The 72,089-nt window shown below is 42.6% G+C and overlaps 1 protein-coding gene and 1 long non-coding RNA gene across 3 annotated transcripts; both read right to left on the bottom strand.

Moving 5' to 3' along the window:
- Positions 1–36,233: 36,233 nt before the first annotated feature.
- Positions 36,234–39,978, bottom strand: LOC147985212 (uncharacterized). The gene is made up of 2 exons (XR_015616508.1): positions 39,286–39,978; positions 36,234–38,885 (listed from the first exon to the last, which is right to left on the bottom strand). It is a non-coding gene; the product is annotated as an uncharacterized LOC147985212 (long non-coding RNA).
- A 17,055-nt stretch (positions 39,979–57,033) lies between these two features.
- LOC125537395 (uncharacterized) lies at positions 57,034–63,070 on the bottom strand. Of its 2 annotated transcripts, XM_087543963.1 has the most exons (9): positions 62,277–63,070; positions 62,025–62,177; positions 61,233–61,383; positions 60,973–61,035; positions 60,549–60,641; positions 59,825–59,941; positions 59,352–59,444; positions 57,827–57,907; positions 57,034–57,396 (listed from the first exon to the last, which is right to left on the bottom strand). In XM_087543963.1, the coding sequence occupies exons 2-5, from the start codon at positions 62,102–62,104 to the stop codon at positions 60,600–60,602; spliced, it is 336 nt and encodes a 111-aa protein (XP_087400089.1). In that variant the 5' UTR covers positions 62,105–62,177; positions 62,277–63,070; the 3' UTR covers positions 57,034–57,396; positions 57,827–57,907; positions 59,352–59,444; positions 59,825–59,941; positions 60,549–60,599. The 2 variants fall into 2 exon arrangements, with proteins under 2 accessions (XP_087400089.1, XP_087400090.1); XM_087543964.1 differs by lacking the exon at positions 59,825–59,941.
- Between the last annotated feature and the right edge of the window lie 9,019 nt (positions 63,071–72,089).

Below are 72,089 nucleotides of genomic sequence, written 5' to 3'. Positions count from 1 at the left end.
TCTACCAACTCCTCGTAGTTGTTGAATGTTTCCATCATCAACTGCATGCTCATCTCATCATTCAGCCCTTCCATAAACTTCTCCTGCTTTGCGGCATCTGTGGCCACATCGTCAGGGGCATAGCGAGATAACTTGCTAAACTCATCCGTGTACTGAGCCACAGTACGGTTCCCCTGGCGTAAGTTGCAAAACTCACGCTTCTTCATACTCATAGCTCCAGTTGAGACATGGGTTGTACGGAAAGCTTGCTGAAACTGGTCCCATGTAACATTGGCTATAGGGTAGGTGACAGTGTAATTCTCCCACCATGAGGCTGCTGGTCCATCCAACTAATGTGCGGCAAAATGCACCTTCTCAGCATCTCTACATCTTGCAGTGGTTAACTCCCTTCCAATCCTGCAGAGCCAATCATCTGCCACTATCAGCTTGGTGCTACTGGAAAACACCGGCGGCTGCAACCTCAGCAAGCGGGCTAACTTGTCAACTGGTGGTGGTGGCGGTGGGTTGTTGTTGTTGTTGCCTTGGTTCTAAACTAACAACTGCATCAGGGTATTCTGCTATTGGATCAACTGAGTGAGCTCCGGTGGGAAAGCAAATCCGGGGTCACATCTCAGAGGCATCTGATGGGTTTAGAGGGGAGAGATTAGAATAGAATGAGGTCTAACGAGAAAAACACTACCCATATGCACATGAGAGAAACACAATCATTTCACTCAATCAATCAAGCAAGGGCATACAATCGATCTAACTATCGTTACAAAAGTGATCGGACTATACTATATACATGGTGGAATACTACTACTGATGTGGTGGTCTACTAAAATATTGATCGGTCGAAGACTCCATGATATCTGCTCCAGCTTCATCTTCATAGTCATCATCGCTATCGTCGGGGTCCGAGTCGGTGTCGTCGATGATGATGTAGTCCTCCGGACGAATCTCCTTGGGTTCTTCGTCTTCTCCTCCTGGTGCGGGGTCTCCCATGAATACTCCTAGCTTCCTTTCCAGATCGTCATTCTTCTCAACTAGTACGACGATTTCCTCCTTGTAATCTTCACGTGTAGCCTTAAGTTCTTCCTCCAGTTCCATGATCCTAGTCATCGGCTTCTTCAGATCTATCATTCCTGCGCACATCTGGTTCTCCTGGCGACGAATGTGCTGGTTTAACTCCTGGATGAAAGCTGCAATTGATCTATCCTTCCTGGTACTGATCATCTCCCATTGCTCGTCTCGGCACCCAAAAATATGATAGATATTATCCTTAAGCTCCTTATGATAAACTTCTCCAATGCGTCCCATGGTGATGTGAGCTGCCATACTCTTTCCTAGACTCCAGGATGGTGCATCGAAGGAAAACTCTATGGGCTTAGTGACTGGCGTGAATGTCCTTCCTGGAACTTGAACTTGAATCATCCATCGCTCCTCTTCTGGTAAAGTGGCATTGTAAGTCCCGGTGAAGCTTGGTATTCCAATGTTCAGGTACCTAGTGACTTCCTTCAAGTGTCGTCCAAAAGGTGCTTCTTCATCCGGTTGTGCAAACTTGTTCCTTGTGTCCGCCATCCTAAAGAATAGAAAATGGAGAGGAGTCAGAAATTGGAAGAGAACAGTGATCTAGGGTTTTAGCTTAGTGGTCGTGTCCTACACTCGGCGTGTGCTCTAATACCATCTTGTAGCGACCCGACCTCAAACGGTCAAGTCTCTGTGCTTCAGTGTACTCCCTGGATCGGTAATGCTGACACACACAGTACTTGAAGGAATTATAATAGAGTAGCAATCACACACTTATTACATCGAATGTCTCAAAAGAGAACTTATTACAATAAATATGGCTTAAGGCCATCTAACACGATAACAGCGGAAGGCTTGGAAGATAAAGTGAGTCCATCAACTCCAACGGCATAGCTGAGCTGCACGGCAACGACCTAACGAACCTTACTCCTCGTCTGAAAAGCCTGCAACATAATACGTTGCAACCCGAAAACGGGCCAGCACATGGAATATGCTGGCAAGATAACACAGTAGAGCAAGAACATAATAATGCTATCACTACATGCATATTTGGCTGGTGGAAAGCTCTATGGTTATGGTTTTTGCGGAAAGCCAATTTTTTCCTACAACAAAGGAATAGGTTTTATTTAACTAGCATGGTAGTTGAAACATCATTGAGAAGGTTCCTCCAACTCAATCCCTATTAAAGTAGTTAACAACCCAACAATATTATTTAATAGTGATGAGATACTTAGGATACTCCAAATACTAGATACTCAAGATGTCCATAACCGGGGACACAGCTAACCATGATTAGCTTATACACTCTGTAGAGGTTTACGCACTTTTCCCCACAAGACTCGATCTCCTCCGTTGGATTTCTCGCACTACATGGTGTTTGAGAAACGGATGACCGAGACACAGTCCTTCGGAAGCATTAACTCCTTACTCCGGGTAGACCATACCAACCTACATCCCTCTACCTGCTAATCCACCTCTTCAGGAGCTTCACGCAACTTACTCAACTATGCTAGAGCCCATAATAGCTTGTGGCTCCACACAGAAGTTTCTAGCATGAAAATATCTCAGTTCCCTTTGAGCCTGGGTGGCGGACCTTAGGATGATCACACGGGTACTCCGGGATATCCTAGGACAACACTGGGTTCTCCAGGTGTCCGACAAGCAATCCACCCAGATGTGTATTCAAGTTGCCACCTTAAGATGAACCATTAATTAACAATCTCACATCTGTCATGGATTTCACTCACCCAAACCACGTCTACGAGCATAGCATAGCAATATAAGCAATACGTAGAAGTAACTCCCAAGGGTTTGATAATAACAGGGCAATAGGTTCTACCTCATCAACTACTTCCCAAACCACATGTTAATCACATCCTAATCATGCAATGTTTGAGGATTGGAGCTAATGCATAAAAAATGGGTATGAAAGGAGTATGATCAAAGTGTTACTTGCCTTGCTGATGATCCGCAAAACCTAGAGACTCGTAGTAGCACGCTTCGCACTCCGGGTGATCTATCGCAATCAAACAATAGCATACATAAGCAATCAAGCGACGAAACATGGGTAAACCTCAAATAAGAATATCTAACCATAAAGTTCAACTTAAGAACTCCGGTTTGCAAAAAGAATCAAATCAAACGGAGCAACGAAACTCAAACTACGAAAGAAACAAGATCCGATTACTAATCTGGACTAAGGTCAAATTTTACAGTACCAAAATCTTGTTCAAGTTGATTAAACAGAAACAGGGTTTCGAGATGAAGATCTAGGCGCTTGAATCGCCTGATTCCGATAAACGAGCGAAAAGATAAACTGAAACGAAAATCGGATCAGAAATCGCGATTGAAAATAATCGCAGAAAATCCGAGAAAAAGAAAACTGATGAACAGGCTCACGAACGAATGTTTGTTGTCTGTAACTAATGAGCGAAAACCGTTCGTTAAAACGAACGTACGGATAATCATCCGCTAAATAATTAAATCGAGCAAACCGGCGAACCGATCTAAAAAACAAACTAGGGTTTTCTAAAAAAACGGATCGGTTTTCTACAGAAAACCGGCGGCGGCGGCTACCTCGACGAATCCGGCGGGGCGCGAGGCTCCGGTGGGGCTGGGTGGCGTCGGCGGCGACGGCGGAGGGCTACGGCGCTGGGCGGCTACGCGGCAAGCGGCGGCGGCGACTACAGGCGGCGGGCGGCGGTGCGGCAAGCGGCGGTGGCGGCGGTTGCTGCTGCTGCGGCTGCGGGCGGCGGCGGAACGGGATGGTGGCGGCGGGGCGGGGCGGGGTGGCATATAAAGGGGGGCGGGGTCGGCTTGGGGAAGGGGAAACCGGGGCGGCAACGGACTCCCGGACTCCGGCGGAGTTCGGTGCGGGCACGGGCGCGTGGGGGAAGGCGGTGGCGGCGCGGCGGGCCGGCCTGGCTCGGCTGGGCTTCGGCCCAGTCGGGGGTTGGAGTTTTTTTCCTTTTAAATAATTTCACCGAAACTTAAATAAATCCTAGAAAATAAAATAAAAATCTAAATATGCCAAAACAAATTTTCACCATCTAAATAAAATATTTAGAACAAGATGAACATTTTCTTGGCCCTAAAATGCAATTTTGAAAACATGCAATTTTCTAATGCAAATAAAATAGCAATAAAATCTGAATAAAATCAAATGTCTGATTTTAATATTTTTCCTCCAATATTTCAATTATTTTGGAGAAGTCATATTATCTCCTCTCATATATTTTAATATGAAATATTTTCGGAGAGAAAATAATTAAAACCAAAATCCTCGTTTCAATATTTGATAAAGTTCAAATATGAAAACAAAGAAATCCCCAACTCTCTCCAAGGGTCCTTGAGTTGCTTAGGATTTCGAGGATAGAGAAACGAAATGCAATAAAATATGATATGCATGAATGATCTGTGTATAACATTCTGAATTGAAAATTTGGGATGTTACAATTTAAAATTTTAGCACAAACATCTAGCCTTTCTTGCAACCATTTAGTTTCTAAATACTTATGCCTCTTACAAAATCTATCTTCCCTATTTGGTGTGTACTTGCAAACTCTATGCACTCCAAAAAAATTGACATTCTTATAAGAGACATTTTCATCATGACTAGTGCAATCATCATTAGTACTATGGATTTTCGAAGAGTTCGTACTAACAACATTGCAATCATGTTCATCATTCAAAGATTTAGTGCCAAACATTTTAATGAATTCTTCTTATAGCATTTTGGCACAATTATTGGAATCCTTATTTTCATGAAAGATATTAAAAAGATGAAGCATATGAGGCACCCTCAATTCCATTTTTTTGTAGTTTTGTTTTATAGACTAAACTAGTGATAAAACAAGAAACTTAAAGATTCGATTGAAAGATCTAAAGATATACCTTCAAGCACTCACCTCCCCGGCAACAGCGCCAGAAAAGAGCTTGATGTCTACTACACAACCTTCTTCTTGTAGACGTTGTTGGGCCTCCAAGTGCGGAGGTTTGTAGGACGGTAGCAAATTTCCCTCAAGTGGATGACCTAAGGTTTATCAACCGTGGGAGGCGTAGGATGAAGATGGTCTCTCTCAAACAACCCTGCAACCAAATAGAAAAGAGTATCTTGTGTCCCCAACACACCCAATACAATGGTAAATTGTATAGGTGCACTGGTTCGGCGAAGAGATGGTGATACAAGTGCAATATGGATGGTAGATATAGGTTTTTGTAATCTGAAAATATAAAACAGCAAGGTAGCAAGTGGTAAAAGTGAGCACAAATAGTATTGCAATGCTAGTAAACAAGGCCTAGGGTTCATACTTTCACTAGTGCAAGTTCTCTCAACAATAATAACATAATTGGATCATATAACTATCCCTCAACATGCAACAAAGAGTCACTCCAAAGTCACTAATAGCGGAGAACAAACGAAGAGATTATTGTAGGGTACGAAACCACCTCAAAGTTATTCTTTCTAATCGATCTATTCAAGAGTCCGTAGTAAAATAACACGAAGCTATTCTTTCCGTTCGATCTATCCTAGAGTTCGTACTAGAATAACACCTTAAGACACAAATCAACCGAAACCCTAATGTCACCTAGATACTCCAATGTCACCTCAAGTATCCGTGGGTACGATTATACGATATGCATCACACAATCTCAAATTCATCTATTCAACCAACTCAAAGAACTTAAAGAGTGCCCCAAAGTTTGAACCAGAGAGTCAAGACAAAAACGTGTGCCAACCCCTATGCATAAGTTCACGAGGTCACAGAACTCGCAAGTTGATCACCAAAACATACATCAAGTGGATCACGTGAATATCCCATTGTCACCACAGATAAGCACATGCAATATATACATCAAGTGTTCTCAAATCCTTAAAGACTCAATCCGATAAGATAACTTCAAAGGGAAAACTCAGTCCATTACAAGAGAGTAGAGAGGGAGAAACATCATAAGATCCAACTATAATAGCAAAGCTCGCGATACATCAAGATCATGTCGAATCAAGAACATGAGAGAGAGAGAGAGATAACACATAGCTACTGGTACATACCCTCAGCCCCGAGGGTGAACTAATCCCTCCTCGTCATGGAGAGCGCCGGGATGATGAAGATGGCCACCGGTGATGGATTCCCTGCCCCCTCCGGCAGGGTGCCGGAATGGGTCTAAATTGGTTTTCGGTGGCTACAGAGGCTTGTGGCAGCGGAACTCACGATATAGGTTTCTTTCTGGAAGTTTGGGGATATATAAGAGGCATTGGCGTCGGGAACAAGTCAGGGGGGTCCACGAGGTGACCACGAGGCAAGGGCGCGCCCATGGGGGTAGGGCGCGCCCCCACCCTTGTGGTGGCCTCGGGACTCTTCTAGTCCATCTCAGATGCTCCGTGGGCTTCTTCTGGTCCAAAAATGTTCTCCGTAAATTTTCATGTCAATTGGAATCCGTTTGATATTCCTTTTCTGCGATAGTCAAAAATAAGGAAAAAACAGAAACTGGCACTGGGCTCTAGGTTAATAGGTTAGTCCCAAAAATCATGTAAAATAGCATATAAATCCATATAAAACATCCTAGATGGACAATATAATAGCATGAAACAATAAAAAATTATAGATACATTGGAGACGTATAAGGGGGGGTTTGGTTTCTTTTTGGGTAGTTTTGTTTTTATTTATTTATTTCTTTTCAGTTTTCTTTTTGTTCCTATTTATTCCAGTCTTAATAAAATACCAAAGTGGCACTTAAATTGATGTTACATATTATGCCACTGCCACAATAATTTATTAATCAAAATAAATATTTTTCGAAATATTTATTATTTTAAAAAGCATTATAATTAATTGTTAAGCCCCTGTTTTGTTTGTTACTGTGCATTTAAATACTATATAAATGTGTGGCCTCTCCACCATAATTACCTATGCATAATTTGAAGGAAATATGCCCTAGAGGCAATAATAAAGTTACAGGATGATGCATTATGAAATGAGTAAAGAGACTTGCCGGTAACAAGATTCAACTAGGTATGATGATACCGATGATCGAATCCCAGGCAAGTAACATACCGATGACAAAGGGAACAACGTATGTTGTTATGCAGTTTGACCGATAAAGATCTTCATAGAATATGTAGGAGCCAATATGAGCATCCAGGTTCCGCTATTGGTTATTGGCCAGAGATGTGTCTTGGTCATGTCTACATAGTTCTCGAACCCGTAGGGTCCGCATGCTTAACGTTCGATGATGATTTGTATTATGAGTTATGTGATTTGATGACCGAAGTTTGTTCGAAGTCCCGGATGAGATCACGGACATGACGAGGTGTCTCGAAATGGTGGAGACATAAAGATTGATATATTGGGTGATGTTGTTCGGACACCGGATGAGTTCCGAGAGGTACCCGATAACTATCGGAGTGCCGGAGGTTTATCGGAACCCCCCGGGGGACTAATGGGTATTCATGGGCCTTAGTGGGGAGAGAGAAGATCCACAAGGGGCTGGCCGCCCCCCCCCCCTCCTTGGGTCCAAATTGGACTAGGGGAAGGGGGCGGCACCCCCCTTTCCTTCCCTTCCCCCTCTCCCTTCCTTCTTCCCCCTTCCTCCAGGTGGAATCCTACTAGGACTTGAAGTCCTAGTAGGACTCCTCTCTCCTGGTGCGCCCTACAGGGGCCGGCCGGCCTCCCCCTCTCCTCTTTTATATACGGGGGCAAGGGAGCACCCTAGAATACACAAGTTTCTCTTAACCATGTGTGGTGCCCCCTCCATAGTTACACACCTCGGTCATATCGTCATAGTGCTTAGGCGAAGCCCTGCGCCGGTAACTTCATCATCACCGTCACCACGCCGTCGTGCTGATGGAAATCTCCCTCGTCCTCAACTGGATCAAGAGCTCGAGCGACATCATCGAGCTAAACGTGTGTTGAACTTAGAGGTGCCGTACATTCGGTGCTTGGTTCGGTTGGATCGCGAAGACGTTCGACTACATCAACAGTGTTACTAAACGCTTTCGCTTTCGGTCTACGAGGGTACCTGGACACAATCTCCCCGCTCATTTATATGCTTCTCCTAGATAGATCTTGCGTGATCGTAGGATTTTTTTGGAAATACTACGTTCCCTAACAGTGGCATCCGAGCCAGGTCTATGTGTAGATGTTATATGCACGAGTAGAACACAATGAGTTGTGGGCGATAATAATCATACTACTTACCAGCAACGCCTTACTTTGATTCGGCGGTATTGTTGGATGAAGCGGCCCGGGCCGACATTGAAATGACCATGTTCATGAGACTGGTTCTACCGACGTGCTTCGCACACAGGTGGCTAGCAGGTGTCTGTTTCTCCAACTTTAGTTGAATCGAGTTTGACTACGCCCGATCCTTGTTGAAGGTTAAAACAACACACTTGATGAAAAATCGTTGTGGTTTTGATGCGTAGGTAAGAACGGTTCTTGCTAGAAGCCCATAGCAGCCACGTAAAACTTGCAACAACAAAGTAGATGACGTCTAACTTGTTTTTGCAGGGCTTGTTGTGATGTGATATGGTCAAGACGTGATGATATATAAATTTTTGTATGAGATGATCATGTTTTGTAGAAGTTATTGGCAACTGGCAGGAGCCTTATGGTTGTCGCTTTATTGTATGAAATGCAATCACCATGTAATTGCTTTACTTTATCACTAAGCGGTAGCGATAGTTGTAGAAGCAATAGTTGGCGAGACGACAATGATGCTACGATGGAGATCAAGGTGTCAAGCCGGTGACGATGGTGATCATGACGGTGCTTTGGAGATGGAGATCAAAGGCACAAGATGATGATGGCCATATCAGATCACTTATTTTGATTGCATGTGACGTTTATCTTTTATGCATCTTATTTTGCTTAGTACGGCGGTAGCATTATAAGATGATCTCTCACTAAATTTCAAGGTATAAGTGTTCTCCCTGAGTATCCACCATTTCTACGGTTCGTCGTGCCGAGACACCACGTTATGATCGGGTGTGATAAGCTCTACATTCACATACAACGGGTGCAAGCCAGTTTTGCACACGCAGAATACTCGAGTTAAACTTGACGAGCCTAGCATATGCAGATATGGCCTCGGAACACTGAGACCGAAAGGTCGAACATGTATCATATAGTAGATATGATCAACATAGTGATGTTCACCATTGAAAACTACTTCATCTCACGTGATGATCGGACATGGTTTAGTTGATATGGATCATGTGATCATTTAGATGACTAGAGAGATGTCTATCTAAGTGGTAGTTCTTAAGTAATATGATTAAATTGAACTTTAATTTATCATGAACTTAGTACCTGATAGTATTTTGCATGTCTATGTTGTTGTAGATCAATGGCTCGTGCTATCTCCCTTGAATTCTAATGTGTTCCTAGAGAAAGCTAAGTTCAAAGATGATGGTAGCAACTACACAGACTGGGTCCATAACTAGAGGATTATCCTCATTGCTGCACAGAAGAATTACGTCGTGGAAGCACCGCTAGGTGCAAGACCCCCTGCAGGAGCAACTCCGGACGTTATGAACGTCTGGCAAAGCAAAGCTGATGACTACTCGTTAGTTCAGTGTGCCATGCTTTACGGCTTAGAACTGGGACTTCAACGACGTTTTGAACGTCATGTAGCATATGAGATGTTCCAAGAGTTGAAGTTAATATTTGATACGTCTCCAACGTATCTATAATTTTTGATTGCTCCATGCTATATTATCTACTGTTTTGGACTATATTGGGCTTTATTTTCCACTTTTATATTATTTTTGGGACTAACCTATTAACCGGAGGCCCAGCCCAGAATTGCTGTTTTTGCCTATTTCAGTGTTTCAGATAAACGGAATATCAAACGGAGTCCAAACGGAATAAAATCTTCGGGGACGTGATTTTCTCACCGAACGTGATCTAGGAGACTTGGACCCTGCTCCAAGGAACAAAAGAGGCGGTCACGAGGGTGGGGGCGCCCCCCCCTAGGGCGCGCCCCCTACCTCGTGGGCCCCTCGTTGCTCCTCCGGCGTACTTCTTCCTCCTATATATACCCACGTACCCCCAAACTATCAGAACATGAGCCAAAAACCTAATTCCACCGCCGCAACTTTCTGTATCCACGAGATCCCATCTCGGGGCCTATTCCGGAGCTCCGCCGGAAGAGGGCCATCATCACGGAGGGCTTCTACATCATCATAGCCTCTCCGATGAAGTGTGAGTAGTTTACCTCAGACCTTCGGGTCCATAGTTAGTAGCTAGATGGCTTCTTCTCTCTCTTTGAATCTCAATACAAAGTTCTCCCCCTCTCTTGTGGAGATCTATTCGATGTAATCTTCTTTTTGCAGTGTGTTTGTTGAGACCGATGAATTGTGGGTTTATGATCAAGTCTATCTATGAATAATATTTGAATCTTCTCTGAATTCTTTTATCTATGATTGGTTATATTTGCAAGTCTCTTCGAATTATCCGTTTGGTTTGGCCAACTAGATTGGTAGTTCTTGCCATGGGAGAAGTGCTTAGCTTTGGGTTTGATCTTGCGGTGTCCTTACCCAGTGACAGAAGGGGCAACAAGGCACGTATTGTATCGTTGCCATCGAGGATAACAAGATCGGGTTTATTTCATATTGCATGAATTTATCCCTCTACATCATGTCATCTTGCTTAAGGCGTTACTCTGTTTTTAACTTAATACTCTAGATGCATGTTGGATAGCGGTCCATGAGTGGAGTAATAGTAGTAGATGCAGAATCGTTTCGATCTACTTGTCACGGACGCGATGCCTATATACATGATCATTCCTAGATATTCTCATAACTATGCTCAATTCTGTCAATTGCTCAACAGTAATTTGTTCACCCACCGTAGAATACTTATGCTCTTGAGAGAAGCCACTAGTGAAACCTATGGCCCCGGGTCTATTCTCATCATATCAATCTCCATTACTTTAATCTTGCTTTTCTTTTTTACTTTGCCTTTACTTTTTACTTTGCATCTTTATACCAAAAATACCAAAAATATTATATCTATCAGATCTCACTCTCTTAAGTGACCGTGAAGGGCTTGACAACCCCTAATCGCGTTGGTTGCGAGTAGCTATCGCTTTGTGCAGGTACGAGGGACTTGAGCATGGACTCCTATTGGATTGATACCTTGGTTCTCAAAAACTGAGGGAAATACTTACGCTACTCTGCTGCATCATCCCTTCCTCTTCGGGGAAAACCAATGCAAGCTCAAGACGTAGCAAGAAGGATTTCTGGCGCCGTTGCCGGGGAGTCTACACAAAAAGTCAACATACCAAGTTCCCATCACAATCCCTATCTCTCGCATTACATTATTTTCCATTTGCCTCTCGTTTTCCTCTCCCCCCAATTCACCCTTGCTGTTTTATTTGCCCTCTCTCTCCCTATCCTCCCTCTCTATTTGCCTCTTTTGCCCGTTCGCTCTTGTTTGCTTGTCATCATGACTAGTCTCATATCTTCTCTTTTGTCTCCCGAGAGTGAAGTTCTAAATTTCAAACAAAGGGAGGGAGAAAATCTAAAAGATGCTTGGTATAGAATTTGCAATGCTCAGAATAGATCTACCAGGAAGCAATCTACCTTAGTTCTTCTCCGCAATTTTTATGTAGGTGTTAATCCTTGGTATAGATATATCCTCGATACCATTACCAGAGGGAATTTCTTGGGTAGCCATACTTTTGATTCTTATAATGCTATGCTAAATTTATTTGGCTCACCACCTCTTTTGGTTAATGGAACCACGTTAACTTTGGAGCATGTTATGCAAAGACATGAAATTATCGAAAATAAAATTGCTACTGTTGAATCAATTGAAAATCTAGATAAAAAGATCCACAACCAAATTACTCAATATGGATCTAAGGTAGGAATGACTTTGAAAAATATTAAGGAAAAAGAACCCATAGTTAATGAGAGAATGAACTTAGATTCTACGAGAATTGATAAACTTGAGGGTATCATTACAAATTTAGGAACTGCTTTTTCTTCCGTAAAGAATACTCCAAGTCCTCCTACTAAAATTGCCAAGCTTATGTATGTTCCTAAAAATAAGGGTTAATCATCTAGTAAGGAAACTGCGGATCTTAAATCTATAAGTGTTCATCCCAATCTTTTTGCTATCATTAAGGAACCATTTATTACAAATGAGTTTTTCGATCTTGTGCCTAAAAGTTTGATAATTGATAAAAAGAAATAAATTCCTAAAGATTGTAGATGCCTAATTGAAGAATTGCCTACCAAAGATGGCAATACCTAGATCTATCCTCGCTTTTATGCCTAGCTAGGGGCGTTAAACGATAGCGCTTGTGGGGAGGCAACCCAATTTTATGTTTATTCCTTGCTTTTTTCTCCTGCTGAGTAATAAATAAATTATTTAGCCTCTGTTTTGGTTGTGTTTTTTGTGTTTAATTAGTATTTGTGCCAAGTAGAACCGTTGGGAAGACTTGGGGAAAGTCTTGTTGAACTTGCTGTAAAAAACAGAAACTTTAGCGCTCACGAGAACTGCTGTAATTTTTATTTGAAGAGTGATATTTAGTTAATTATTTTTGCAGATGATTAATAGATAAATTCCTCACGTCCAGCATTTTATTTTAGAATTTTTGGGGTTCCAGATCTTGCGCTAGATACAGATTACTACAGACTGTTCTGTTTTTGACAGATTCTGTTTTTCGTGTGTTGTTTGCTTATTTTGATGAATCTATGGCTAGTAAAATAGTTTATAATCCATATAGAAGTTGGAATACAGTAGGTTTAACACCAATATAAATAAAGAATGAGTTCATTACAGTACCTTGCAGTGGTCTTTTGTTTTCTTTCGCTAACGGAGCTCACCAGTTTTCTATTTTGAGTTTTGTGTTGTGAAGTTTTCAAGTTTTGGGTGAATTCTTTTGATGGATCATGGAACAAGGAGTGGAAATAGCCTAATCTTGGGGATGCCCATGGAACCCCCAAGATAATCCAAGGACACCAAGAAGTCAAAGCTTGGGGATGCCCCGGAAGGCATCCCCTCTTTCGTCCACTTCCATCAGTAATTTACTTGGAGCTATATTTTTATTCACCAACATGATATGTGTTTTGCTTGGAGCTTCTTTTATTATTTGTGTATTTGTGTCTTAGTATGCCACAATCATCCTTGCTGTACACACCTTTTGAGAGAGCCATACATGAATTAAAATTTGATAGAATACTCTATGTGCTTCACTTATATCTTTTGAGCTAAGTAGTTTTGCTCAATGTGCTTCACTTATATCTTTTGAGCTAAGTAATTTTGCTCTATGTGCTTCACTTATATCTTTTGAGCGTTATAATTTTGCTCTATGTGCTTTGCTTAGATCTTTGAGAGCATGGTGGTGGATTTTTTTAAAGAAACTATTGATCTCTCATGCTTCACTTAAATTATTTTGAGAGTCTCTTAATAGCATGGTAATTTGCTTAATAATAATATGCTTGGTATTCAAGATTTGTGAAACTTTCTTTTGAGTGCGTTGAATACTAAGAAAAGATTGAGGCATGATAATTGTTTTGAGATATGGAGGTGATAATATTAAAGTCATGCTAGTTGAGTAGTTGTGAATTTAAAGAATACTTGTGTTAAAGTTTGTGATTCCCGTAGCATGCACGTATGGTGAACCGTTATGTGATGAAGTCGGAGCATGATTTATTTATTGATTGTCTTCCTTATCCCCCTAGGAGCATGCGCGTAATACTTTACTTTGATAACTTCTAGATTTTTGCAATAAGTATATGAGTTCTTTATGACTAATGTTGAGTCCATGGATTATACGCACTCTCACCCTTCCACCTTTGCTAGCCTCTCTAATACCGCGCACCTTTCACCGGTATCATACACCTACCATATACCTTCCTCAAAACAGCCACCATACCTACCTATTATGGCATTTCCATAGCCATTCCGAGATATATTGCCATGCAACTTTCCACCGTTCCGTTCATGACACATTCATCATTGTCATATTGCATATCCCGGTACACCGTTGGATGCATTCACATAGAGTCATATTTTGTTCTAAGTATCGAGTTGTAATTGTTGAGTTATAAGAAAAATAAAAGTGTGATGATCATCATTATTAGAGCATTGTCCCATTGAGGAAAGAATGATGGAGACTATGATTCCCCCATAAGTCGGGATGAGACTCCGGACGAAAAATAAAATAAAATAAAATAAAGAGGCCAAAGAAGTCCAAATAAAAAGAGGCCATAAAAAAGAGAAAAGGCCCAAATAAAAAAATGAGAGAAAAAGAGAGAAGGGACAATGTTACTATCCTTTTACCACACTTTTGCTTCAAAGTAGCACCACGATCTTCATAGTAGAGAGTCTCTCATGTTATCACTTTCATATACTAGTGGGAATTTTACATTATACAACTTGCCTTGTATATTCCAATGATGGGCTTTCTCAAAATTGCCCTAGGTCTTCATGAGCAAGCAAGTTGGATGCACACCCACTTAGTTTCTTTTTGAGCTTTCATATACTTATAGCTCTAGTGCATCTGTTGCATGGCAATCCCTACTCAGTCACATTGATATCTATTGATGGGCATCTCCATAGCCCGTTGATACGCCTAGTTGATGTGAGACCATCTTCTCCTTTTTGTCTTCTCCACAACCACCATTCTATTCCACCTATAGTGCTATATCCATGGCTCACGCTCATGTATTGCGTGAAGATTGAAAAAGTTAGAGTATGAAACAATTGCTTGGCTTGTCATCGGGGTTGTGCATGATTTAAATATTTTGTGTGGTGAAGATGGAGCATAGCCAGACTATATGATTTTGTAGGGATAACTTTCTTTGGCCATGTTATTTTGAGAAGACATAATTGCTTTGTTAGTATGCTTGAAGTATTATTATTTTTTATGTCAATATAAACTTTTGTCTTGAATCTTTCTAATCTGAATATTCATACCACAATTAAGAAGATTTACATTGAAATTATGCCAAGTAGCACTCCGCATCAAAAATTCTCTTTTTATCATTTACCCACTCGAGGACGAGCAAGAATTAAGCTTGGGGATGCCTGATACGTCTCCAACGTATCTATAATTTTTGATTGCTCCATGCTATATTATCTACTGTTTTGGACTATATTGGGCTTTATTTTCCACTTTTATATTATTTTTGGGACTAACCTATTAACCGGAGGCCCAGCCCAGAATTGCTGTTTTTTGCCTATTTCAGTGTTTCAGATAAACGGAATATCAAACGGAGTCCAAACGGAATAAAATCTTCGGGAACGTGATTTTCTCACCGAACGTGATCCAGGAGACTTGGACCATGCTCCAAGGAACAAAAGAGGCAGTCACGAGGGTGGGGGGCGCCCCCCCCCCTAGGGCGCGCCCCCTGCCTCGTGGGCCCCTCGTTGCTCCTCCGGCGTACTTCTTCCTCCTATATATACCCACGTACCTCCAAACTATCAGAACAGGAGCCAAAAGCCTAATTCCACCGCCGCAACTTTCTGTATCCACGAGATCCCATCTCGGGGCCTGTTCCGAAGCTCCGCCGGAAGAGCGCCGTCATCATAGAGGGCTTCTACATCATCATAGCCTCTCCGATGAAGTGTGAGTAGTTTACCTCAGACCTTCGGGTCCATACTTAGTAGCTAGATGACTTCTTCTCTCTCTTTGAATCTCAATACAAAGTTCTCCCCCTCTCTTGTGGAGATCTATTCGATGTAATCTTCTTTTTGCGGTGTGTTTGTTGAGACCGATGAATTGTGGGTTTATGATCAAGTCTATCTATGAATAATATTTGAATCTTCTCTGAATTCTTTTATGTATGATTGGTTATCTTTGCAAGTCTCTTCGAATTATCCGTTTGGTTTGGCCAACTAGATTGGTAGTTCTTGCCATGGGAGAAGTGCTTAGCTTTGGGTTCGATCTTGCGGTGTCCTTACCCAGTGACAGAAGGGGCAGCAAGGCACGTATTGTATCGTTGCCATCGAGGATAACAAGATGGGGTTTATTTCATATTGCATGAATTTATCCCTCTACATCATGTCATCTTGCTTAAGGCGTTACTCTGTTTTTAACTTAATACTCTAGATGCATGCTGGATAGCGGTCGATGAGTGGAGTAATAGTAGTAGATGCATCGTTTCGATCTACTTGTCACGGACGCGATGCCTATATACATGATCATGCCTAGATATTCTCATAACTATGCTCAATCCTGTCAATTGCTCAATAGTAATTTGTTCACCCACCATAGAATACTTATGCTCTTGAGAGAAGCCACTAGTGAAACCTATGGCCCCCGGGTCTATTCTCATCATATCAATCTCCATTACTTTAATCTTGCTTTGCTTTTTTACTTTGCCTTTACTTTTTACTTTGCATCTTTATACCAAAAATACCAAAAATATTATATCTATCAGATCTCACTCTCGTAAGTGACCGTGAAGGGCTTGACAACCCCTAATCGCGTTGGTTGCGAGTAGCTATTGCTTTGTGCAGGTACGAGGGACTTGAGCGTGGGCTCCTACTGGATTGATACCTTGGTTCTCAAAAGCTGAGGGAAATACTTACGCTACTCTGCTGCATCATCCCTTCCTCTTCGGGGAAAACCAACGCAAGCTCAAGACGTAGCAATATTTCAGGCAAATGCCGGAATTGAGAGATATGAAGTCTCCAATAAGTTCTACAGCTGCGAGATGGAGGAGAATAGTTCTGTCAATGAATATATACTGAGAATGTCTGGGTACCACAACCACTTGACTCAACTGGGAGTTAATCTTCCTGATGATAGTGTCATTGATAGAGTTCTTCAATCACTGCCACCAAGCTACAAAAGCTTCCTGATGAACTATAATATGCAAGGGATGGATAAGACAATTCCCGAGCTCTTCACGATGCTAATGGCTACGGAAGTAGAAATCAAGAAGGAGCCTGAAGTGTTGATGGTTAACAAGACCACTAGTTTCAAGAAAAAAGGTAAAGGGAAGAAGGGGAACTTCAAGAAGAACGGCAAGCAAGTTGCTGCTCAAGTGAAGAAGCCCAAGTCTGGACCTAAGCCTGAGACTGAGTGCTTCTACTGCAAAGGGACTGGTCACTAGAAGTGGAACTACCCCAAGTATTTGGCGAATAAGAAGGATGGCAAAGTGAAAGGTATATTTGATATACATGTTATTGATGTGTACCTTACTAATGCTCGTAGTAGCGCCTGGTATTTGATACTGGTTCTTTTGCTCATATTTGCAACTCGAAACAGGGGCTATGGATTAAACGAATATTGGCTAAGGACGAGGTGACGATGCGCGTGGGAAATGGTTCCAAAGTCGATGAGATCGCCGTCGGCACGCTACCTCTACATCTACATTCGGGATTAGTTTTAGACCTGAATAATTGTTATTTGGTGCCAGCGTTAAGCATGAACATTATATCTGGATCTTGTTTGATGTGAGACAGTTATTCATTTAAATCAGAGAATAATGGTTGTTCTATTTATATGAGTAATATCTTTTATGGTCATGCACCCTTGATGAGTGGTCTATTTTTGTTGAATCTCGATAGTACTGATACACATATTCATAGTATTGAAGCCAAAACATACAAGTTTAATAATGACAGTGAAACTTATTTGTGGCACTACCGTTTATGTCATATTGGTGTAAAGTGCATGAAGAAACTCCATGCTGATGAACTTTTGGAATTACTTGATTATGAATCACTTGATGCTTGCGAACCATGCCTCATGGGCAAGATGACTAAGACTTCATTCTCCGAAACAATGGAGCGAGCAACAGACTTGTTGGAAATAATACATACTGATGTATGCGGTCCGATGAGTGTTGAGGCTCGCTGTGGGTATCATTATTTTCTGACCTTCACAGATGATTTGAGCAGATATGGGTATATCTATTTGATGAAACATAAGTCTGAAACATTGGAAAAGTTCAAAGAATTTCAGAGTGAAGTGGAAAATCATCGTAACAAGAAAATAAAGTTTCTACGGTTTGATCGTGGAGGTGAATATTTGAGTTACGAGTTTGGTCTTCATTTGAAACAATGTGGAATAGTTTCGCAACTCACGCCACCTGGAACACCATAGCGTAATGGTGTGTCCGAACGTCGTAATCGTACTTTATTAGATATGGTGCGGTCTATGATGTCTCTTACTGATTAACGCTATCATTTTGGGGTTATGCTTTAGAGATGGTTGCATTCACGTTAAATAGGGCACCATCTAAATCCGTTGAGACGACACCATATGAACTGTGGTTTGGCAAGAAACCCAAGTCGTCATTTCTTAAAGTTTGGGGCTGCGATGCTTATGTGAAAAAGCTTCAACCTGATAAGCTCGAACCCGAATCGAAGAAATGTGTCTTCATAGGATACCCAAAGGAGACTGTTGGGTACACCTTCTATCACATATCCGAAGGCAAGATATTCATTGCTAAGAATGGATCCTTTCTAAAGAAGGAGTTTCTCTCAAAAGAAGTGAGTGGGAGGAAAGTATAACTTGATGAGGTAATTGTAACTTCTCCCGAATTGGAAAGTAGTTCATCACATAAATTAGTTCTAGTGATTCCTACACCAATTAGTGAGGACGCAAATGACGATGATCATGAAACTTCTGAGAAAGTTACAACCAAACCTCGTAGGTCAACCAGAGTAAGATCCGCACCAGAGTGGTAGGGCAATCCTGTTCTGGAGGTCATGTTACTTGACCATGACGAACCTACGAACTATGAGGAAGCGATGATGAGCCCAGATTCCACAAAATGGCTTGAGGCCATGAAATCTGAGATGGGATCCATGTATGAGAACAAAGTGTGGACTTTGGTTAAATGGATCTTCAAGAAGAAGACTAACACTGATGGTAATGTTACTGTCTACAAAGCTCGACTTGTTGCAAAAGGTTTTCGACAAGTTCAAGGAGTTGACTACGGTGCGACCTTCTCACCCGTAGCGATGCTTAAGTCTGTTGGAATCATGTTAGCAATTGCGGCATTTTATGATTATGAAATTTGGCAAATGGATGTCAAAACTGCATTCCTTAATGGATATCTTAAAGAAGAGTTGTGTATGATGCAACCAGAAGGTTGTGTCGATCCAAAAGGTGCTAACAAAGTGTGCAAGCTACATCGATCCATTTATGGACTGGTGCAAGTCTCTCGGAGTTGGAATATACGCTTTGATAGTGTGATCAAAGCATATGGTTTATACAGACTTTTGGAGAAGCCTGTATTTACAAGAAAGTGAGTGGGAGTGCTACCTCTTGAGCATGCGTTGGTTTTCCCTTGAAGAGGAAAGGGTGATGCAACAAAGTAGCGTAAGTATTTCCCTCAGTTTTTGAGAACCAAGGTATTAATCCAGTAGGAGACTACATGCAAGTCCCTCATACCTGCACAAACAATCAAGAACCTTGCAACCAACGCAATAAAGGGGTTGTCAGTCCCTTCATGGCCACTTGCAAAACTGAGATCTGATAAAGATAATAAGATAAATATTTTTGGTATTTTTGTTGTATATATTGAAAAGTAAAGATTGCAAAATAAATGGCGACGGAAATAACTAGTGACGGGAAAATAATATAATGGAGAATAGACCCGGGGCCCATAGGTTTCACTAGTGGCTTCTCTCAAGATAGCATAATATACGGTGGGTGAACAAATTACTGTCGAGCAATTGATAGAAAAGCGCATAGTTATGAGAATATCTAGGCATGATCGTGTATATAGACATCACGTCCGTGACAAGTAGACCGAAACGATTCTGCGTCTACTACTATTACTCCACAGATCGACCGCTATCCAGCATGCATCTAGAGTGTTAAGTACATAAGAACAGAGTAACGCATTAGGCAAGATGACATGATGTAGAGGGATAAACTCAAGGAATATGATATAAACCCCATCCTTTTATCCTCGATGGCAACAATACAATATGTGCCTTGCTGCCCCTGTTGTCACTGGGAAAGGACACCGCAAGATTGAACCCAAAGCTAAGCACTTCTCCCATTGCAAGAAAGATCAATCTAGTAGGCCAAACCAAACTGATAATTCAAAGAGACTTGCAAAGATATTTAAATCATGCATAAAAGAATTCAGAGAAGAACCAAATATTGTTCATAGATAATCCTTATCATAAACACACAATTCATCGGATCTCGACAAGCACACCGCAAAAAGAATTACATCGAATATATCTCTAAGAGAGTCGAGGAGAACTTTTTATTGAGATCCAATGAGAGAGAAGTCGTTTAGCTAATAACTATGGACCCGAAGGTCTGTGGTAAACTACTCACACATCATCGGAGAGGCTATGGTGTTGATGTAGAAGCCCTTCATGATCGATTCCCCCTCCGGCAGAGCTTCGGAAAAGGCCCCAAGATGGGATCTCATGGGTACAGAAGGTTGCGGTGGTGGAAATAGGGTTTCATGGTGCTCCTGGATGTTTTTAGGGTATATGAGTATATATAGGCGAAAGAAGTAGGTCGGTGGAGCTGCGAGGGGCCCACGAGGGTGCGGGCGCGCCTGGCCCCCCTGGGCGCGCCCTCCTACCTCGTGGCCAGCTCGCTGCTTCCTTGATGTCCACTCCAAGTCTCCTGGATCACGTTTGTTCCAAAAAAGATCCTCGCGAAGGTTTCATTCCGTTTGGATTCCATTTGATATTCCTTTTTTGTGAAACACTGAAATAGGCAAAAACAACAATTTGCACTGGGCCTTCGGTAAATAGGTTAGTCCCAAAAATAATATAAAAGTGCATAATAAAGCCCATTAAACATCCAAAACAGATAATATAATAGCATGGAACAATAAAAAATTATAGATAAGTTGGAGACGTATCAAGCATCCACAAGCTTAATTCCTGCTCGTCCTCGAGTAGGTAAATGATAAAAACAAAATTTTTGATGTGGAATGCTTCCGAATATAATTTTCAAAGTAATTCTCTTTATTGTGGCATGAATGTTCAGATCCGAAAGATTCAAGATAAAAGTTTAATATTTACATAAAAAATAATACTTCAAGCATACTAACTAAGCAATTATGTCTTCTCAACATAACATGGCCAAAGAAAGTTATCCCTACAAAATCATATAGTCTGGCTATGCTCTATCTTCACCACAAAAAATATTTAAATCATGCACAACCCCAATGACAAGCCAAGCAATTGTTTCATACTTTTGACGTTCTCAAACTTTTTCAATCTTCACGCAATACATGAGCGTGAGCCATGGATATAGCACTATAGGTGGAATAGAATGGTGGTTGTGGAGAAGACAAAAAGGGAGAAGATAGTCTCACATTAACTAGACGTATCAACGGGCTATGGAGATTCCCATCAATAGATATCAATGTGAGTGAGTAGGGATTGCCATGCAATGGATGCACTAGAGCTATAAGTGTATGAAATCTCAAAAAGAAACTAAGTGGGTGTGCATCCAACTTGCTTGCTCACGAAGACCTAGGGCATTTTGAGGAAGCCCATCATTGGAATATACAAGCCAAGTTCTATAATAAAAAATTCCCACTAGTATATGAAAGTGACAACATAGGAGACTCTCTATCATGAAGATCATGGTGCTACTTTGAAGCACAAGTGTGATAAAAGGATATTAGCATTGCCCCTTCTCTCTTTTTCTCTTTTTTTATTTGGGCATTTTCTCCTCTCTTTTTATGGCCTCTTTCTTTCTTCTGGAGTCTCATCCTGACTTATGGGGGAATCATAGTCTCCATCATCCTTTCCTCACTGGGACAATGCTCTAATAATGATGATCATCACACTTTTATTTACTTAGACCTCAAGAATTGCAACTTGATACTAGAAAAAATATATGACTATGTGAATACCTCCGGCGGTGTACCGGGATATGCGATGAATTAAGAGTGACATGTATGAAAGAATTATGAACGGTGGCTTTGCCACAAATACGATGTCAACTACATGATCATGCAAAGAAATATGACAATGATGAAGCATGTCATAATAAACGGAAGTGTGGAAAGTTGCATGGCAATATATCTCGGAATGGCTATGGAAATGCCATAATAGGTAGGTATGGTGGCTGTTTTGAGGAAGATATATGGTGGGTTTATGGTACCGGCGAAAGTTGTGCGGTACTAGAGAGGCTAGCAATGGTGGAAGGGTGAGAGTGCGTATAATTCATGGACTCAACATTAGTCATAAAGAACTCACATACTTATTGCAAAAATCTATTAGTTATCGAAACAAAGTACTACGAGCATGCTCCTAGGGGGATAGATTGGTAGAAAAAGACCATCGCTCGTCCCCGACCGCCACTCATAAGGAAGACAATCAATAAATAAATCATGCTCCGACTTCACCACATAACGGTTCACCATACGTGCATGCTACGGGAATTACAAACTTTAACACAAGTATCTCTCAAATCCACAACTACTCAAATAGCATGACTCTAATATCACCATCTTCATATCTCAAAACAATCATCAAGTATCAAATTTCTCATAGTATTCAATGCAGTTTATATGAAAGTTTTTATTATACCCATCTTGGATGCCTATCATATTAGGACTAATTTTATAGCCAAAGCAAATTACCATGCTGTTATAAAAGACTCTCAAAATGATATAAGTGAAGCATGAGAGATCAATAATTTCTATAAAATAAAACCACCACCGAGCTCTTAAAAAGATATAAGTGAAACACTAGAGCAAAATTATCTAGCTCAAAAGATATAAGTGAAGCACATAGATTATTCTAATAAATTCTGATTCATGTGTGTCTCTCCAAAAGGTGTGTACAGAAAGGATGATTGTGGTAAACTACAAACCAAAGACTCAAATCATACAGGACGCTCCAAGCAAAACACATATCATGTGGTGAATAAAAATATAGCCTGAAGTTAAGTTACCGATGGATGAAGACGAAAGAGGGGATGCATTCCGGGACATCCCCAAGCTTAGGCATTTGGTTGTCCTTGAATCTTACCTTGGGGTGACATGGTCATCCCCAAGCTTAGGCTCTTGCCACTCCTTATTCCAAAATCCACCAAATCTTTACCCAAAACTTGAAAACTTCACAACACAAAACTCAACAGAAAATCTCATGAGCTCCGTTAGTATAAGAAAACAAACCACCACTTCAAGGTACTGTAATGAACTTATTCTTTATTTATATTGGTGTTAAACCTACTGTATTCCAACTTCTCTATGGTTCAAACCCCCCGATACTAGCCATAGATTCATTAAAATAAGCAAACAACACACGAAAAACAGAATCTGTCAAAAACAGAACAGTCTGTAGTAATCTGTAGGTCTCGAATAATTCTGTAAATCCAAAAATTCTACCAAATTAGGAAGACCTAAATAATTTTTATTTTGACCTACTGCAATTGGAATCAGTATTTTATCTCTCTTTGGTTAAAAACGAAAATTATTCTCGTGAGCGCATACTTTCTGGTTTTTCCAGCAAGATCAAACAACAATCATCCAAGAAGATCCTAAAGGATTTACTTGGCACAAACACTAATTAAAACATAAAAAAACACAATCATAACATAGGATAGATGATTTATTTATTACTAAAAAGGAAATAAAAACAAAAATAAAATTGGGTTGCCTCCCAAAAAGCGCTATCGTTTAAAGCCCCTAGTTAGGCATAAAAGCAAGAATAGATCTAGATATTGCCGTGATAATGATAAGGTAAATCGCGAAACCTCATCTCATAGTCCCTACGTTCAACAGGAAGTTTCCTTTGTGGCAAGCAAAAGTAATCAAAAGGGCTAAATTTAAGTCCCCAAGATCAAGCTCGGGAGGTATTGGTTCCTCCTTTGGCCCCTCATATTGCACAACGAATTCATCATTATAAGCATTCTTTTGGCAAAAAGTTATGAGTTTTTGTTCAAGGGAAAAACCTAACTCATTGTTGTGGATAGCAAAATTATTGTTAAGTTCAAAAATCCTGTCAACTAGAACATCGGCAGGAACCTTTTTTCTAAGGTTTTCATTAAAAGCAACATGATCTAAAGATCATAAGAGCATTATGTCTTCTTGATAAAAAAAGGATTGCTTCTATGGGAGGACGGCCGACATCCACCCTATAATGCGCAAAATTTTCATTGGCTTCTTTTATTATAAATCTGAACTCATGAGCTAAAAAGATGGTAGCTGCTCGCTTAACAGAAGAATGCTCAATACTAGAAAATTCTAGAGAAATCCTTTGAATGCAAGGGTGCATATGAATAAATTGTATTTCAAGTTCCACTATGAGCAAAGATATAGCATCCGCAAAACTAGTTCTACGAAGAATAGACCCTCCCATAGTGGGCAAAGCACCGACACAAGTAAAGAAATCTTGAATGACTCCTTTTCCAATAATATTACCACTACCAATCCGAAACTTTTTAGTGTGTAAAATAGTAGGTTCTTCACGAGGATAATCAAAAGCATCAACATTTCCCCTATCATTACTACTACCCTTTTCAATGATAACCTCCCCAGTTTCAGACATGATGGCAACAAACCGCACTGAGAACGAACACACAAGAGGCAAGCGGAAAAAAGACGAACGGAAAAGAGGCAAATAAAACGGCAAAGGTGAAGTGGGGGAGAGGAAAACAAGAGGCAAATGGAAAATAATGTAATGCGAGGGATAAGAGTTTGTGATGGGTACTTGGTATGTCTTGACTTGTGCGTAGATCTCCTCGGCAACGGCGCCAGAAATCCTTCTTGCTACCTCTTGAGCATGCGTTGGTTTTCCCTTGAAGAGGAAAGGGTGATTCAGCAAAGTAGCGTAAGTATTTCCCTCGGTTTTTGAGAACCAAGGTATCAATACAGTAGGAGACTACACGCAAGTCCCTCGTACCTGCACAAACAATCAAGAACCTTGCAACCAACGCGATAAAGGGGTTGTCAGTCCCTTCACGACCACTTGCAAAAGTGAGATCTGATAAAGATAATAAGATAAATATTTATGGTATTTTTGTTGTATAGATTGAAAAGTAAAGATTGCAAAATAAACGGCGACAGAAATAACTAGTTGACGGGAAAATAATACAATGGAGAATAGACCCGGGGGCCATAGGTTTCACTAGTGGCTTCTCTCAAGATAGCATAATCTACGGTGGGTGAACAAATTACTGTCGAGCAATTGATAGAAAAGCGCATAGTTATGAGAATATCTAGGCATGATCATGTATATAGGCATCACGTCCATGACAAGTAGACCGAAACGATTCTGCATCTACTACTATTACTCCACACATCGACTGCTATCCAGCATGCATCTAGAGTGTTAAGTTCATAAGAACAGAGTAACGCATTAGGCAAGATGACATGGTGTAGAGGGATAAACTCAAGCTATATGATATAAACCCCATCTTTTTATCTTCGATGGAAACAATACAATACGTGCCTTGCTGCCCCTGCTGTCACTAGGAAAGGACACCGCAAGATTGAACCCAAAGCTAAGAACTTCACCCATTGCTAGAAAGATCAATCTAGTAGGCCAAAACAAACTGATGATTCGAAGAGACTTGCAAAGATATTTAAATCATGCATAAAAGAATTCAGAGAAGAACCAAATATTGTTCATAGATAATCTTGATCATAAACCCACAATTCATCGGATCTCGACAAACACACCACAAAAAAGAATTACATTGAATAGATCTCCAAGAGAATCGAGGAGAACTTTGTATTGAGATCCAAAGACAGAGAATAAGCCATCTAGCTAATAACTATGGACCTGAAGGTCTGTGGTAAACTACTCACACATCATCGAAGAGGCTATGGTGTTGATGTAGAAGCCCTCCGTGATCGATTCCCCCTCCGACAGAGCACCGGAAAAGGCCCCAAGATGGGATCTCACGAGTACAGAAGGTTGCGGCGGTGGAAATAGGGTTTCATGGTGCTCCTGGATGTTTTCAGGATATATGAGTATATATAGGCGAAAGAAGTAGGTCGGTGGAGCTGTGAGGGGCCCACGAGGGTGGGGGCGCGCCTGGCCCCCGTGGGCGCGCCCTCCTACCTCGTGGTCGCCTCGCTGCTTCATTGGCGTCCACTCCAAGTCTCCTGGATCATGTTTGTTCCAAAAAAGATCATCGCGAAGGTTTCATTCCGTTGGATTCCGTTTGATATTACTTTTCTGTGAAACACTGAAATAGAAAAAAAACAGCAATTTGCACTAGGCCTTTGATTAATAGGTTAGCCCAAAAATAATATAAAAGTGCATAATAAAGCCCATTAAACATCCAAAACAGATAATATAATAGCATGGAACAATAAAACATTATAGATACATTGGAGACGTATCAGGGAGCTCTGTAGCATTTCTGATATTATATGTGGATGACATATTGTTGATTGGAAATGATACTGAATTTCTGAATAGCATAAAAGGATACTTGAATAAGAATTGTTCGATGAAAGACCTTGGTGAAACTGCTTATGTATTAGGCATCAAGATCTATAGAGATAGATCAAGACTCTTAATTGGAATTTCACAAAGCACATACCTTGATAAAGTTTTGAAGAAGTTCAAAATGGATCAAGCAAAGAAAGGGTTCTTGCCTATGTTACAAGGTGTGAAGTTGAGTCAGACTCAATACCCGACCACTGCAGAAGATAGAGAGAAAATGAAAGTCATTCCCTATGCCTCAGCCATAGGTTCGGTGATGTATGCAATGTTGTGTACCAGACCTGATGTGTGCCTCTCTATTAGTTTAGCATAGAGGTAGCAACGTAATCCAGGAGTGGATCACTGGACAGCGGTGAAGAACATCCTGAAATACCTGAAAAGTACTAAGGATATGTTTCTCGTTTATGGAGGTGACAAAGAGCTCATCGTAAATGGTTATGTCCATGCAAGCTTTGACACTGATTCAGATGACTCTAAGTCACAAACCGGATACGTATTTATATTGAATGGTGGAGCAGTCAGTTGGTGCAGTTCCAAGCAGAGCGTCGTGGCGGGATCTACGTGTGAAGCGGAGTACATAGCTGCTTCGGAAGCAGCAAATGAAGGAGTCTGGATGAAGGAGTTCATATTCGATCTAGGTGTCATACCTAGTGCATCGGCTCCAATGAAAATATTTTGTGACAATACTAGAGCAATTGCCTTGGCGAAGGAATCTAGATTTCATAAGAGAACCAAACACATCAAGAGACGCTTCAATTCCATCCGTGATCAAGTCAAGGAGGGAGACATAGAGATTTTCAAGATACATACGAATCTGAATGTTGCAGACCCGTTGACTAAGCCTCTCTCACGAGCAAAACATGATCAACACCAAGACTCCATGGGTGTTAGAATCATTACTATGTAATCTAGATTATTGACTCTAGTGCAAGTGGGAGACTGAAGGAAATATGCCCTAGAGGCAATAATAAAGTTGCTATTTATATTTCCTTGTATCATGATAAATGCTTATAATTCATGCTAGAATTGTATTAACCGGAAACTTAGTACATGTGTGAATACATAGACAAAACAGAGTGTCCCTAGTATGCCTCTACTTGACTAGCTCATTAATCAAAGATGGTTATGTTTCCTAACCATAGACATGTGTTGTCATTTGATGAACGGGATCACATCATTAGAGAATGATGTGATGGACAAGACCCATCCGTTAGCTTAGCATTATGATCGTTGAGTTTTATTGCTATTGCTTTCTTCATGACTTATACATGTTCCTCTGGCTATGAGATTATGCAACTCCTGAATACCGGAGGAACACCTTGTGTGCTATCAAACGTCACAACGTAACTGGGTGATTATAAAGATGCTCTACAGGTGTCTCCGATGGTGTTTGTTGAGTTGGCATAGATCAAGATTAGGATTTGTCACTCCGTGTATCGAAGAGGTATCTCTGGGCCCTCTCGGTAATGCTCATCACTATAAGCCTTGCAAGCAATGTGACTAATGAGTTAGTTACGTGATGATGCATTATGAAACGAGTAAAGAGACTTGCCGGTAACGAGATTGAACTAGGTACGATGATACCGACGATCGTATCTCAGGAAAGTAACATACCGATGGCAAAGGGAACAACGTATGTTGTTATGCGGTTTGACCGATAAAGATCTTCGTAGAATATGTAGGAGCCAATATGAACATCTAGGTTCCGCTATTGGTTATTGACTAGAGATGTGTCTCGGTCATGTCTACATAGTTCTCGAACCCGTAGGGTCTGAACGCTTAACGTTCGATGACGATTTGTATTATGAGTTATGTGATTTGATGAACAAAGTTTGTTCGGAGTCCCGGATGAGATCACAGACATGACGAGGAATCTTGAAATGGTCGAGACATAAAGATAGATATATTGGACGATGTTATACGGACACCGGATGAGTTCCGAGAGGTACTGGATAACTATCGGAGTGCTAGAGGGTTATCAGAACCCCCAGGGGAACTAATGGGCCTTCATGGGCCTTAGTGGAGAGAGAGAAGGGCCACAAGGGGCTAGCCGCGTGCCCCCCTCATTGGGTCCGAATTGGACTAGGGGAAGGGGGCGGCGCCCCCCTTTCCTTCCCTTCCCCCTCTCCCTTCCTTCTTCCCCCCTTCCTCCAGGTGGAATCCTACTAGGACTTGGAGTCCTAGTAGGACTCCTCTCCCCTGGCGCGCCCTACAGGGTCCGGTCGGCCTCCCCCTCCCCTCCTTTATATACGGGGCAGGGGGCACCCTAGAACACACAAGTTTCTCTTAACCGTGTGCGGTGCCCCCTCCACAGTTACACACCTCGGTCATCTCGTCGTAGTGCTTAGGCAAAGCCCTGCGCCGGTAACTTCATCATCATCGTCGCCACGCCGTCATGCTGACGGAACTCTCCCTCGTCCTCAACTGGATCAAGAGCTCGAGGGACGTCATCGAGTTGAATGTGTGCTGAACTCGGAGGTGCCATACGTTCGGTGCTTGGATCGGTTGGATCGCAAAGACATTCGACTACATCAACCGCGTTACTAAACGCTTCCACTTTCGGTTTACGAGGGTACGTGGACACACTCTCCCCGCTCTTTGCTACGCTTCTCCTAGATAGATCTTGCGTGATCATAGGATTTTTTTTTTGAAATACTACGTTCCCCAACATAATTTTTCACGTCTAGAACATTTTAATTTTAATATTTGAAACTTTTTACCATTTGATTTGATTTGAATTTTGAATTTGAACGGGATTGAATCATCGTGAGATCAACAACAGTAATCTTGGTGACGTGGCATCATTAGCAGGGAATTATTGTAGCTTAATTATCCGGGCGTCACACAGGTGCCACATCAAAGTTCTGCATATATATTAGGTATTCAAACATCACAACCACACACCTCCATACATGTGTGTGGCCCAAAAGCAAGCGATCGCGGTTGTCCTATAGCACTCACTCACGGGGTTATCGGCGAGATGCTTCATCCATCTGTGTGTGCCCACTTGGTCAATCACTTTGACCAACAATGATAGAGGTTAATTTGACTTATAATTAGGAGGGGCTTAAATTTTCGTTCGGCTTATACGGTTCGGTACATGCAAATATACTTCACGCGCATGTGTACGCCCGAATCCCTCCCACGGGGTCGAAGTGGGGGGGCGAGCACGCGATGCATCATGAACCAGATCTATGTGGGGACTGTGCGTTTTTTGACGCATGCATGCGCCACATCAAAATGTTGTGCTTTTGGTATTCAAACATATATGCATGCATCACACATGTCCATACATATGTTTGGGGCACATAGATGCAGTGGTTCTCTTTGGACACTCTCCCTCACTTGGTTATCATCGACGGCCTATATATTCATGGGCCCGCATGGACGTCCATCACTTTGACCAACAACATGAGAGAGGCTACCATATTGGATTCTTCTTCTCTTGGTTCACGTTACTGTATAGTCGTACATCGATCATGGTGAGATTCGAGACCTAACTTCGAGGGCTCGCATACACTTGAATCCCTATACACACACACACACACACACACACACACACATCTGGGCTATTCTGTTACGCGTAACAGAATATTATTCTGTTACCCTATTTGAACTGATGGTTTCAAGTGATCGTACTGATGATTTTTATCTCGTCGAACTGATCGTCTTTTCGTCGAAATGAGGCGTGTAATATATCGTTGGAAAGCTCTTGACATCTACATTACAAATATATAGAAATTTTTTGCAAAATCATTATGGTTTAAGAGCAGTTTTGAAAAAACCATTTTTTAACTAAAAACGCGAATCGTATTTTGGACTTAATTTTCAAACGGTTTGTCGGAATTGAGCAAATAAGATTGCGTTGGAAAGCTGGTGAAAATCCGCATCTTCCATATATCTATTATTTTTTATAATTATATATGATTTAAAATTAATTTGGAAAACGGTGAAATTCTGGGCGAAACGTATTTTCGTGATTTTTTGCAAACGGCTTGTCGGATTGATGCAAATGATACGGCGTTGGAAAGTTATGGAAAATGCGCAACTTTTTCGTATAGAAATGTTTTTCTAATTCCTTACAATTTAAAAACGAATTTGAATACGATCAAATTTGATTTTGAACATGATTTTTTTAAAAGTTTGTCGAAATGGGGCAAATAATATACCGTTGGATAGCTATCGAAAATGCAAAACTTACTCATGTTGAACGTTTTCTCTACTTCGCAACCGTTTAAGAGTAATTTTGAATAAGGTGAAAACATCGTGTTGTTTTTTCTGTCTAAAAAACAAAGTACTTGTACTGATGTATGTATGTGTTTGTACTGAGATATTTTTGACAGTAGTTTTGAATGGTTCCAAAAAAAGAGTACTTGAACGGATGTCCGCATGGATTTGTACTGAGCGTGTTTTTACAGACTAGACTTACTCTGTTTTTTCTGTATGGTTTTCCTCGTAACTTTTCAACGGTTCAAAGTATTGTCGTCCCCAAGCTTACATGGTTTATATCATTGAACTGAATGACCATTTTTTAAAGAAAATGTTTGTGTGTTTTTTTAACTAACTTTTTTTCAACTATTTTCTGGACTTCTCTCATTTTACTACTTGAACTTTTACCATTTGAATTTCAGTGGGGTTTATTTCTTTTTGAGTTTTTTTCTCAAACTTATCTAGGACGTCGTGTTGAACTTACAACTTTTTAAATTGTGAACTTGTTGTGTTTTTACATGTAACGCCCTCGATGCGGCTATATCTCCCACGTGTCGAAGCACGACTTAGAGGCATAACCGCATTGAAAGCAATGTCGCAAGTGAGGTAATCTTCACACAACCCATGTAATACATAAGGGAAAAATATACATAGTTGGCTTACAATCGCCACTTCACACAATTACATGAATAAAGCATTACATCATCCATATACACACAAGGTCCGACTACAGAACCAAAATAAAAGAAGACTACCCCAAATGCTACACAGATCCCCGATCGTCCCAACTAGGCTCCACTACTGATCAACTGAAACGAAACAACACAATGAACGAGATCTTCATCGAGCTCCTCCTTGAGCTCGGTTGCGTCACCTGTATGGTTTCATCGGTACCTGCAAACTGGTTTTGGAAGTATCTGTGAGTCACGGGGACTCAGCAATCTCACACCCTCGCGATCAAGACTATTTAAGCTTATAGGTAGGGTAAAAAGGTATGAGGTGGAGCTGCAGCAAGCGACTAGCATATTTGGTGGCTAACATACGCAAATGAGAGCGAGAAGAGAAGGCAAAAGCACGGTCGAACAACTATGATCAAGAAGTGATCTTAGAACAACCTACATCAAGCATTACTCCAACACCGTGTTCACTTCCGGGACTCCGCCGAGAAGAGACCATCACGGTTACACACGTGGTTGATGCATTTTAATTAAGGTTAAGTTCCAGGTTCTCTACAACCGGACATTAACAAATTCCCATCTGCCCATAACCGCGGGCACGGCTTTTGAAAGTTCAAATCCCTGCAGGGGTGTCCCAACTTAGCCCATCACAAGCTCTCACGGTCAACGAAGGATATTCCTTCTCCCAAGACAATCCGATCAGACTCGGCATCCCGGTTACAAGACATCCTTGACAATGGTAAAACAAGTCCAGCAAGACCGCCCGATGCGCCGACATCCCGATAGGAGCTGCACATATCTCGTTCTCAGGGCAACACCGGATAAGCAATCCGTACAACTAAAACCAGCCCTCGAGTTTCCCCGAGGTGGCGCTGCAAGGGGCTCTAGTTTGGACCAACACTTAGACAAGCACTGGCCCGGGGGGGTTAAAATAAGATGACCCTCAGGATGCGCGACTCCCAAGGGAAAAAGGCTAGGTAGCGAATGGTAAAACCAAGGTTGGGCCTTGCTGGAGGAGTTTTATTCAAAGCGAACTGTCAAGGGGTTCCCATTATAACCCAACCGTGTAAGGAACGCAAAATCCGGGAACATAATACCGATATGACGGAAACTAGGGCGGCAAGAGTGGAACAAAACACCAGGCATAAGGCCGAGCCTTCCACCCTTTACCAAGTATATAGATGCATTAATTAAATAAGAGATATTGTGATATCCCAACAAATATCCATGTTCCAAACAAAGAACAAGCTCCAATCTTCACCTGCAACTAACAACGCTATAAGAGGGGCTGAGCAAAGCGATAACATAGCCAAACAAGGGTTTGCTAGGACAAGGTGGGTTAGAGGCTTGACATGGCAATATGGGAGGCATGATAAGCAAGTGGTAGGTATGGTAGCATAGGCATAGCAAAAGAGCGAGCATCTAGCAAGCAAAGATAGAAGTGATTTCGAGGGTATGGTCATCTTGCCTGAGATCCCGCAAGGAAGAAGAATGAGTCCATGAAGAAGACAAACGGACGTAGTCAAACGAATCCTCACAAACACAACGTTATCGGAACCAATCCGAAGAAGCAACACCGGAAAGAAGCAAACAACATGGTAAACAACCACCACATAAACATGGCATGATGCACAACCAAGTATGATGCATGTCCGGTTTAAATGTTCATGGCATGGCAAAGTGCACAAGCAATTCTACATATTAAGTGGAGCTCAATATGCAACGAGTTGCATATTGACGAAACACCACATCAATTATTTAGTTCTCTCAGTTAGGTACTCAACAATATTAAATGTTGTTTAAACATGGCAAGAGGTGATACATAACAAAACTATACCATCTAAACAATTTAAAAGGGGCCGGATATAACAAACAACAAATCCGATAAATCCCCATATGCATTAGTAATTTGGTGCAACAACAATCTAAACATTTTTAATTGTTGTTATCATGATGCGGATGACATGAACAAGTTTATGCAATTTTTATTAAAATTTGACAAGAGCATTATGAAACATTTGTCACCGTGATGGAAAGGAAAAAGGGTGCCACGGCAACGATAACGAAAACGGTGCCACGGCAACGTTCCGGTTCCGGTAACTCAATTGAGATACCGATGCAGAGGAGAAGTGTGCGGATGCGTGCAAAAGATGGTGGGGCGCTCCCGGATTCTGAGTGTCCCACGATTTGGCGACAAGGAAACGAGCGACAATTTGGGCATGGTGCAAACACGAGCATCTCAAACATCGCAAGCATTCGTTCTCGGACGGTCGTCTCGGGGTTATACCTTCGAAGCGTGCATTATCGGAATAGATCGAGTTCGGCGGTAGGGGTACACGTGTCGAAGGGGAAGTAGTTGTTCACGGGGTCGTCGTGGGAAGTAGCGGTTCACGCGACGGTAGTTGAACTTGACGTTTGCGTTACACGGGTCTTCAGCGACGGTCGTCGTACATGGTTCGGAGTGGTACTTGCATCTTCGGACTTGTCGGTCTCGATTCTTGCAACGGTAGCGGTATACGTCTCGTTTTCGGAGAGGTACTTGGGGTCATTTGAACTTGTCGGTCTCGTCATCTCGAAGGGGTGCTTAACATTCTTAGCGATTCCGAAGACGGCGGTAGATGTACTTGGTGCCAATATGGTATTCAGATACTTGACGACTCCGGACAGGGCAACAAAACATAGTCGACCTTGTCGTTTCGGTTTAGTAGTGGAACGAACGTCCGTGTAGCCTTGCCGGTGTAGGTACTTGACGGTATTCAAGACCTCCGGGCGTAGTGGTGCATGTTCGTTAACAGAGAGATACTTGGCGTTCTTCGTCTCACAATGTAGTCGAACTTGGAGCTTCGTGGAACTTGACGGCTCATCACGTAGACGTACACGAGGTCACGGCGAGGATTTTGACGTCCACGGGGTCGGTGGTAGGGTGCACGTTTCGTAGGCGCACGTTTCGTAGGCGAACTTGGCGTATCCGTGCAGTGGTCGAACTTGAGGTGGTCCCGGACCGGCTGGACTTGGCGCATCCGACAGCAAAAGTACACAAACGGGTTCGGTGGTGACTATGAGAAATCCAACTATGTGGCACTGGGCATCGAGGTCCCGCAGCGCATCAGCGGCAGGAGGCAGGCCCTAACAGAGACGAAACAAGGCGGACATAGGCGGAGGGGAACGCGACGAGGCGGACGGCGGCGGCTTGCTCGCCGGCAACTGCTGGAGACGGAGGTCGGGGCGGATGGAGCTTCTGCTCCGGCGATGCAGCGGCGCAGGGAACGGAGGGAGGTGCTGCTCCGGGCGCTCGACGTCGTCTCAGGCGAGAACCGAGGCGATGCAGGAGGGGAAACAGGCGCGGCACCAGGGAGGGGCTCGCCGGGCAGCACGCTGGCCGGCGCGGGCATGGAGGCACGGGCATGGCTCGCTGGCGTGGGAGGAGAAGCAGGGCGCGCCGCGCTGGGAGCATAGCGGCAGCGGCCATGGCACCCGGCGAAGGAGGCCGAGGCGCACAGAAGGATTCAGAGGGGCGAGAGGAGCTTAGGGCGCGGGACGGCGGCCTGGTGGCGCTGCACTCTCTCTCCCTATGAGTGGCGGCGCCAGGAGGAGAATCGAAGGGAGAGAGCTGGGGATTGGAACCGGGCACCCTGGCGCTGTCGATCTCTCTCTCTCTGACGGTGCTGGAAGGAAAGACCAAACGAGGGGAGAGGGAGACTGCGAGGGGATCGGGCTAGGGTTGCGGCTAGGGTTAGGAGGGCGGTATGGGCCAATGGGCCGGCGCTGGAGTTGACCTAGGGAGGCCGACGGCTGGTTGGGCCTAGGGATGGGCCCTAGAGGCCGGCCTGCTGGGCTCTGTCCTATTTCCTTTTCTTTTAAATAACAGAGAAATAAAGAGAAAGGAAAAGAGAGAAGAGAAGGTTAGAGGAAGAATTTGGGCATGCGGATAATATTCCCGGACTCGCAAAAATGTGCACGATCCAAGAAAAATGGAGTGGCCATTTTTCAAAGTTTAAATTCAAACTCATTTGATTTAAATTCAAATGGTTCAAATAAGAAGTGAGGGTTAGGAAGGTCCAAAAATGTTCGGATTTTTGGAGGATCCCCAGTAAAAGGGAAAAGAATTATTGGGCAAGGTTTGGAGATCAACTCGAGGCATAGAAGGCATGGGGTTATTTTTGCAAGTGTGTTAAGGTGAATTCCAAAAGAATGGAAATATTTATAATATGGCTCCCTAATATTGGGAGGATAATGTTATAAAGTGAAGTCACTCTTCCCTCGATTTAAATGGATCGAAGATCCACACAAATTATTTAGTTGAGATGCAAAAGACTTATGACATGATGCATGATGCAACGAAACAAAACGAATCACCCGACAACACTGGGAAACATGAAAGGCATCTGAAGCTCCGGTCTTGGGGCGTCACATTACAATTCCAAAGCTAGCAAAAAAATTCTAAGTTACTGGCTCATTTCAGGATATCAGAGATAAAAATTGCCATCACCAAAATCAAGCATTAATCTGATCAAAAGAGATGAAATACATTAACTTAACTTCCAAAAGGAATACATGTTCTATGGCCGACGTAAAGACATGTAGAAGAATATTTATTAGCAAAATGAACTATAGACAGACGGGATAAGTAGCAAAATGAACTACCAGTACTGTAGATATTAGCAAATTTGAACTTCTAGTAATTCATTCCATTGGTGACACGAGTTTTTGAAGTCTTTCTCTGCACAAACTTTGAACATCAACAACATTTGCACCACGACACATCAAAGCAGTAACTCTACCATTTTTTTGTACATACAAGCATACAAAAAATCGCAGGAGGAACACAATATACCCCCATATGTCGTTGGACTGATGCTCTAGGAATTTTAGAACCTTCCAAAATTGTGTCCGATGAATCTCTCTAATACGGATGTGTGAACCTTCCAAAATCAAATCCCAAAATTTGGTGTACACACACTGTTTCCTGTGCACCAAACGACCATATAAAATATAAACCAGTAATGTTCATCAGCAACATTTTGCATCACAAGGAAATTGAAGCAGCAGTAAAAATGAACAACAGAAGTGAGAGAGCTCATAGGAGAAGAGTACAAGCCTCGTGATGAGGAAAGTTGAACCCCGGCAGCCATGGACTGCTACTCGTGACTGAACTCGACCACCCTAATGCCATGGGGTTGGACTGAGGACGACACACGTGCGACCTTGACGGTGGAGGGTTGCGGCGGTGGCGGCATGCTGGAACAAGGAGGCGACGCACTAGAAGGAGGCAGTTCTGCCACACGGTTCGGCCTTGTCCCAGCTTCATCTTGCCTAACTTCACAACAAATCACTTGTAGGCATGAACACAAACACCTATAGGACTGCACGAACCCACACAAAAATAAGTTAGTTGTAAACTCGTGAGGCAGCCAGAATCAACTCGGATGCAATGTTTCAAGAAGCCTGGCTCCCACAATTTTTCTCCTGTACTTGCTCTCTCTTCACCCGTCCCTTTTATTCTCTTTCTTATTTATCAAATCCAAACGTATTAGCAACAACAACTTGGCTCCAATAAGAAAAATGCAGAGGATGGGGGCAGCAGCGTGCAACTGGCGGTATGCTCACCATTTTTTTGTAGGGATGCATGTACATGTTGCAGCCGAAGAAATACCAAGGAGCTTTTCTGAAAACAAACTATGTTGAACTGCCACAAATCTATTTTGGCTAGCAAAACTTGAACCGAAAAAGCCTACAAAGGTGTACACATATATAGCAAATCCTATGAAACACATTTGATTTTTTTTGCTTTTGATAAGATGAAGTGAAAAAGCCTACGAAGGTGAACTAAAATTTTCTAACATACTGGACCACAACTTGAGCTTCGTGTTCCGGCCACGAGCCCACAAACGATGACTCTTAGTTTATCTAGTAACTCATCATTAGTCTGCAAGAAGCTCACAAATTGTACTGTTTTTATATATGACATTTCTTTGAATTCCCATGGTAGTAATCCATGTTGTCTGTTTTTTTAACCAGAAAACTGAGCAATATTGCTTGCTGAAGGCAACATTTTTTCATATAGTAAGACATATGAAAGATAATATATAAAGGCCATTGGAGAAAGAATTAGCAAAACTGAAACAAAAATATATGTTACCAGAACTGAAAGCAATTGTTTTTCAAACTTTTAGTTGAGAGCATGGTGCTTTAATCCAATTGCATATATATATAACTCCACAAGCAACTTGAACTGATGCATAACAGTATGAGTGCAGAATTCTTGTAAGCATAAGAAAATACATAGAGTGCACATATAATTTTTCAAGATTTCCTCGATGTTCTGCACATTAAAGTTGATGTACTGAAAAGAACGCAAAATTTGAACTGAAAAGCAAGCAAAAGTTGAACTCTTATATAGTTCAAGTAAAAAAGAACCTCCACAACCAAATAACTGATTTCCTATTTTTTAACTTCAAAAGTTTTAATTTTAGAACCACCTCGATAGGTGTACATGAACTTTTCATGACACAATTTTTGTAGTCGATTTTTTGCTCAGAACATAAAATAAAAACACATGCCCAACACACTGTACACCCACCTAACACACAAAAATCAGTGCTCAAGCATTGATGCTCCAGGATCAAGAATTGGTGCAAAATTCAGAGACAAAAAATCATGCGATGAAACTTCAGGATCAAAAATTGTTCACCTCCTACATAACAAAATGCATGAGATAAAGAACAAATGTGCAAAAGTAGATCAAAAAGAATCGGAGAGAGTTCTGGGCGGTGACCACCGTTGTAGTAGGATACCTCGTTGGCGACCACGCGAGAATGGGGGATGGGGCATGGCCTGCAGCAGCAGGAGGCGGCGACCTGCAGAAGGAAGAGGCTGCAATTTGATGGCGAAAGAGGCTGCGACTTGACGGCGGAAGAGGCCGCGACCTGATGGCGGGGGTCAGGAGGCAGGCATGATGGTCGCCTGGACATTTTTTCACTAGGTTTGTTTTCAATATTAAAAACTCTTTTCTACATTACAACAAACACCTAAAGATGCTCCAAACAAACTTCTGAACTTGCATACAACCCTCTTTGAACTTGTGATACGAAACTTTTTGCACCTACACAATTCGGCAGTGGCAGCAAGCAGCAACCAGAAGCATACAATTGTTTTACAATACTCAAAAGCGCACAAAGATCACATCCGCAACACAGTGGTGGGCTGATATCCATGGTTGCTTGACTGTTTCGTGGATGGATTCTAGTACTCCCGTATACTAGTATATGTGAAGCAACAAGAATGATTGGCCTTCTTTATAGAAAATCAAAATGGACAGTACTGAATCTTGCACTTACCAGTAGAATTTGCGGGATTCAACTTGTTGTGGAATTAGAGGGGAAATCCACACATGGCAGCACGATTCAGTTGAAAATAGAGGAGAGCAGAACACATCGGTAGAATATACTCCAAAACCCACACACGAGTGAGACCGGGGTGCTCCTCGTCGAGCGCTGGCCGAGCGAAAGACGCAAACTTGAACGGCCTCCCACCTCCGGCCACCGCACGCCTCCCACCCCCAGCCTTGAAGCATAATGACAAGTTCAACTTCGTTCAACAAGAAGAAAATCCATTTATACTCCTGTATACACCCAACAAGCATCAAATTCTCTATACCCAAACTTCCATTTATTGATACTTGAACTTGTTTGCTGTTAATGTACATAGACTTTGTAATTAAACATCAAAACTAAGAGAGATAGCAGTCGTTGAACTGAAACAAAATTAGGAATTGAATTGAACTAAATCAAGAAATTGAACCGAGCGTGTCACGAGTTAGTCAATGTGGAAGATCCATTTTGCTATCTCTCTCTCACACTCACATCACCCTGCTGCAGCAACAAACAGCAGGAGCGCACCAGCGCAAGCAGAATGGGCTTCATGCAACTTTTGACTTAATTTTTTTGACTGAACTGAGCTTGAATTTTTCACTCAACTTAAACATTGCCAGAAATTAGTTGAACTTTTTATACTGAACTAACCTGAACTTTGTACAGGGATCCACATTTTGCCTGAACTTTTTTACATGGATTTGCACGGCTGGCCGGTGGTGAAAGCAAGGCGAGCAGAGGCACAGGAGGATCTAATGGATGTTGTCGCCATTGCCATCGTACTCTGGGAGGAGGAGGATGATGGGAGCAAGCCTCTATGGGCCCAATCGCTCAGGACACGTCGGGAGTGCGGCCGCTGGTGGCAAGGACCGGCCATCCCTCGGTGATCGACCACCGTGCTAGCCTCAGTACAGAGTTGGTGTGTGAGGCAGCAGTGGGACAGTTGTGCGCGAAGACCGGCGACACTCGGAGGCAGGGGCTAGGCCGCACCGCACTGGGGGAGGGAGGTCGTGGCGGTGGCGCGCTGGGCCAGGGGGCCTGCGGCGGCGCACTGGGAAAGGGAGATCGTTGTGGTGGCGTGCTGGGGCAGGGGGCGGCGGCGCGCCCGGCAGGTTTCCAGCAGCGGCGCGTTGGAGTAAGGGGCGGCAGAGGCGCGCTAGGGGAGGGGGCCGGTCGCGGCGCACTGGGCAGGGGCCGGCGGAGGCGCGCTGGGGGAAGGGGCCGGTTGCGGCGCGCTGGGGGAGGGGGCCGGCGGAGGCGCTTTAGAGTAGCTGGTCGTGGCGATGGTGGGGGATCGGGTTGGGGAGATGGACACATTTTTCCTGTTAGTTTCAGATTAGTCGGATCGCTCCTATATAGAGCCGAGGGTAACAGAATAGCCCATCCTTATATATACAGAGAGAGTAAGACTATTCTAATTCTAGAATTAGAATAATTATTCTGAAAACAGGCGACCCTATATAGGAGCCGGCGTGATGCTCCCGAACCGGCATAATGGAGAAAAAAAATGCCTCTACACCTCATCCTAAACTTTCCCGATCCCACCGCCGGTCGACCCTGCTTAGCGCACCGTCCCGCCCTGCTCAGCATGCTGCCCGCCCGCCTGCCCCGGCGCGCCACCGCCCCGCCTTCCACCGGGGCCGCCGACCTACCTTCCTCAACCTGCTTCCTCCCAGTCTTGCCAGGCCCCCGGCGATGCGCCCAACGCTTCCTCCCAGCTCCGCCCTGCAGCGGTGAGGTGCGCCGCCGTGGACGCATCCTCCAGCTCCACCCCATCGCCGTGGATGTGTTCAGTTGCTGCCGTTTGCCAGCGCCGCGCGATGTAAGCTGGATCCCAACCTGTTGCAGATGCCCGTCGCAGCCATGGCCTATGACGCTGCCGACGGCCACCTCCCGCGACGAGCTAGCTCCGATCCCACGGCCATGGCGGCCTCCTCTGCAGACGAGTTGGCTCCGGTCGTGCTTGAGGCCTGTTGGAATTTTGCTAGTAGGCCTTTGGCCCAAATCCCAACTAAAATTCTGAAATTCTCTTGGCCCATTCATGCACACATGTGAGTGAAGTGAGTGAGGCTAAAGTTTAGTCCCATCCCGGAAGTCGAGAGAGAGTTGCACCTCTTTATAAGGTGAGCTCTTCTACCACTTGTATGAGCATGAGAAGAGGAGACCTACACGCGCGCTCCTCCTTCTCGCTCGCCTCGCCACGCCACGCCTCGTCACGACGCACCGCGGGTTGCGGGATTGAGCCGAGCTGAGGACAGAGCTATGCACGTTGTCTATATTTTTGCTGCATGGGAAACTAATGAGTCATTAATTAATAATTAACGGACGCATTAATTACTGAACCGTTTCCGATTCTTTTGGATCGTGACGACTCGAACGTGGGGTTTACTCCCACGACCTACCCGGCCCGCACTATATAGTCAGGCAGACGTCTACCCTAGCCGCCGCCGCTTCGTATGGTTTCTCACCACCGTTCCAGATCATTGCGCCGCCAAGCAAGTCTTCTCCATCCCTCCTTCTGGCGTGCACCGCGAGAAGGGACAGCAGGCCTCCGAAACCCCGCCTCTCGTGATCCTGTACGGGAGAGGAGCGATCAGGTTTTTGGGGAGCGCACTCGCGCGACTGCTGGCAGCGACGACTTCGCGAACGACGACTTCTTCCCGGACCTCGGCAACCTCATCCTCGACGACATGGGCGACAACGTCAACGCCGGCGGTGCTGCACCCGCTGCACCGTATGTGATTCTATCCTTCCTGTTCGAGATCGTGGTAGAATTCATGCTTCTAGTATGTGCCCTAGATGTGATATGTTCATCTGCTATGCTAGTTCGCATGATTAGTTTAATCTTTGCTGTTGTAGTCATGATTTATTTTCTGCTTATTCGGATTAAATCTCGTAGTAATTTGCTCGTATTTCTAACAAGACCGTCGTCTCTTATGGCTGGGGAAGCAAACAGAGGCTTGAGCGCAGTCGCGTCTACCTCCCAGGTTGCCTGCTCCTCAAGAGTCTCGAACTGCATGAGTTCGCCATATTCAGCTCCGTGAGCTCTACAACTTCAGTTCTGTGTGGATCTTCAAGCATCATTCAATTTTCGTGTAGTGTTTCATGATTGCGTTTATCTTCATCTCGGCCATCACAGTGGTTGTGCACTTGTGCCACTGTTGTTAACTAGGTGATGTGGAAGCCCTACTACGACTATACACCAAGTGCAAAGACGTTTGGTGAAAGTTATAGTACAGCTATACGCCGGCCGCCGTCAAGTTCTATTATAGATGTATGCCAAGTTCTACGGCTATACGCGGACTGTCACACTAGTTTGCATGACTTGCTGCTGTTGGTTATATACTTTCAACCTTTTTGCTTGGTGTTTTGAAGTCTCCGTAGAACGTTCTTCTGAACTTGTGATATGAAGCTGCTACTCCCGTGGTCGATCTGATATATACAGAAGCCTACTTTCGATCTCTCTTCTCCCACACGTGTCTAGCTGGTGGCTTGTGCGGACGCAACTCACACAGTCTCCCAAATATCCAAAAGAACCGAAGTTCAGTTTCTATCACGTTACAAGTTCAGAGTTTATTTCCATAATATCTCAAGAAGACTTGTAAAAGATTAAGTGTTCACTGCAAAAAAAGACTTGTAGTTCTCTCTGCTTGTCTCTCCCAGTGAACCATGTGTCCTACTAACGTCTAGTAGTTTGTGAAGCATAATGTTAACTACAAATGTATAGTAGTTTATGAACCATGATGTTAACAGAATTTTTTTGCAGCTCGGCGTATTGCCGCTGGAGCTGGTGTCCGTGCAACAGCCTGCGTCAGGGACTCCTTCCTCGTTGACACGGGCGGAGGCGCTGCAGTGCATGACCAAGGACCGCGCGGCGCGGCCTAACATGTCTTCGGTCGCCACCAAGGTCTACAAGCTCTTCCTAAAGGTGCAGGACTGCGCCAACAAAGTTCCACATCCCCGCCAACATGTCCATCTCTATGGCACAGATGAATTCAATTTAATTGCTTGCTGGAGAATGTGTCATTGCTTTTCGTAGGATTCGAAAGTGAAATGGAATTGTTGGTAGATAAGTTGATTACCTCTGCCTTGGCCATCACATGTTTGTGATGCTAAACAACAGGTGAGTGCCGCTCAACACATGTAGGATGTAACGCCTACCAGGAAGCTTCGGCGCCCTACTGCTAACACATGAGGCGCTCGTGAGCACATCCTGGTGCTCTGCAATTTGGTACAAAACTGAATTGTTTTTGTCTGAGAGGTTGCTCTAGAACTGGAGTAGTATACTTTAAAGTTCAGACAACTGAATGCTACTTCAAATTTCAGCTAACTGAAAGCTCGGGGGGACTGGAAGATGAAGGCTAGAAGTTCGAAGAAGACTTTCATAAAATTTCAAAATCAAGAAAGAGCATTACAAAAGTAATTATTAAATAAAAATTAGTGTGTTGGTGCGTGCGTGCTGGGTTTGGTCTCTCTCTCTCTCCCTCTCTCTCTCGTGTGTGTGTGCGCGCGTGTGTGTGTGAGAGACAAAAAATATGTGATGGTTGGTTTCCCCAACTAGTTGCTCTCTGACAGATAATATGTGGTTGTTTTCCTTCTTCTTCATAAAATTGTTACAAAAAATTAGAGCATAGAAGTTCAAAATTAAAAGCAGAAAAGCAAGCATTTCTTGAAGACAATACAAATATAGATGTGAACTTCATATTCTCTGTCGCGGATAGTTCAAAATTTCCGCTTACGGCAAAACACACATACATTGGGTATCCAAAAATAAAAGAGAAGGACATATAAAAAATCCATGAAGTTCAGAATTTTAAATTAGAGAAGTCCGAAGTTTATTAAAAAAGAAGAAAAAATATTCGCTTCTAAAAATTAAAATAAAACGTCCAGGTTTAAATACCACAACAGTTGGATGTTCATTAAAATACTTCTAGCAAAAGTAAAAACTATGAAGTTCAATTTTAAATAATAGAATATTTTGATGTATATTAAAACCTTAGATTTTTCTTGTTATTAAAATAATAAAACCAAGAAGTTCAAACTAAATAACGGAGTAATTCAATGTATATAAAAAGCTCAGCATTTCTTAAAAAAATATAGTAGCTCAAGAAGTTCAATTTATAATAGTAGAGTGGTTTGATGTTGTCACAAAACTCGTATTTCTCCCGTTACTAAAGAATAAACCAAGAATTTCAATTTATAATAACAGAGTAGTTCAAAATTCAAGTAACTCGGTTTTCTATACATAAGCTTGAAGGAAATATGCCCTAGTGGCAATAATAAAGTTATTATTTATTTCCTTATATCATGATAAATGTTTATTATTCATGCTAGAATTGTATTACCCGGAAACATAATACATGTGTGAATACATAGACAAACAAAGTGTCACTAGTATGCCTCTACTTGACTAGCTCGTTAATCAAAGATGGTTATGTTTCCTAACCATGAACAAATGAGTTGTTATTTGATTAACGGGATCACATCATTAAGTGAATGATCTGATTGACATGACCCATTCCATTAGCTTAGCACCCGATCGTTTAGTATGTTGCTATTGCTTTCTTCATGACTTATACATGTTCCTATGACTATGAGATTATGCAACTCCCGTTTGCCGGAGGAACACTTTGTGTGCTACCAAACGTCACAACGTAACTGGGTGATTATAAAGAGCTCTACAGGTGTCTCCAAAGGTAAATGTTGGATTGGCGTATTTCGAGATTAGGATTTGTCACTCCGATTGTCGGAGAGGTATCTCTGGGCCCTCTCGGTAATGCACATCACTTAAGCCTTGCAAGCATTGCAACTAATGAGTTAGTTGCGGGATGATGTATTACAGAACGAGTAAAGAGACTTGCCGATAACGAGATTGAACTAGGTATTGGAATACCGACGATCGAATCTCGGGCAAGTAACATACCGATGACAAAGGGAACAACGTATGTTGTTATGCGGTCTGACCGATAAAGATCTTCGTAGAATATGTAGGAGCCAATATGAGCATCCAGGTTCCGCTATTGGTTATTGACCGGAGATGTGTCTCGGTCATGTCTACATTGTTCTCGAACCCGTAGGGTCCGCACGCTTAAGGTTACGATGACAGTTTTATTATGAGTTTATGCATTTTGATGTACCGAAGTTTGTTCGGAGTCCCGGATGTGATAACGGACATGACGAGGAGTCTCGAAATGGTCGAGACATAAAGATTGATATATTGGAAGCCTATGTTTGGATATCGGAAGTGTTCTGGGTGAAATCGGGATTTTACCGGAGTACCGGGAGGTTACCGGAACCCCCCGGGAGCTATATGGGCCATAGTGGGCCTTAGTGGAAAGGAGAAGGGGCAGCCCAAAGTGGGCCGCGCGCCCCTCCCCTCCCTTGGTCCGAATAGGACAAGGAGAGGGGGCCGGCCACCCTCTCTCTTTTCCCCCCTCCGCGAATCCTATTCCAACTAGGATTGGGGGGGGATCCTACTCCCAGAGGGAGTAGGACTCTCCTGGCGCGCCTCTCCTAGGTCGGCCGCACCCCCCCCTTTAGTCCTTTATATACGGAGGCAGGGGCACCCCAGAAACACACAAGTTGATCCAGGTGATCATATTCTTAGCCGTGTGCGGTGCCCCCTTCCACCATAGTCCTCGATAATATTGTAGCGGTGCTTAGGCGAAGCCCTGCGACGGTAGTACATCAAGACCGTCACCACGCCGTCGTGCTGACAGAACTCTTCCCCGACACTTTGCTGGATCAGAGTCCGGGGATCGTCATCGAGCTGAACGTGTGCTAGAACTCGGAGGTGCCGTAGTTTCGGTGCTTGATCGGTCGGGCCGTGGAGACGTACGACTACATCAACCAAACGCTTCCGTTGTCGATCTACAAGGTACGTAGATCACACTCTCCCCTCGTTGCTATGCATCACCATGATCTTGCGTGTGCGTAGGAAAATTTTGAAATTACTACGTTCCCCAACAGTGGCATCCGAGCCTAGGTTTTATATGTTGATGTTATATGCACGAGTAGAACACAAGTGAGTTGTGGGCGATATAAGTCATATTGATTACCAGCATGTCATACTTTGGTTCGGCGGTATTGTTGGACGAAGCGGCCCGGACCGACATTACGCGTACGCTTACGCGAGACCGGTTCTCCCGACGTGCTTTGCACATAGGTGGCTTGCGGGTGACAGTTTCTCCAACTTTAGTTGAATCGAGTGTGGCTACGCCCGGTCCTTGCGAAGGTTAAAACAGCACCAACTTGACAAACTATCGTTGTGGTTTTGATGCGTAGGTAAGATTGGCTCTTGCTTAAGCCCGTAGCAGCCACGTAAAACTTGCAACAACAAAGTAGAGGACGTCTAACTTGTTTTTGCAGGGCATGTTGTGATGTGATATGGTCAAGACATGATGCTAAATTTTATTGTATGAGATGATCATGTTTTGTAACCGAGTTATCGGCAACTGGCAGGAGCCATATGGTTGTCGCTTTATTGTATGCAATGCAATCGCGTTGTAATGCTTTACTTTATCACTAAACGGTAGCGATAGTCGTGGAAGCACAAGCTTGGCGAGACGACAACGATGCTACGATGGAGATCAAGGTGTCGCGCCGGTGACGATGGTGATCACGACGGTGCTTCGGAGATGGAGATCACAAGCATAAGATGATGATGGCCATATCATATCACTTATATTGATTGCATGTGATGTTTATCTTTTATGCATCTTATCTTGCTTTGATTGACGATAGCATTATAAGATGATCTCTCACTAAATATCAAGAAGTGTTCTCCCTGAGTATGCACCGTTGCGAAAGTTCTTCGTGCTGAGACACCACGTGATGATCGGGTGTGATAGGCTCTACGTTCAAATACAACGGATGCAAAACAGTTGCACACGTGGAATACTCCGGTTATACTTGACGAGCCAAGCATATACAGATATGGCCTCGGAACACGGAGACCGAAAGGTCGAGCGTGAATCATGTAGTAGATATGATCAACATAGTGATGTTCACCAATAAAACTACTCCATCTCACGTGATGATTGGACATGGTTAGTTGATTTGGATCACGTATCACTTAGAGGATTAGAGGGATGTCTATCTAAGTGGGAGTTCTTTAAGTAAATTAACTGAACTTAAATTTATCATGAAACTTAGTACCTGATAAGTATCTTGCTTGTTTATGCTTGTTTGTAGATAGATGGCTCGTGCTGTTGTTCCGTTGAATTTTAATGCGTTCCTTGAGAAAGCAAAGTTAAAAGATGATGGTAGCAATTACACGGACTGGGTCCGTAACTTGAGGATTATCCTCATTGCTGCACAGAAGAATTACGTCCTGGAAGCACTGCTGGGTGCCAGGCCTGCTGCTGGAGCAACGCCGGATGTTATGAACGTCTGGCAGAGCAAAGCTGATGACTACTCAATAGTTCAGTGTGCCATGCTTTACGGCTTAGAATCGGGACTTCAACGACGTTTTGAACGTCATGGAGCATATGAGATGTTTCAGGAGTTGAAGTTAATATTTCAAGCAAATGCCCGGATTGAGAGATATGAAGTCTCCAATAAGTTCTATAGCTGCAAGATGGAGGAGAACAGTTCTGTCAGTGAGCATATACTCAAAATGTCTGGGTATAATAATCACTTGATTCAATTGGGAGTTAATCTTCCAGATGATTGCGTCATTGACAGAATTCTCCAATCACTGCCACCAAGCTACAAGAGCTTCGTGATGAACTATAATATGCAAGGGATGAATAAGACTATTCCCGAGCTCTTCGCTATGCTGAAAGCTGCGGAGGTAGAAATCAAAAAGGAGCATCAAGTGTTGATGGTCAACAAGACCACTAGTTTCAAGAAAAAGGGCAAAGGGAAGAAGAAGCGGAACTTCAAAAAGAACGGCAAGCAAGTTGCTACTCAAGAGAAGAAACCCAAACCTGGACCTAAGCCTGAAACTGAGTGCTTCTATTGCAAGCAGACTGGGCACTGGAAGCGGAACTGCCCCAAGTATTTGGCGGATAAGAAGGATGGCAAGGTGAACAAAGGTATATGTGATATACATGTTATTGATGTGTACCTTACTAATGCTAGCAGTAGCACCTGGGTATTTGATACTGGTTCTGTTGCTAATATTTGCAACTCGAAACAGGGACTACGGATTAAGCGAAGATTGGCAAAGGACGAGGTGACGATGCGCGTGGGAAACGGTTCCAAAGTCGATGTGATCGCAGTCGGCACGCTGCCTCTACATCTACCTTCGGGATTAATATTAGACCTAAATAATTGTTATTTGGTGCCAGTGTTAAGCATGAACATTATATCTGGATCTTGTTTGATGCGAGACGGTTATTCATTTAAATCAGAGAATAATGGTTGTTCTATTCATATGAGTAATATCTTTTATGGTCATGCACCCTTGAAGAGTGGTCTATTCTTGATGAATCTCGATATTAATAACACACATATTCATATGTTGAAGCCAAAAGATGCAGAGTTGATAATGATAGTGCAACATATTTGTGGCACTGCCGTTTAGGTCATATCGGTGTAAAGCGCATGAAGAAACTCCATACTGATGGACTTTTGAAACCACTTGATTATGAATCACTTGGTACTTGCGAACCGTGCCTCATGGGCAAGATGACCAAAACACCGTTCTCCAGTACTATGGAGAGAGCAACAGATTTGTTGGAAATCATACATACAAATGTATGTGGTCCGATGAATATTGAGGCTCGTGGCGGATATCGTTATTTTCTCACCTTCACAGATGACTTAAGCAGATATGGGTATATCTACTTAATGAAACATAAGTCTGAAACGTTTGAAAAGTTCAAAGAATTTCAGAGTGAAGTTGAAAATCATCATAACAAGAAAATAAAGTTTCTACGATCTGATCGTGGAGGAGAATATTTGAGTTACGAGTTTGGTGTACATTTGAAAAATTGTGGAATAGTTTCGCAACTCACGCCACCCGGAACACCACAGCGTAATGGTGTGTCCGAATATCGTAATCGTACTTTACTAGATATGGTGCGATCTATGATGTCTCTTACTGATTTACCGCTATCATTTTGGGGATACGCTCTAGAGACGGCCACATTCACGTTAAATAGGGCACCATCAAAATCCGTTGAGACGACGCCTTATGAACTGTGGTTTGGCAAGAAACCAAAGTTGTCGTTTCTGAAAGTTTGGGGCTGCGATGCTTATGTGAAAAAGCTTCAACCTGATAAGCTCGAACCCAAATCGGAGAAATGTGTCTTCATAGGATATCCAAAGGAGACTATTGGATATACCTTCTATCACAGATCCGAAGGCAAGACTTTTGTTGCTAAATTCGGAAACTTTCTGGAGAAGGAGTTTCTCTCGAAAGAAGTGAGTGGGAGGAAAGTAGAACTTGACGAGGTAATTGTACCTGCTCCCTTATTGGAAAGTAGTACATCACAGAAAACTGCTTCTGTGACACCTACACCAGTTAGTGAGGAAGCTAATGATGATGATCATGAAACTTCAGAACAAGATACTACTGAACCTCGTAGATCAACCAGAGTAAGATCCGCGCCAGAGTGGTACGGTAATCCTGTTCTGGAAGTTATGCTACTAGATCATGATGAACCTACGAACTATGAAGAAGCGATGGTGAGCCCAGATTCCGCAAAGTGGCTTGAAGCCATGAAATCTGAGATGGGATCCATGTATGAGAACAAAGTATGGACTTTGGTTGACTTGCCCGATGATCGGCAAGCAATTGAGAATAAATGGATCTTCAAGAAGAAGACTGACGCTGACGGTAATATTACTGTCTACAAAGCTTGACTTGTCGCAAAAGGGTTTTGGCAAGTTTAAGGGATTAACTACGATGAGACCTTCTCACCCGTAGCGATGCTTAAGTCTGTCCGAATCATGTTAGCAATTGCCGCATTTTATGATTATGAAATTTGGCAGATGGATGTCAAAACTGCATTCCTGAATGGAATTCTGGAAGAAGAGTTGTATATGATGCAACCATAAGGTTTTGTCGATCCAAAGGGAGCTAACAAAGTGTGCAAGCTCCAGCGAACCATTTATGGACTGGTGCAAGCCTCTTGGAGTTGGAATAAACGCTTTGATAGTGTGATCAAAGCATTTGGTTTTATACAGACTTTTGGAGAAGCCTGTATTTACAAGAAAGTGAGTGGGAGCTCTATAGCATTTCTGATATTATATGTAGATGACATATTACTAATTGGAAATGATATAGAATTTCTGGGTAGCATAAAGGGATACTTGAATAAGAGTTTTTCAATGAAAGACCTCGGTGAAGCTGCTTACATATTAGGCATTAAGATCTATAGAGATAGATCAAGACGCTTAATTGGACTTTCACAAAGCACATACCTTGACAAAGTTTTGAAGAAGTTCAAAATGGATCAAGCAAAGAAAGGGTTCTTGCCTGTGTCACAAGGTGTGAAGTTGAGTAAGACTCAATGCCCGACCACTGTAGAAGATAGAGAGAATATGAAAGATGTTCCCTATGCTTCAACCATAGGCTCTATCATGTATGCAATGCTGTGTACCAGACCTGATGTGTGCCTTGCTATAAGTCTAGCAGGGAGGTACCAAAGTAATCCAGGAGTGGATCACTGGACAGCGGTCAAGAACATCCTGAAATACCTGAAAAGGACTAAGGATATGTTTCTCATATATGGAGGTGACAAAGAGCTCATCGTAAAAGATTACGTTGATGCAAGCTTTGACACTGATCCGGACGATTCTAGATCGCAAACCGGATACGTGTTTACATTAAACGGTGGAGCTATCAGTTGGTGCAGTTCTAAACAAAGCGTTGTAGTGGGATCTACATGTGAAGCGGAGTACATAGCTGCTTCGGAAGCAGCAAATGAAGGAGTCTAGATGAAGGAGTTCATATCCGATCTAGGTGTCATACCTAGTGCATCGGGTCCAATGAAAATCTTTTGTGACAATACTGGTGCAAATGCCTTGGCAAAGGAATCCAGATTTCACAAGAGAACCAAGCACATCAAGAGACGCTTCAATTCCATCCGGGATCTAGTCCAGGTGGGAGACATAGAGATTTGCAAGATACATACGGATCTGAATGTTGCAGACCCGTTGACTAAGCCTCTTCCACGAGCAAAACATGATCAGCACCAAGGCTCCATGGGTGTTAGAATCATTACTGTGTAATCTAGATTATTGACTCTAGTGCAAGTGGGAGACTGAAGGAAATATGACCTAGAGGCAATAATAAAGTTATTATTTATTTCCTTATATCATGATAAATGTTTATTATTCATGCTAGAATTGTATTAACCGAAAACATAATACATGTGTGAATACATAGACAAACAAAGTGTCACTAGTATGCCTCTACTTGACTAGCTCGTTAATCAAAGATGGTTATGTTTCCTAACCATGAACAAATGAGTTGTTATTTGATTAACGGGATCACATCATTAAGTGAATGATCTGATTGACATGACCCATTCCATTAGCTTAGCACCCGATCGTTTAGTATGTTGCTATTGCTTTCTTCATGACTTATACATGTTCCTATGACTATGAGATTATGCAACTCCCGTTTGCCGGAGGAACACTTTGTGTGCTACCAAACGTCACAACGTAACTGGGTGATTATAAAGAGCTCTACAGGTGTCTCCAAAGGTAAATGTTGGGTTGGCGTATTTCGAGATTAGGATTTGTCACTCCGATTGTCGGAGAGGTATCTCTGGGCCCTCTCGGTAATGCACATCACTTAAGCCTTGCAAGCATTGCAACTAATGAGTTAGTTGCGGGATGATGTATTACAGAACGAGTAAAGAGACTTGCCGGTAACGAGATTGAACTAGGTATTGGAATACCGACGATCGAATCTCGGGCAAGTAACATACCGATGACAAAGGGAACAACGTATGTTGTTATGCGGTCTGACCGATAAAGATCTTCGTAGAATATGTAGGAGCCAATATGAGCATCCAGGTTCCGCTATTGGTTATTGACCGGAGATGTGTCTCGGTCATGTCTACATTGTTCTCGAACCCGTAGGGTCCGCACGCTTAAGGTTACGATGATAGTTTTATTATGAGTTTATGCATTTTGATGTACCGAAGTTTGTTCGGAGTCCCGGATGTGATAACGGACATGACGAGGAGTCTCGAAATGGTCGAGACATAAAGATTGATATATTGGAAGCCTATGTTTGGATATCGGAAGTGTTCCGGGTGAAATCGGGATTTTACCGGAGTACCGGGAGGTCACCGGAACCCCCCGGGAGCTATATGGACCATAGTGGGCCTTAGTGGAAAGGAGAAGGGGCAGCCCAAAGTGGGCCGCGCGCCCCTCCCCTCCCTTGGTCCGAATAGGACAAGGAGAGGGGCCGGCCACCCTCTCTCTTTTCCCCCCTCCGCGAATCCTATTCCAACTAGGATTGGGGGGGGGATCCTACTCCCAGAGGGAGTAGGACTCTCCTGGCGCGCCTCTCCTAGGCCAGCCGCACCCCCCCCCCCTTTAGTCCTTTATATACGGAGGCAGGGGCACCCCAGAAACACACAAGTTGATCCAGGTGATCATATTCTTAGCCGTGTGCGGTGCCCCCTTCCACCATAGTCCTCGATAATATTGTAGCGGTGCTTAGGCGAAGCCCTGCGACGGTAGTACATCAAGATCGTCACCACGCCGTCGTGTTGACAGAACTCTTCCCCGACACTTTGCTGGATCGGAGTCCAGGGATCGTCATCGAGCTGAACGTGTGCTAGAACTCGGAGGTGCCGTAGTTTCGGTGCTTGATCGGTCGGGCCATGGAGACGTACGACTACATCAACCAAACGCTTCCGTTGTTGATCTACAAGGTACGTAGATCACACTCTCCCCGCGTTGCTATGCATCACCATGATCTTGCGTGTGCGTAGGAAAATTTTGAAATTACTACGTTCCCCAACAAAGCTTTTCCGAGCGGTATTATCATACCTCGGCCACCGGCCCGTGCGCCAACCATTGTGGCTCCCATCTCGGCTACACCACACCGCCACCTTGCACCTCTGGGCGCTGAATATGGTAAGGATCCACTAAAATTTGAAACAAGAGCAAATAAACATTCAAAGTGAAAGCAACCAGCGGTTCAACTACTACATGAAGCGTGTTTCATATAAGAAAAAAATAATAAAAAGACTTTAGCTAGAAGTTCATGAGGTGGGCCCAAGAAGTTCAAATATTCTTGTAAAGGAGGTTCGCCGTCTATTTACTTGTGCAAAAACACACACAAAACTATGTGCATCTCTGATGAGCGGGTGAAGAATTACGAACAAAATACGAGAAGTCATAATTAAAAAATGAAGTTGTTTGATGTTTATAAAAAGCTCATATTTTCCCCAATACTAAAGATTGAAACTAAGAAGTTCAATTTTTAAAAAAGGAGTAGTTCAATGTATATAATAAAACTCAGGTTCTCTCGTTAATAGAGAATAAAACCAAGAAGTTCAATTTGAAAAAGTGGAGCACTTTGATATTTATTTGAAATATCATTTGTGTAACAGTGACAAATGGATGAGAAAATTACAAACGAAAATACGTCAAAGAAGTTCAACGTGAAATCAACAGGAAGTTCAACTACTACACTGAATGAATTTCACATGAAAAACTCTTAAAATCATCGCAAGTATGGAAATATGATCAACACGGGAAAGTTGCGTGTTTACAGCAGCTTTCCATCGGTATATCACTTGCTCAATTTCGGTGAGTGGATGAAGAGCTACAAGTAGTGAATGGAGATCTGCGAGCAAAAAAAGCACGTGAAAAACAGAGTGAAGTTCAAGTAGACATGCCAGAAGTTCAAGTTCTTCACGCGGTGCATTTTCGAAGAATCTGTTTCGCGATAAAGGCAGAACGAATGATCTCGCGGTTTTTGAAATTACTTAAAACGACTAGGAATCAAAGAAAACCATGAACATGAAAAAGTTTCAAATCTTTCATAGCTTTTCAATGGTATATTATTTGCCCCATTCCGATAAAGTCTATTGAAATTACGGCGAAAATACATTTTTTAGCCATTTTCAAAATTGACTTAAAACCACAAAGAATTAGGAGAAAAAATATATACAAAAAAGTTTCGCATTTGTTCATGCTTTCCGATGCCGTATCATTTGCTGCATTCGGACTTATGGTTAAAATATTAGGTCGAAAATACGAACTCAGTGGAACTTCTACCATTTTCTAAATTACTTTTAAACCATTCAAAATTAGAAAAAACCTTTCAACATGAAAAAGTAGCGCATTTTCATAAGCTTTTCAACGCCATATCATTTGCCTCAATTGGATTAGCCGTTTAGAAATGACATTGAAAATACGAACTCGGCTGTTCGGTTTGTAAAATTTTATGATTTTCCAAATTAATATTTAACCATAAGGAATTAGAGAAAACTTTCAACATGTGGAAGGAGCAGTTTTACAGCAACTTTCCAACACCATATTATTTGTCTCATTCCGATAAATGGTTTAGAAATGCGATCGAAAATACAATTCACGTTTTTTGTATGAAGAAAAATGGTTTCAAAACTGCTCTTAAACCGTTTACATTTTGCCAAAAAATTAACTTGGGTCATGATACTGGTGTCCATAGCTTTCCAAAGGTATATCGCAAGCCCCATTTAGGAAATGTTGGCGGAAGTTCAACCTAGCATTGAGAGAAGTTCAGGTCGAACAAGTCAGGCAGTAAAATTGTAAAAAACGCAATTTCATCACGACCCAATGAGCGAGATTTCTATTTAGAACGGGTATTTAGTTGCTAAAAACGTTTCTAGATTACACTAACATCATATAGAACACGACTAACCAGAATAATTCGCGGGGGAAGCCACGGTTGTGAAGATAGCCCGAAGGTCGGGTTCGTACAGAGCGAAGTTCAGGCGCGTTACTCAGGCAGTTCAGGTTGTGATCAGAATATTATTCTGATCCTTTGATCAGAATAGTGTTTATATATATATATATTATTCTGTTACTAGTAACAGAATATATAGGGTTGCGCTATTCGTCACCCTGGGTGAGGAATATTTATTCTTCACCCCCTCTATTTTACCACCAATTCACTGTAATTTTACGTTTCGTAAGTTTTGTCTTTTTTCCGACGTAAAATGAGACCATAAGAAAATATATAATCGTCGTAAAAAATATTTTACGTTACTTAAAATTACAAACGTAAAAATATAGTGTAAAATATACCAAATTTTCTTATCTTATGACCTATATTTTTATTTTCTTATACCAAATTTTACGTAGTGAATCAATAGGAATGTAACTATTTGAATTCCAAATGTAATTTAATTATGAAGTGATTGTAAGATTACGTGGGGTGAGGAATAACTTATTCTGCACCCTGGGTGATGAATAGCGTATAGTGATGCTATTCATCACCCAGGGTGCAGAATAAGTTATTCCTCACCCCAGGTAATCTTACGGTCGCTTTCTAAATAAATTACATTTAGAATATAAATAGTTATGTGCAGATTGATTCAATATGTAAAATTTGGTTTTAAAAAAATAAAAATATAGGTTATAAGACCAGAAAAATCACATTTTATCTATATTTTACACTATGTTTTTACATTCGTAATTTTACGTAACATAAAATATTTTTTACGGCGAGTACATATTTTCTTACGTTCTTTTTTTATGTATGAAATAAGACAAAATTTACGAAACATAAAAATACGGTGCATTGATGTCAAAATAGAGAGGGGTGAAGAATAACTATTTCTCAACCAGGGTGACGAATAGCGTGACCCTATATATAGACACACACACACACACATCTGGGCTATTCTATTACGCGTAACAGAATATTATTCTGTTACCCTACTTGAACTGATGAAATTCAAGCGGTTGAACTGATGAAATTCGAGCAGTTGAACTCATGCTTTCTGTTGCTGTTAAAAATCGTCTTCTTTAGTTCAATTTTTTTTGCATTTTTTAAAAACGGGGCGTGTAATATATCGTTGGAAAGCTCTTGACATCCACATTACAATCTTATAATTTGTTTTTGCTAAAAAATTATGATTTAAGAGTAGTTTTGAAAAAAAAACCCTTTTTTTCAAAACCAAAAACGCGAATCGTATTTTGGACTTAACTTCCAAACGGTTTGTCGGAATTGAGCAAATGGGATGGCGTTGGAAAGCTTGTGAAAATCCGCATCTTCCATATATCTAGTATTTTTTTCAAATTCTATCTGATCTAAAAGTAATTTGAAAAACGATGAAATTATGGGCGAAATGTTTTCACTGTTTTTTGCAAACGGTTTGTCGGATTGACGCAAATGATACGGCGTTGGAAAGCTATGGAAAATGTGCAACTTTTGCGTATGTAAAGTTTTTTCTAATTCCTTACGGTTTAAATACGAATTCAAATACGGTTAAAATTGGTTTTGAACGTGATCTTTTTAAAAAATTTGTCGAAATGGGGCAAATAATATACCGTTGGATAGCCATCGAAAATGCAAAACTTAGTCATGTTGGACGTTTTCTCTACTTTGCAGCTGTTTAAGAGTAATCTTGAATACAACATGACGGATCCTGCTATTTTCTCGTCTGAAAAACAGAGTAGTCGTACTGATATATGTGTATATTTGTACTGAGATATTTTTTGTAGAATAATTTTAAATGGTTCCAAAAAAGGTACTTGTACTGATGCTTGCATGGGTTTGTACTAAGCGTGTTTTCAATAACTAGACTTTGCTCTGTTTTTTGGGTAATATTTTTCTCGTAAATTTTCAATGGTTTATTGTATCCTAGCCCTGAACTTGCATGGTTTATATTGTTGAACTGAATGTTATTGTATCGTCGGCCCTGTGTTTACATGGTTTATATCATCGAACTGAATGATATTTTTTTAAAAGAAAATGTATTTTTATTCTTTTTTTGAACTAAACATTTTTTTACAACGATGTTCTGGACTTCTCTTATTTTATGACTTGTACTTTTACCATTTGAATTGCAAGGGGTTTCCTTCTGCTTGAACTTTTACAATTTGAATTTCTGTCATTTCTTTTATTTTGAATGGACCACCGTTTTTAACTTTTACTGATCAATATTTTTAATTAAACCAATTTTCCTTTGTAGAAAACCAATTTTCCTTTGTAGAACGGACCACCAATTGTATGTACATCAATTTTTTATTACCTGTAAATGAACTCTATTTTTAGTTGAACTTCCCCTGTAGATGTACATGAATTTTTTACCTGTAAATGAGCTCTCCTCTTTTCTTGAACTTCCAGTGTAGATGGCATGATTTTTTCCATTCAATTCAACGTTTATTTTGAAACTGAATACGCACAAGAGAAGGACCACATGCATCCAACATTCTAACGAGGTTACAATAAATAGGAGACAATGTATACAACAGAAAGGCTTCAAGTAGTACTATAAAAAATCAAGTAGTACCAAGCTCTCCTTATTTTGTTTACTGTAGTTCCTCAAAGTGATGTAGCATACACATAATTGCTTTTTTAGGAGCTTGAACTATTGTTTCGGTCAACATAGGACCATCAATTGTAAAAGTGGCGAACTGAATATAACTTATCTCTATGGATCTCAATGGAGTAAAACAGGGAGCAGTATGTGAATGGCAGTACAAGAACGACGAGCATGGCTGTGGCATCCGGCGATGGCATCATTAGCAAGATGGTGTAGAAGGCCCCTAAGGAATCCCTTGAACTGAGGATGCAGTGGCAGCAGGGACTTTTTTTGTTGAATCCACTGAACAGAAGGGAGCTCCTTAGACCTGTAAGATGGACGGAAAAAACCATATAAGATGAAATGAAATTTGTCAAGGTCGGAATGACCATAATCATGTAAAACATGTAAAAATAACGACAAGTTCATGCACAGTAACATTAGAAGTACACAAACAAAGCTAAACAGAAGTTCCCAAATACTTCATCCGTTTCGAAATATGAACTTCTATATTTATTTTCTTAGAACTTATTATGTTTTCCCTGCAAATTTCATGGGTTTTTTGTGTTTCATGTTTTTTTGTTTATTTTTCTTTCTGTTTTTGTATGAACTTATTATTAGAGAGGCTCCTTTTTCTTTTTCAATTCAAAAGTGAGCAAAGACTAGTTTTAGGTATCAATATAATCAACATTTTTCTATGAACGGCCTGGTCGCTACGACAGTGAACAGCCTGGGACGACGGTATTGGACTGACGTACATAGCCGAGGCCGATAAGGGTAGCATGGCAGCAGAGCTACATGGACTCCAGGGGCATCAATACATGAACTTCTTGCTGTACCTGAACGCGAATAGTTTCAATACCCATGTAAATAGCATAAAAGATGTAGAGGGCATCAAATAATAACCAGAACATATATGTTTTAGAATTCCTCCAGGCTCACACAAAAATATCCAATCACCCTCTGTCATAGAATGAATGCAAAACACAAAAGAAAAATAAATGAGAAAACTGCTTATCCTGAAGTTTGGGAAAACTTAATTGGAGAACTAACAAGAAGGAATACATTAGACCATGGAAAGGTGCACATCATCCTAATTAGTAGAGGCGCAGGTCGCCAGCTCGGATCTAGGAGAGACATTTTTTCGTGATGACCTTCTGCTCCCTCTCCCTGCCTTAACCCAAACAGACGAATAAAAAAGAGCCAACCATAGATGCAAAGTATGCAGAACTCTGAACTTTTCTGGAGCTTTTTGTTGAACTGAAGCATGCTTCGGAGCAGGACGAGATCAAGCGGATCGGGAGGAAGCTGAGCAACATACATTGGAGATGCAAGACCACAGTACATCAATTAGAGATGTCACTGAACTCTGGGACATTTGTGCTACAAGAACTGAATCTACAATAGTCTTAGACTTTCAGGTTCCATATGCAAGATAGCTACAAATTGCTAAAATCAATCACCAACAAAAAAACACCAAAAGGTTAAATGGCAGCTTGAGGAAGAGCCAAAACTATTTTGGGGTGGCGGACGTCAGCAACATGTGGGCTGGGTTGTCGTGCATCGGGAAGGGTGAGGAAAACGGCAACCCAATCACTATAGTGGAAATAGAAGCTCACGGACGTGGACTGCTGCTCGGCATGAACTTGACCGTCCGGATGCCACGGGGCTGGACTGGGGACGGCGCTGGACATACTCGAGCAGTGGCAAGGGAGCTTAGAGAATCAGTGTACATTGACAACGGTCTGCTTGCACAAGGTGATGTACTGCTCTCCTGGGATGAACGGGCGAAGTGTGTGCCTCCCATGCCGCAGCGTCGAATTGCTTCAGGTTGTGTCGCTGAACGACCCGGTGTGGCGGCCAAGAAAGGTATGGGCAGTACAATGATGGAGCTCCACAGGTAGTGGCACAAGGGTCGACACAATCGGCCTGGGAGCTGCGACGGTGAACGGCCTGGGGCGGCCGGGTTGGACTACTAGTACGGATGCCACATCCTGGAAACCTTTGCAATTGACATGGGGATGCTTCCAGATGCACCTTCGATCATGCACCAAGACATTTTATTTTATGTTGTTTTACAGTAGAGCAAATACTAATTTTTATGCCAAGTAAGTTCAAACAGAACAGAAGTGCAGCTTCATTTGCAAGAATAGAAAAGAACATAGGTTTCTTTTGATACATAGAGGCATAACACCTGTTGTTCTAGAGGAATAACATGGAAATAAGGAGGAAATTGGACTTGCAATTGTTAAGTAGGTGAACTAAAAAGCATACAAAACATACACTGAAGAGCGAGATCCGGCCGGTGACGTTGCGGTGGGCCGTCTGCACACACACGGTCACACTCCACCGTGCCCCAATCTCCACCTCGGTGAACTGAATGAAATTTATAAATTGAACCGAATTGAAAGAAGAATTTGGACATCATGTGTACATCAAGAAATAAACTTGAGCAGTACCAACTACTAAACAAAAAGTTTTGGTATATTGAGATTAGAGATTGTACATTGGTGAACTTTTTCTCCCTACAGAATCGTTAATCAAATAGATGTACTGTTCGCGAGGTTTTATCAACATGATAAGTAGTAGCAGTACCACTCTAGGTGGCAAAGTAGTAGCGGCACAAAAGAAGGCCACCATCAATAGTGAGTACTACCGCGACACCTAAACTATGTGTTGGCCACGCTTGCTTTACATAGTACTACAAGATTTTTATGGAAAAAAGTACTACAAGATCCGTGAACATGAGGGCATACAGAAGTTGTACTGAAGGTGTGCATTAGAGCAGCCGGAAGAGGATGCAGCAGCACGCACGCACCACCAGATAAGTTCTCCTATCTCCATAACACATGTATACATACACACATCTCCATCTACAACAAACAAAAGAAATTGTTGACCTCCAGAGTTTTTGCAAAGTGAATTAACTTTTCCAACCAGAGAACTTGCTACACTAAGCAAAGGCGAACTACTAATTCCCAAAAATTGCAGGATGTCTACTTCCCTGAACCAGAACTTTTGAACTTCATGTATGCTCATATATGCTATTTCTTTTGAGTTCCCTATCAAGTGATCGGTTTCAGTAGCCGAGAAAATTGGCTCAACCTCATAGCTACGAAAATGAATTTGATTGAACCTTCACACATAGAAAGTTTAAACTTCGCTCAATAGCTAAATAGTTCAACCACATACATACAAGCAGAAAACAAGCAAAATTTGGTCCTATTTAGACATATACATGAGTACAATAGATCAAGTCCCAAAACTTTTGTATATAAGATAATTGATAGCCACATTTCTTAGTATTTTTGAAATATACATGAGTACAATAGCTCAAGCAAATAGGACACCACGTAAGTGATGGAGAAGGCAGAGAATTAGTTCAACATCCAGTCAGCAATTTAAAAGTAAAGAGGTAACAAAATGTAGTTGAGCTATACTGCATCACACAAAAAAAACTTGAACTTTGCATAATCAAACCTGCTTAGCGACGAACTCCAGCTTAAGATGTATCCTGTACCAAGACCAAGCTTAAGATGTATCCTGTACCAAGACCAATCTAGAGAACCAGAACTGCAGAAATTAGCAAATTTGAACTTTTAGTAATTCATTCCATCGGCAAAATGAATTACAAAATCTTCTCATCACAAACTATGTACATCAACAGCAAAATCGAAGCAACAACTGTAACCATATTTGAAAATCGCAGAAGCAATACATAGGTGTACTGATGCGCGGGGAATTTTAGAACTGATGTTCTATTATTTTTTACTACTGATGTCAATCTTGCTCTTCTTTTTCCCTTGCTGCTTGTTGCATGTGCACCAAAATTGTAATAGCAAAGCACCTTAAATTAATTGACAAAAGAGGTTCCTCTATGCACAAAAGAGGGAGTCTCTCCAACCTGTTGACATTGTTTAACATGGCAGTCTGCAAACTCTGTTGTGCATCTACAAATCTTCTCATACTGTATGAAGAACATGGAAAAACATATGTAATTGGACTTACAACCGGCAAGTAGATGAACTGAAATGAATACAAATACCCGTCGTACTATACAGGAATAACATGGAAACACAGATGAAATCGAACTTATGATCGACAAGTAGATGAACTGAAACAGAATACAAAGATACATGTAAAGAGGAAGGGGGAAGGCCAGACCTCGTCATTGCACCGTTGAACGGCCTCGGTTGTCGGCAGTGAACGGACTGTGGTGCCGGCGGTGAACGGCCTGTCTGCTGCGGGAATCGGGGGATGGGGCACGGCCTGCAGAAGCAGGAGGCGGTGACCTACAGAAGGAAGAGGCCGCGACCTGACGGCGGAAGAGAATTGAAGAAATAAATATTAGGGCCTGCTCATATATCCACAAATTCACACACCAAAACTAAAAGAAAATAATAGAACAGAAATAAGAGAATGTTAAATTTGACGTATCAGTTTTTACCATCACTTCCAAACCTTTAGTTTTTTCACTCCTATCTAATCTTCAGCAAATTCTCTAGCGGACTATTATTCTTGTCAAAAGTAATCAACATGAATGATCTCCACCAGTTACCAATTCTAGTGGAGCTATTTGTACCTTCATCATAGAAAAAAGTAGACTTAATATTTCTAAGTTCTGAAGATGAACAAATGAATCGTACAAAATACTATCCAGAAATCACACTTTTCACAATACCCAAATTCTGAACTTGCCATACAATACTTTTTTATTTTGTCATGCGGGACTCTTTGAACTTGCACAATTCATTGGTGGCAGGAAGCAGCAACTAGAAGTATACAATTGTTTTACAACATCCTAAACCCTAAACCGTATCTGTAGGAAATCTAGTCAGGGTCTCAGGAATCAACTAAATTTTCCACTCAATTCTATATTTCATCAGTACTAGTAGGACTCAACCATAAGTGCGGAATTGTAGCAATGTTAAGGAAATAGTTTCAGGAGCTGCTCACGCCGGATGTGGGGTGCTCGCGCTCGTGGACGCTATCGACGCCGACGACGGGATCCAGCCATCCACGGGAGCCCCGCTCATGGACACCGACGATGTGCTCCGGGGGATGTTTAATCTTTATCTAATTTGCCACAATTTTATTTTTTACAGCTCACTTGCAGAACAAAGAGACATATTAGGTGCCTCATTTTTTCATGAAAAAATCAAATAACATTTTTGGACGCCAGAAGAAATCTAGAGGAAAGAATCTTACCTCCACAGTGCAGTAGCTGGGCCTCCCTGCAGCAGGAGAGAGACGAGGTGCTCCATCGAACGTCACCGTGGGAACGACATGGTGGTAGCCAGATCCTGAGTGTTGCTGCAATGAACGGACCGGGTTGGTGGCGTTGAATGGCCTGGGGTGGTCCGGTACTGTGGTTATGGAGCCCCACTAGGACGAGATGCACGGTGTGGGAGCTGGGGGAGATGGGGGCGCGGCGGTGGCCGGAGCTGGTGGAGATGTGGTCGGGGCGGCGGTAGGAGCCTGGGAGGAGAGTGCGGCAGGGAAGGTCGGGGCAGCGGCGCGCATGGCAGGAGGAGTAAGGAGGTGCGGCGGCGGCGCGCGTGCTAGGAGGAGGAAGGAGGTGCGGGGGCGGCGGCACGGGTGCTAGGAGGAGGAAGGAAGCACAGGTGCCAGGAGGAGGAAGGAGGTGCGGGGATGGTAGCGCACGTGCCAGGAGGAGGAAGGAGATGCGGGGATGGCGGCGCGCGTGCCAGGAGGAGGAAGAGGAGCGGGATCGGTGACACATTTGGTCTGGAGGAGGAAGAAGAGCAAGGTCGCCAGCGCTCTTGGTCGGGAGAAAACGAGGAGAAGTATGTCGACGGGTGTGGGGAATCAGAGATTGGAAGGAGGTGGATCCATCGGCGGCCAGTCACGGCGCCGCGGGCTCCCTCGCTCCGTCTACCGCCATCACTCGCTCGTCCGCCACGGCTGCCTTCGGTGGAAGGAGGTGGGTAGGTTGGGGGCTGGTCGGGAAGTTTCTACTGTGGTCTGCGCGTCGTGCGGCGAGGGGTAACAGAATTTCTGTTACCTAGTAACAGTAACAGAATACTACGCGTCGTGAATCCTCGCTCTGTGTGGGGACTTTTCGGTTTCAAAAGCATGCTGCCATATTAAAGTTATGCATTGAGTATATTTAAACACCACGTAACACTTTATACATATGTTTGTGTCACATGCACACAGTGGTTGTCTTCAGGCACTCCCTTGTGTGATTATCGACGACAAGCTAGCCTATTTTGTGGGCCGCGTGTGGAACGTCAATGCATGACTTTGACCCAACAAACAAGAGAGGTTATACGACCAAGGTGATGATTCGTCTTGGTTAGTCTTACAATACGCCTTGGTGAGATGCCCCCTCCGCCCGACTAAACATGTGTGTGTGTGTGTGTGTGTGGGGGGGGGGGGGGGGGGGCAGTACTACTTCATACTAGATGAATCTCCGTCGGACCGGGGATGCCCGGTTAATTTGCTATGCACATGTGCCACATCAAATTTGTGATTTGGTTATTTAAATATCAAACCACATCGTTTTCACACACACACATCGGACCACCCACAAGTGTGGTTCGTATGTGGTCTCACCCATCGAATGCCACAGGAACACATCTGTGGGCCCGCACATAGTCCACATTTCATCAGAAGCAGAGGGAGTGGGGTGGTTGACCATGATGTACTCCTTTCAGTTTTGTGTTACGGTACGGTGAGATGTCAGACCTACCTATTTGGGGGCATGCATTCATAGCTAGTATTCCCCTCCCAGCAACACGAAGTGTGTGTGTTTGTGCGGGGGGGGGGGGGGGGGGGGAGAGGGGGGCTAGCAATAATAACGTGCGCTTTGTGCGACAGGTGCCACATCAAAGTTGTGCATTTGATATTTGAACACCAAACCACCCTTTTCATACATTAGCAAAAGAGCCCGTGCATTGCAACGGTAACATGCATGTTTAACTCTATATCGGAATGTATTGTCTACTTTTTTTATAGTTATAAAACTTTTCTTCTTCTTATATACACTCTTGCTATAAGGAAAAACCTCATCCATCATGTATGGTGTTACAAAACCCAACTAATAGTAGTTATTAATTATTATACTTAATAAGGAAAATACGCATCTTTTAGGTAAAAAAGAGGACACAAAAATCAAAGAAGCAAACTAATATTGATCTATACGGTTAGTAAGGGCAGATCTAGATCATCTCTTCTTCTTTTTTGTGAAAGAGTTCTAGATCATCTCAATATGATATCTCTAAGTTTAAATAGATAGATGTCCAATAAATAGTTCACATATATGGATTAACCTCCCGTGCATGCAAAAATCTATTGAATCACAAAATTACAAATTGACATCAAGATTAATATTGCATCCATGTTAAAAAGAATAAGCTCACATCCATATTGGGGAATGATACAACTTTATTTTTTTCATGAGAAAAACCAGACAATGTATGTTTGCACATTAACAAATATATATTATATATACATTCAGTTCCATGGATCAAAACCTAAAGGCTCAAATGAAATCACACGAAGTGCTTTGTTTAACATGTGCAGTCATTTGCTCCCTCGATTGCTGGGCCCTCTCGTAGAAGTGATGCTCTCTCTCATTATATCACACAATTGTATGCTTTTTACAACTAATCAGCAACTACTGTACAATTACGGACGACAAACTATTGTATGCTTATGAAACTGAATAACACGAAAGTACTCAGTCTTGTGCCTACAGAAGCACTTCGATGAACACAATGCAGGCGTCTGCATTGTACTCCAAGAGATGTTGCACACAGAACCTGATGGTTTGATTGTTAATGTGAGGGTTGAATTGATAAATTATGGACTCAACTATAATACAGAAAAAAGAAGAATCACCGCCGCTGGCACGAAAGTGTTCCTGAGCAGGGGAGACACCATGACACTGGTTGAGCTCCATAGCCTCCTCCACTCATCGCGGGACGGCGCTAGTTGCCCAGAGCCAGACCTGAGGGAATTGCCATAGTGGCGAATGAACCTGGCGCCATTTTGCCGTGTTGTCGTTGGTGTGAGGCCTCCGTGTGGCATAGCAGGCTATGCTAGGAGGAGCGGCGACCAGGCGCCTCTTCCTTGCACTATTAGGAAAAGGCTTATACATAGAAGTTTACCAGTAGCACGTGTTTAGAACCCCATGCTACTGACAAGTACTAGTAGCGTCTGTTATAAAGTGCGCTACAGGTACAACTTAGCAGTAGCGTGGGTTTACTTCGGGCATGCTACTGGTAAGTTAGCCACACCACACCCCCCCGGCCAAAAAATAGTAGCAGCGTTGGTACTCTAACCAGCGCTACTATTAATAAAATAGCAGTAGCGCCTGTCCACCTAGACGTGCTACTGCTACTTCTTCTATGTGTAATCTTTTACCAGTAGCGTGGGTATTGGACAAGCGCTATAGCTAGTTTTACTTACCAGTAGATATTTTGGCTGGCACACATAGCAGTAGCGCGCTTTGGTGTCCCGCGCTACTGCTATGGTCGCCAGCCAAAATATCTGCCACCTTTCCCCCCTCTTCTTCCTCCCCCTTTCTTTCTCCCCCTCCCTCTTGCACTTGCTTGTTCTTCAATGCTTCCCCTCTTCTTTGCCCCTCCTACCCCCCTCCATTAATGCCCTCCCTCCTTTCTCTTCCTTTCTTTTGTCCCTCCTCCCATTCTCTTCTTTGCCCCTCCACCAGCCCCTCCATTGATGCCCTCCCTCCTTCCTCTTCCTTTCTTTTGCCCCTTCTACCCTTCTCTTTTTTGCCCCTCCACCACCCCCTCCATTAATGCCCTCCCTCCTCCCTCTCATAGCTCTCTCTCTCCCTAGCTAGTTGGAGCTATATTTATGTAGGTACCTCACTATCTAGAGCTACTAGCTAATTATAAGAAGGTGCTCGATATCCCTCTCAACAAATAGGTGAGCAAAAAAAGAGTTGTGCAAGAATGGAAATATGTGTGTTTGTGATTAGGACCGAAACTATGTGCGATATGAATATGCCGAATTGTGTGTGGCATGTGAGTGACATGAGTTGCATATGTTTTGCCGAAATGTCGATTCAATTCTGTTTCGGCGAATTTCAGGCAAACTCAATATGTCCTATGTTTAGGGAAGGTCATGCCGAATTTTCATATGAATTTGATCCATGCATGCATATATACATGGTTATAATATTTGCTCCATGCGCAGGTGATCATGAAGGTCAATGGAAGGATGGTGGAAAGATACTGGCAATCCGCTGTGGACGACATATATGAAAAAACACTGAAGGATGTTTTATGTCCGTGTCGAAAATGAAAAGGAATAGTCAGGCTCGACCCCTTTAAGGGTGACACATTCAAGGCGCACCTGCTCATGCATGGTTTCATGCATGGCCATACTCGGTGGATAAGTGAAGATGACGATGATGATGATGATGATGATGAGGAGGAGGATGTCGACGGGGCTGGAAATAACGACATGGGGCCACCGGACGAAGAGATGACCGATTATGTGCCCGAAGAGGAAGACGACCTCGGAAATGTCGATGGCGAAGAGGCAGTTCAAGGCGGAGAAGAAGCGGACATGCCGCCGTCTTCGTCACTACCAAGTTTAGCCATGCGGGACCCGCATGTTCGAGACCTGCTTCGCAAGAAGACGACTAGCGACAGAGCTGCTTCCAGAGAGGAGGCCAAACTAGCGCAACTAGAGGTAGACTCGATGACTTTTTTGTATGATGGTTGCAATCGCAAGGTGACCCGCTTGAGTTTCACACTAGAACTTCTAAAGATGAAGGCAAAAAACAAATGGACAGATACAAGCCTAGATGAGCTTCTGAAGTATCTAAAGAAGGTTCTTCCCGCGGGAAGCCTGTGTCCTACTAGTGTCGAGGAGGCAAAGAAAATCGTGTGCCCTCTTGATCTGCCACACATTAGATATCACACATGCATCAATGACTACATCATATATCGGAACGAGCACGTAGAAAAAACCATCTGTCCAAAGTGCAATGCTTCACGATATAAAAAGGCCGGAAAGAATGTTCCATAGAAAGTTGTATGGTACTTTCCGATCACTCCGCGTCTACAGCGGTATTTCGTAGATCTTAAGGGAATAAAGCTTATGCGCTAGTATGCGGAGAGGATGAAGCCAGATGACGGAGATGAGCCGAAGCTAAGACATCTCGCAGATGCTAGCCAGTGGAGAGCTTTAAATGCTGAATTTGATTTTCTGCAAATGATCCAAAGAATATCGTGCTTGGCAATAGTAGTGATGGCATGAATCCATTTGGCAACCAGAACACCAATCATAGCACATGGCCCGTGTTTGTATGGATGTACAACCTCCCCCCTGGTTGTGCATGAAGGAAAAATACAAACACGTGGCTATGCTTATTCAAGGGCCGAGACAACTGGGAAATGATATAAATCTGTATCTCAGGTTACTGAAAGAGGAGCTACAGAACTTATGGACAACGCCGGCCAAGACATGGGATGCAAGCAAAGGAGAGCATTTTTACATGAGAGCCGCGCTGATCACGATGGTGCAGGATTATCTCAGTTACAACTATCTCTCCATCCAGATGTGCCACGGATATTGCGGATGCACGAGGTGCATGAATGATACAACTTCCTGACACCTGCGCTGCATTGGGTTGGAACGCTTCGTGCAGTGAGACGCGAAAAATCGAAGGCGTCGTATCGCGCACGCCATACACCGGTCTAAAGTTCAACACAGTTACCCACTTCATCCCCATCATCGAATTGTAAGGTTCAGGCATATTACCGAGACCTACTTGGACTTTGTAGCGCCCATGCTCATGGATTGTGTCGGTCGTGGATTGAGTTGGCTGGGTTGTTGGATCCTTGGCTAGGAGCAGCCCGTTCTTGCAATCGACAGGACGGAGCTCCAGGGTGCTAGTCAGCCGGTAGCCACCATGTTAGCTAGACTGTGTCACCGAGAAATTTCTGACAACGGGCAATGAACGACGACAAAGTGAAGGGACACTGGCTGCTTGGTTCCTACCGCAAGCCGGCTCGATCTCTCCTAATTGACTATGTAGTACGTACAAAGCTTGCCCGGTATATCGGGCAGATGTGTATGCAGAGAACCTAGCTAACCAACTTGATCGATGCACAACAGCCAATTTTTTTGGCTGGAAAGACACACACACACAACACAAGGATGGATTGATAGCCACAGGAATCTGACGTTCCTCTTGTTTCAGTTACAGCTGGCTAGGGTACCTACATATATATATATATATTAGCTAGCTAGCCAATGCTAATCCTACTCGGTAACAGCTAAGATACGAATATGGACAAATGCCTATACGTGCACGACAAGGACACATATGTATACGTGGTGATAATTAAAAAAACACCATGTTGCTGCATTGTTGTAGTCAAGGAATTGGTGGGCAAGTAACTTTTTTTCTCCTACTTATGGGTGGCATTGATGGGTAATTTTTATCAAATCTATACTTTAAATCTTAGCCATCAATCTTTACAGTTAACTTAAGATCAACAGATATAAAAGGATGATGTATGGAGAACTATGAAAGTTTCCGTCCTTTAATATCAGGTATATCAGGTAAAGATATATTTGGTCCACATGCAAGTGTGTTCATGTTCTGACCCTTTCTCGTGTTTTTTGGCCCAATTTCTAAACATCATAGGAGTCGGACGCAGCAACCGTCTGTGATCGGATACGAAACGGACACAGTTCCCTAGGACTACCCATGTGCCGCGACCCTGCCCCTGTCACCCACATGATCACAGTAGATTGGCCTCCACGAGGCTTCCCTCCCCCTCTCGAAAACATCTACTCCCTTTCAATCTCCAAAATATCTATCCGCGTAGATGGTTTTTTTGTTTGATAGCACACAATTAGTATGTCTGGACCGTGTGCGATGTATGTTACTCCCGCTCTACTTCAATCTGTAGATCCAAATTTTCAGTAGCCCCGACATTTTACTCCCGCCTCCATCCCCCACAATCTCAAAAATATCTACTCGGCTGGAGCATTTTTCTGTTTGATAGCACATGATTATTGTATTTAACCATGTGTGATGTTCATTACTCCTGCTCTGCTCTGCTTCAATCCCTTGATCCAAATTTTTGGTAGCCCCGCCATTTTACTCCCGCCTAGTAAAATTTTCAGTACCCGTGACATTTTCTCAAACACCACCTTGGACCCCTCCACACACACACACACCAAATCCCCCGCTCACACACATACACACCACCCTTCCCTTGCTCCAAACCTAGCTAGGCCGCCGCCGCCGTCCCGCCTCCATCGTCAACCTCTGCCGGTCTTCCCGTGCAGTTTACCCACCGATATACATAGCCTCACCGCCCTGAGTTTCTTAGATGATGCCTGCGAAATGCCCCCTTTCCCAGAGATCCCCGTCCCCACCCCTCTCCCACTCCAGAGCGTCACAGCCTGGAGGAGCAAATGGCCTAAAAGAACTTACCGCGACCTCTTAGCCCGATGTCGACGAGGTGGTCGCCGAGGAAGCCGACGATGATGAGTGGACCTGGCCGCCGAGCATTTCAATCAGTGGGCTAGAGTATTCTGGCATGTCACGGATGCCGGCTACGACATTGAGGTCGTCGACACCGACGGCTTGACGCAGGTTATGTCACATGTTAAAGTTGCCAACCCCAACACTTCGGGTTTGACAACCGTCGATCTCATCAATGGCCCTGCCGCTGATCTCTTGCGGCTCGTTATGAACAATTTGCCATCCTTCATCGCCATGGAGCCACTTTTGTCATTTCTGAAGGACACGTTCTGCGACGCTGGCTTGGGATACTCAGATGGAAAGTTAGACCTCATCGACGGTGACCACGAGAAGGAGCCAATCTGTGACAAGTCAGGAAACCCATGATTTTTTTCTCGAACCCCTTTTGTAGTGAGAACATATCCAGTATATATTGCTATATTTGGTTGTTTGCATTACGCCTTGTTTATTTCTACGGTTTATGGTTGTTCGTAGTTAGCATATGTCCGGTTTCAGTTGCCATCTTTGGTTGTTCATAGTATGCCTTGTTTATTTCAGCTATTAACAGTGTGATGTTCTATATGTGCTAGTATGAACTGTGCAGTATCAATACCAAATTTAACAATAGCTCTATGAATGGCTATATTTGGTTGTGGTTATGCATGTGTACTCCCTCCGAATCTATATAGTTCGCATATAAGATTTGTATAAAGTCAAGCCTCGTAAAGTTTGACCAACTTTATAGAACAAAATACCAACATTCACAATATGAAATAAATATCAGTACATGTGTCATGACTTAAATTTTCATATTGTATAGCATGGTAGATGTTGATATTTTTTCGTATAAATAAGGTCAAACTTTATGAAGTTTGACTTCAGACAATTTTCTTATATGTAGAGTAAAATGGATCGGAGGGAGTATTGAACATGCCTTTCCATTTGATTTAACAATGGCATTGTTTGGATACTCTAAATTAGCTAGAGGTTAGAGTTAGTTTCTAGCTCATGACAGTTAAAAGGGGGGAGATAGAGATATTGGTGGAATAGTTGATTGTATTGCTTGAGCCTCGTGGGCATATATATAGCAGTACATGGTCATCTTGGAGTACAAGTCAAGGTAGAATAAATCCTACACTATCCTATGTTTCCTAAATAACAATGATACTAAACAATGACTAACCCTGAACTAACTCTAGCCAAAGAGGTGTCTGGATGACAGTGTTAGATTGACAATAAATGCACTAGGAGAACTAGCCCCAATCAGCACCTCTTGGGTGGGATAGTTGCTTTGGGTGGGTTTGACACAACTAGCTCAAACTAGCCCTCATGTTTGGATACTTTAGGGCTATTTGAGCCCAAACTAGCTCAAACTAACTCTAACCTTGGATCCAAACAGGGCCAATAACTAGTGTACTTAGACCTGCACAATACAAGTTTGAATGACTATGTTTTCTTGTTTTTAAATATTAGGCATGTTGCAGTTAATAACACACCTTTCCACTTCTTGTTTTTAAATATTAGGTTTTTAACAATTTGGTTTTGCACATGTAGGTCCTGCTGTCAGAGGTTTTGACCCACTGTTTGACCCTTTTTGCATATGTGAAAATGAGTTGTCCATGAATATTAGTCAAGTCAAGAAACCGAGAAAGATTGTTACAATAAAGAAATTAGCCACAAAAAACAAGATATTTGTCTGCACAATGAAGAAGACATCAGTTCACTATGGGATGGTACTAACTGTTATGCCTTGTCTTTTTAATTCCCTTGTGCAATTTTAAATCTAGAGAAGATATTTATGCATATCCTTGTTTTCAGGCCTTTCCAAAGTAGTTCAGTGATGATTACCTCTCAAACCACCTGTATGGTTAGGACGCGAGCAAGGTATTCATACAACACCCACGGTTCAATATTGAAGTGTTCCCGAAGAGGACGAATGATGGACAGGCACTGGCCTAAAGTTGCAAAGACGACCTTCAACATCAATGAAGGCTCAATATTCGCCTTTCGCTTCAGCAGTTTTCCAGATGAGATCCATCTGTCTATGTACCGTCTATGATGCTAATTTTCAAAGGTTATAGATGTTGCATGTGAAACTTGATGTTGGTGCAGTTGTGTAATGGGGTAGCTGTGTGCCGAAGCTATATGATGTTGTACTCTGGCGTATTTCAATTATGAAATCCAGCTTCCTTAATATGAAAATGAAATATATTGTGTGCTTAATATGAAATTTCAGTTAGATTAATAAATGGATTATTAATAATAGGGAAATTAGCCTACTAATGGCCAATTAGCCTGCTAATTGGATTTTTTTATTGCAAACGGTTGTTGTGAAAACACCGTGGGCGATGACCTCAGGCAACACACACAGTTTTTAGGAATAAACCGTGTTGGATCAATGAACAATCACACACGACATCCTCTTGAAAACTGTTTGCGTTATGCCACCTTGTGCAAATGTTTACCACATAAAAGTGTGTGTGATGGACAGCCTTTGGCACAAAGTTTCTTCTATGCATCGTGTGTGATGCATTCAA

This window comes from Triticum urartu, chromosome 2A (assembly GCF_056163025.1).
Source record: "Triticum urartu cultivar PI428250 chromosome 2A, HENAU_Tu73, whole genome shotgun sequence".
Classification (NCBI taxonomy): domain Eukaryota; kingdom Viridiplantae; phylum Streptophyta; class Magnoliopsida; order Poales; family Poaceae; genus Triticum; species Triticum urartu.
The sequence above is the reverse complement of the archived record's forward strand: the minus strand, read 5'-3'. Positions and strand labels throughout refer to the sequence as shown.

What these genes read in the sequence shown, in the direction of transcription:
- LOC125537395 (XM_087543963.1), bottom strand. Translation starts at nt 62,104, where the DNA reads ATGAGCGGGGCTCCCGTGGATGGCTGGATCCCGTCGTCGGCGTCGATA. An exon ending in GCGAGCACCCCACATCCGGC is followed by an intron (nt 61,384 to 62,024) that starts GTGAGCAGCTCC and finishes TTCCGCCGTCAG; the next exon opens with GTCGCGGCCTCTTCCTTCTG. An exon ending in TTCAACGGTGCAATGACGAG is followed by an intron (nt 61,036 to 61,232) that starts GTCTGGCCTTCC and finishes TTCTTCATACAG; the next exon opens with TATGAGAAGATTTGTAGATG.